Source organism: Malaclemys terrapin, chromosome 20, assembly GCF_027887155.1.
Source record: "Malaclemys terrapin pileata isolate rMalTer1 chromosome 20, rMalTer1.hap1, whole genome shotgun sequence".
NCBI lineage: Eukaryota > Metazoa > Chordata > Testudines > Emydidae > Malaclemys > Malaclemys terrapin.
Genome location: NC_071524.1, coordinates 7,801,253 through 7,873,341, shown reverse-complemented (window position 1 = coordinate 7,873,341; position 72,089 = coordinate 7,801,253). Strand labels below are relative to the sequence as shown.

General features: G+C 41.4%; 1 protein-coding gene across 1 annotated transcript; it reads left to right on the top strand.

Moving 5' to 3' along the window:
* Window positions 1–46,423: 46,423 nt before the first annotated feature.
* LOC128826413 (butyrophilin subfamily 3 member A2-like) lies at window positions 46,424–71,342 on the top strand. Its single transcript, XM_054009665.1, has 13 exons — window positions 46,424–46,590; window positions 49,908–50,053; window positions 51,287–51,637; window positions 55,416–55,700; window positions 57,291–57,389; window positions 57,745–57,771; window positions 59,194–59,220; window positions 61,387–61,413; window positions 61,940–61,966; window positions 63,695–63,721; window positions 65,900–65,920; window positions 66,121–66,147; window positions 70,065–71,342. The coding sequence occupies exons 2-13, from the start codon at window positions 49,936–49,938 to the stop codon at window positions 70,628–70,630; spliced, it is 1,602 nt and encodes a 533-aa protein (XP_053865640.1). The 5' UTR covers window positions 46,424–46,590; window positions 49,908–49,935; the 3' UTR covers window positions 70,631–71,342.
* Window positions 71,343–72,089: the final 747 nt, after the last annotated feature.

Here is a 72,089-nt window from a genome sequence, read left to right as displayed (position 1 = left end):
CATTTTCGGCGATCAATTTATCCGCGTCTACACGAGAAGCGATAAATTGGTCTCCGATAGATCGATCACTACCCGCCGATCCAGCGGGTAGTGAAGACCTGCCCTTAGTTGGCTTAAAAGCCTTTGGTGTGGGACCTTGCCAAAGGCTCTCTGAAAGTCTCAATACACGACAGCAACTGGATCACCCTTAATCATAGAATCATAGAATCATAGAATATCAGAGTTGGAAGGGACCTCAAGAGGTCATCTAGTCCAACCCCCTGCTCAAAGCAGGACCAATTCCCAGCTAAATCATCCCAGCCAGGGCTTTTTCAAGCCAGGCCTTAAAAACCTCCAAGGAAGGAGACTCCACCACCTCCCTAGGTAACGCATTCCAGTGTTTCACCACCCTCCTAGTGAAATAGTTTTTCCTGATATCCAACCTGGACCTCCCCCACTGCAATTTGAGACCATTGCTCCTTGTTCTGTCATCTGCCACCACTGAGAACAGCCGAGCTCCATCCTCTTTGGAAGCCCCCTTCAGGCAGTTGAAGGCTGCTATCAAATCCCCCCTCATTCTTCTCTTCTGGAGACTAAACAATCCCAGTTCCCTCAGCCTCTCCTCATAAGTCATGTGCTCCAGTCCCCTAATCATTTTTGTTGCCCTCCGCTGGACTCTTTCCAATTTTTCCACATTCTTCTTGTAGTGTGGGAACCAAAACTGGACACAGTATTCCAGATGAGGCCTCACCAATGTCGAATAAAGGGGAACGATCACGTTCCTCGATCTGCTGGCAGTGCCCCTACTTATACAGCCCAAAATGCCGTTAGCCTTCTTGGCAACAAGAGCACACTGTTGACTCATATCCAGCTTCTCGTCCACTGTGACCCCTAGGTCCTTTTCTGCAGAACTGCTACCTAGCCATTCAGTCCCTAGTCTGTAGCAGTGCATGGGATTCTTCCGTCCTAAGTGCAGGACTCTGCACTTGTCCTTGTTGAACCTCATCAGGTTTTTTCGGCCCAATCCTCTAATTTGTCTAGGTCCCTCTGTATCCGATCCCTACCCTCTAGTGTATCTACCACGCCTCCTAGTTTAGTGTCATCTGCAAACTTGGTGAGAGTGCAGTCCACACCATCCTCCAGATCATTAATAAAGATATTAAACAAAACTGGCCCCAGGACCGACCCTTGGGGCACTCCGCTTGAAACCAGCTGCCAACTAGACATGGAGCCATTGATCACTACCCGTTGAGCCCGACGATCTAGCCAGCTTTCTATCCACCTTACAGTCCATTCATCCAGCCCATACTTCTTTAACTTGGCGGCAAGAATACTGTGGGAGACCGTATCAAAAGCTTTGCTAAAGTCAAGGAATAACACATCTACTGCTTTCCCCTCATCCACAGAGCCAGTTATCTCATCATAGAAGGCAATTAGGTTAGTCAGGCACGACTTCCCCTTCGTGAATCCATGCTGACAGTTTCTGATCACTTTCCTCTCCTCTAAATGTTTCATAATTGATTTCTTGAGGACCTGCTCCATGATTTTTCCAGGGACTGAGGTGAGGCTGACTGGCCTGTAGTTCCCCGGATCCTCCTTCTTCCCTTTCTTAAAGATGGGCACTACATTAGCCTTTTTCCAGTCATCTGGGACCTCCCCCGATCGCCATGAGTTTTCAAAAATAATGGCTAATAGTTCTGCAATCTCACCCGCCAATTCCTTTAGCACCCTCGGATGCAGCGCATCTGGCCCCATGGACTTGTGCACGTCCAGTTTTTCTAAATAGTCCCAAACCACTTCTTTCTCTACAGAGGGCTGGTCACCTTCTCCCCATGCTGTACTGCCCAGTGCAGCAATCTGGGAGCTGACCTTGTGCATGAAGACAGAGGAAAAAAAATCATTGAGTACATTAGCTTTTTCCACATCCTCGGTCACTAGGTTGCCTCCCTCATTCAGTAAGGGGCCCACACTTTTCTTGATTTTCTTCTTCTTGCTAACATACCTGTAGAAACCCTTCTTGTTACTCTTAACATCTCTTGCTAACTGCAACTCCAAGTGTGATTTGGCCTTCCTGATTTCACTCCTGCATGCCTGAACAATATTTGTATACTCCTCCCTGGTCAATTGTCCAATCTTCCACTTCTTGTAAGCTTCTTTTTTGCGTTTAAGATCAGCAAGGATTTCACTGTTTAGCCAAGCTGGTCGCCTGCCATATTTACTATTCTTTCTACACATCGGGATGGTTTGTTCCTGCAACCTCAATAAGGATTCTTTAAAATACAGCCAGCTCTCCTGGACCCCTTTGCCCTTCATGTTATTCTCCCAGGGGATCCTGCCCATCTGTTCCCTGAGGGAGTCAAAGTCTCCCTAACATTTTAGGACCCTATCAATAGATTCTAATAGATTTGTAAAGGGAAATCATGCCTCACTAAAGCCATGTTGACTCTTCTCCAACATGCCATGTTCATCTATGTGTCTGAAAATTCTCTTCTTTTACTACAGTTTCAACCAGTTTCCCTGGTGCTGAAGTTAGGCTTACTGGACTGTAATTGCCAAAGTTGCCTCTGAAGCCTTTATTTATTTATTTTTAAAATCAGTGTTACATTAGCCCTGCACCAATCACCTGGTACAGAGGCTGATATAAGCGATAGTTTACATACCACAATTCATAGTTCCGCAATTTCAGATTTGAGGTCCTTTGGAACACTTGGGTGAATACTTTCTGATCCTGGTGACTTATTCCTGTTTAATTTATCAATTTGTTCCAAAACCTTCTCTACTGACACCTTCGTCTGGGACAGTTACTCAGATTTGTCACCACGAAAGAATGGCTGAGGTCTGGGAATCTCCCTCATATCCTCTGCAGTGAAGACTGATGCAAAGACTTTATTTAGCTTCTCTGCAACAGTCTCGTCTTCCTTGAGTTCTCTGTTAACAGATGGATCATGTAGTGGCCTTACTGATTGTTTGACAGGCTTCCTGCTTCTGATGTACGGTCTCCCACAGTATTCTTGCCAACAAGTTAAAGAAGTATGGGCTGGATGAATGAACTGTAAGATGGATAGAAAGCTGGCTAGAACATCGGGCTCAATGGGTAGTGATCAATGGCTCCATATCTAGTTGGCAGCTGGTATCAAGCGGAATGCCCCAAGGGTCGGTCCTGGGGCTGGTTTTGTTCACTATCTTCATTAATGATCTGGAGGATGGCGTGGACTTCACCCTCAGCAAGTTTGCAGATGACACTGTTACCAAAATGTTGGGTCCACCTAGCTGAGAGCCAATAACAGCCATACAGTGATAAGGAAAAGGTTGCTTTATTCTGCAGAAGAAAGGAGTGCTTTGCACCTTGGTACAAAAACTCTAACTTATACAAAAAGTCAAAGATCTTTTATACACTTAAACACAGGACCTGGTCATGTTAACATTTGATTGGTGGTTAACAGACCCTGTACTTCTGCTATCTCGTCAGTGAAAACCAATTTGGGACCAGCTCCAGCTACCTCAAGGCCTTGAAAGGGAAGACAGATGAAAAGTTCAGGCTACTGTGTACTTAAGGTGTCTGCTTCCCCCTAATAGCCGCTGGTTGCCATAATGGCTGCTAGCTGTTAAGGGAGAGGGGTCGTTGCTGACTGTTACAACACTTAACTGGGAGGAGTGGTAGATACACTTGAGGGTAGGGATAGGATATAGAGGGACCTAGACAAATTGGAGGATTGGGACAAAAGAAATCTGATCAGGTTCAACAAGGAAAAGTGCAGAGTCCTGCACTTAGGATGGAAGAGTACCATGCACCGCTACAGACAAGGGACCGAATGGCTAGGCAGCAGTTCTGCAGAAAAGGACCTAGGGGTTACAGTGGACGAGAAGCTGGATATGAGTCAACAATGTACCCTTGTTGCCAAGAAGGCTAATAGCATTTTGGGCTGTATAAGTAGGGGCATTGCCAGCAGATCGAGGGATGTGATCATTCCCCTCTATTTGACATTGGTGAGTCCTCATCTGGAGTACTGTGTCCAGTTTTGGGCCTCACACTACAAGAAGGATGTGAAAAATTGGAAAGAGTCCAGTGGAGGGCAACAAAAATGATTAGGGGACTGGAACACATGACTTATGAGGAAAGGCTGAGGGAACTGGGATTGTTTAGTCTCCAGAAGAGAAGAATGAGGGGGGATTTGATAGCTGCTTTCAACTACCTGAAAGGGGGTTACAAAGAGGATGGATCTAGACTGTTCTCAGTGGTAGCAGATGACTGAACAAGGAGTAATGGTCTCAAGTTGCAGTGGGGGGAATTTAGGTTGTATATTAGGAAAAACTTTTTCACTAGGAGGGTGGTAAAGCACTTGAATGTGTTACCAAGGGAGGTGTGGAATCTCCTTTCTTTGAGGTTTTTAAGGTCAGACTTGACAAAGCCCTGGCTTGGATGATTTAGTTGGGGATTGGTCCTGCTTTGAGCAAGGGTTGGACTAGATGACCTCCTGAGGTCCCTTCCAATCCTGATATTCTATGATTCTATGATTGTATGTACTTAAAATAAATTTGCTTTTAGTTTTTCTGTCTTTTGCTAGTGACTCTTCAAATTCCTTTTTGATCTTCCTATTGATATTTTTACACTTGACTTGCCAGAGTTTATTCTCCTTTCTATTTTCCTCAGTAGGATTTTACTTCCAAATTTTAAAGGATGCCTTTTTGCCTCAAACCATCTCTTTTACTCTGTTATCTAACCATAAAGGCTTCCCCCTCTCCTTTGGTCCTCCCACTGTTTGTTTATTTGTGGTAATAATTTAGCGTGGCACTCCATTATGGTGTTTTTAAATAGTTTCCATGCAGCGTGAAGGTATTTCACTCTTGTGACTCTTCCTTTAATTTCCATTAAATAGCTTCCTCATATTTCTGTAGTTCCTGCTCTTGAAGTTAAAAACTACTGTGGTGAGGTGCTTTGGTATTTTATGGAAAATATACTGATAGGATGGCACCACAAACAGTACATAACTAATCATCTTTTTTTCCTCAAAGATAGATCACTACATATTGTTAGGGTTTTGATATAAATTAATAATAAGAGATATCAAATAATAAGAGTCCACCAACTTTTATTAATAAAAAATTATCAATCAAAACATAATACAGAAAGGAAAAGTCATTTGTTACCCACCCATCCTGAAGACAGCAGTGCAGCTGGTCAAAATTCCTCAAGATTATGTGTATACTCCACCTGTATTTATACCTGACCTGAAGATTGGTTATACAATTTAGCACAGAAAGCATGGTATAATATAGGATACTATTTGCTTACTGTTACCTGCTAATATAACTTATTGAGATAAACTAGTAGTTAGCAATGATAAAATACATTCCTAGTAAATAGCTCTCTGAGAGAGCTCAGCTTTACAGATTTCAATAAAGTTCCATTCCTTATATGGGGAGCCACCTCTGCAAGATTAGCAATGTATGTAACTATAATTTCACAGGCAATGCTGTTCCACTTTGCCTTCCTTCTAACTGCAAATTACTCTGTTACTTTGGTTCAGTTTCATCAACAGTGTCATGATGCATCAGGGAGCTTTGGCTTAGTTTGGTCAACAAAACTGAGCATCACAGCCATTTTAAATTTATTCTTCTCGTTTAAATGAACAAATGCTCATGGTTGTTTCTTTGTGTGAATTTTTAAAGAATGGATTAACCTCTCCTGAGAACGAACAATCATTAAATGGGAACAACACAGACATGTCAGTTACACTGAAAAAGGTCACCTGCCTCTCTTGGTAACTAAGGTAAACTCCAATTTTTGTGGACTTTTTCTGCACCATGACCAGGGTCCATGGATCTGTTTTTGCCCAATAATCTCTGCCACTCAGACCCAGAGCCCAGAATCCCTCTTTAGGTGATAAGGAAAGTTTACCTTTTCTCTTTGTGGATTTTCTGGCCACTCTCACGTCCCAGTCACTGATCTTCCCAACATCCATCTCCCAGTAGTGCTTTCCAGAGGCCCAACACACAGACAGTCGAATCGAACCTTTCTGGATTTGATGGAACTTTTTTAGGTTGAGCTTCATGTTTAAAACTCTTCTCATCCTCATCAATGCAGAGGTTGGGGTGGGCAGTGCTTGCATCGAGAGTGATGTGATCTGCAAAGAGACATTGGGTTGTCAAAAGCATTGGTCTAATGTCAGTCTGAGCTGGGATAAGGGGAAGTTTACACAGTGGGCCCCATCTTGCAGTCCCTTCTCAGCCTGGAGTTTTGCCTGATTCAAGCCTGCTTGACAATGTTTTTGTTGTATTGAGATACTTCAGATAAGAGTTGTCTGAGGTTCACATAGAACTGAACGTGATTCTCAATAATTTGGGTGGCATCCACAAGGGGGATGCAGCCAAATAAAATCAACATTTAAGGTGCCATTGTATTCACAAAATACTACCTCTCTCTGCAGGAACATAAATTCCCTAGGCACGTTGGTGTCCACCATTAAGTTTCCCAAGGTGCCTGTCATAGGTTTCACCCCAACTCTGAACTTTAGGGTACAGATGTGGGGACCTGCATGAGAACCCCTAAGCTGAATTACCAGCTTGGATCTGGTCTGACTGCCATCACCAAGTGCTTTCACAAGAAGCAGGGAAAGAAACACTTGAAGTTCCTCTTCCCCCAAAATATCTCCCTCCCAAGTATTATAACCCTTCCCTGGGTAGCCTTGAGAGACTCCTCCACACTCCCCTGTTTGATTCCTGGGTCTTTTCCACTCCGGCCAAACTGAAACTGATTCTAACACAAAGAGACTCAATTCCCGCCTTCCTCTTGAAACATCTTGTCCCCCCATTGGTTCCTCTGGTCAGGTGTCAGCTAGGCTAGGTGAACTTCTTAACCCTTTACAGGTAAAAGAGGCATTAACCCTTAACTATCTGTTTATGACAGTGCCTAAACTGTGGCAGCTGGGAATGCACACAGCCACCTGAGTACTGACATTGTCTAGTAGCATGGCATGTAACTTATGCCCAAGCCCCAGCAGGATTCAGAAACTAGGTGTTCCCCTGCCTAGCCTGTCTTAGGGGCCTGATCCAGTGGATGTGAAAGACAGGTAGGTGAGGTAATATCTTTTACTGAACCAACTTCTGTTGGTGAGAGAAACAAGCTTTCAAGCTACACAGAGCTCTTCTTCTCACCAACGATTTGGTGGGGACTGAGAATCAGTTCTGCTCCCTTCTTTGACACTGACTCATTGTGAGCTTATTCAAATATCATAAGCAGTATCTGTGAAACTTCACTAAGGAACAGATCCAGCTGGACTAATATTTGCAAAGAGATTAGAAGAAAATTGCAATACAATGCAAATTACTGTCACAACTCTCACATCCATATGTGTCATAAATCACCATGACAGCTATCTTCCATTATCCCCTTAATGATCATCACTTAGTAACATTCCTTTAGCACTATCACCATAATCAGCATCAATCTCTAATCAACACCATCACTGCCAGAGCTAACTTTTCATCACTGTCTTCATCGGTAAATAAGCGTAGGGGGTTATCTCATGAGGTCCCCACATCTGAACCCTAAAGTTCAGAGTGGGGGAGGCACCTTGACAGGTATGTTCCTAGTTTGGTTGCTGTATTCACATCAGGGTGTAGCCACTGGTGGGCCTCCTGGGCCGCGGCCCATCCACTTAGCATCCCCCCCATCCCTGGCTCTGCTCCGGCCCCAGTGCTTGTCCCACTCCACCCGCCCTCCCCACACTCTAGCCGGGAAGTGGGGTCCAGGCATGGGTGTTTCCACTCCCGCAAGCCCCTGCGCCCCGACCCCGCTCCCCAGGTACATGCCTGGGGTCGGGTGGGGGGGATGACTACAGTGTCAATTGGCCTCCACAAGGCCAGCTGGAAGGGGTGGGGAGATAGAGCCCCATCCCTCCTGGCCCACCCCCTGTCATTGCCCACTCACCCTAAGTTGGGGGCCACTCAAGTGTCCCCTCCTGGCTATGCCGCTGATTCACATAATTATTTCTTAATCCTAGAAGAAATGTGTTTTCTGTTACCTGTTTCATCGCGAGCCCTTCTCCAGTCTGAAATCAGAGTGAGAAATAACAAAGATTGAATTAAAAAAGGCCCATACTAAAGATTTTCCTGCTTCTGGCAATGGTATGTTCTAGACCGAGGAACCATGGAAGGGCTATTTAATTGTTCAGCAGAAAAGTGTGTAGATATTAATATGAACAAAAATATTCCTAGAATGCAAACACAGACAGATGTAATACACCTTACCTACACATGGGCTCCTCTAAACTCCAATTATTGGAACCTGAGCAGGGTCTTCATCTGCCTAAGAACCAGGGCTGCCCAGAGGGGGGTCAAGTGGTGCAATTTGCCCCGGGGCCCCCACGAGAATATAGTATTCTATAGTATTGCAACATTTTTTTATGGAAGGGGCCCCTCAAATTGCTTTGCCGCAGGCCCCCTGAATCCTCTGGGCGGCCCTGCTAAGAACTACTTTGTCTGTCTTGACCTCAAGCCCATGCCTCATCTCACCTGTAGTACTGTGTCCAGTTTTGGACCCCACACTACAAGAAGAATGTGGAAAAATTGGAAAGAGTCCAGCGGAGGGCAACAAAAATGATTAGGGGACTGGAACACAACACTTATGAGGAAAGGCTGAGGGAACAGGGAATGTTTAGTCTGCAGAAGAAGAGTGAGGGGGGATTTGATAGCTGCTTTCAACTACCAGAAAGGGGGTTCCAAAGAGGATGGATCTAGACTATTATCAGTGGTACCAGATGACAGAACAAGGAGTAATGGTCTCAAGTTGCAGTGGGGGAGGTTTAGGTTGGATATTAGGAAAAACTTTTTCACTAGGAGGGTGGTGAAGCACTGGAATGGGTTACCTAGGGAGGTTGTGGAATCTCCTTCCTTAGAGGTTTTTAAGGCCCAGCTTGACAAAGCCCTGGCTGGGATGATTTAGTTAGGGTTGGTCCTGCTTTGAGCAGGGGATTGGACTACATGACCTCCTGAGGTTTGTTCCAATCCTAATCTTCTGTGATTCTTATGTTCTATTATCTTACCTCAATAAACCACTTTGGGCCAAGTAAAGTGGGATAATTGCATCATATGTTTTACATACAACATATTATAATTATGCATATGCAGTCTAATACTTTCCACTTGTCTTTATTGAATATACATCCTTCTTTACTCAGCATTTTGCCCACTTTTCCCAAAGTGAAACTGACAATATCTGGCAAGATGTCTCCTCCTCACTTTTCTTTTAATCTCCAAACCCACCTTCACACTGTCCCACTCATCCACTCCAATGACACAGAATAAAGGCCACATTGTGCCTCACCCTTATGTGGGCATAGAGGGTGCAAAAAACAATCTCCCCCTTCTGGCACACTCCCCGTGTAAGCACTGGACACATCTTCAGGCTCTGGGTGATCTCCCCTCCTACCTGACCCCTCACCAGCCTGTAAGTGGAACTGGGGGAGTGTACTGAACCCCATGCCCTGGCGTTGCATTCTTCCTATAGCCCAAGTACTGCAAAGGACAATGTAGCAAAGTTGCACTGTTTTATCATCACTCAAGTTGTTAAACTGGAGTACATTGAAATGAGCCACTGCATATTCATACTCATGAAGGCACGTGCATCACATGACCTCCTCATTACCAAACTAAGGAAGTATAACCTAGATGGAGCTACTATAAGGTGGGTGCATAACTGGTTGGACAACAGTTCTCAGAGAGTAGTTGTCAATGGTTCACAGTCATACTGGAAGGCCATATCAAGTGGAGTTCCAGCGGGATCAGTTCTGGGTCCAGTTCTGTTTTAAATCTCCATCAGTGATTTAGATAATTGTATAGAGAGTACACTTATAAAGTTTGTGGATGATACCAAGCTGGGAGGTGTTGCAAGTGCTTTGAAGGATAGGATGAAAATTCAAAATGATCTGGACAAACTGGAGAAATGGTCTGAGGTAAATAGGATGAAATTCAATAAGGACAAATGCAAAGTACTCCACTTAGGAAGGCGCAAACACTTGCACACATACAAAATGGGAAATGACTGCCTACAAAGGAGTATTGCAGAAAGGGAATCTAGGGGTCATAGTGGACCACAAGCTAAATATGTGTCAAGAGGGTAAAACTGTTGCAAAAAAAGTAAACATCATTCTGGGATGTATTAGCAGAAATGTTGTAAGCAAGACATGAGAAGTAATTCTTCCGCTTTACTCCACACTGATTAGGCCTCAACTGGAAGATTGTGTTCAGTTCTAGGTGCCACATTTCAGGAAAGATGTGGACAAATTGGAAAAAGTCAAGAGAAGAGCAACAAAAATGATTAAATGTCTAGAAAACATGACCTGTGAGGGAAGATTGAAAGAACTGGGTTTGTTTAGTCTGGAAAAGAGAAGACTGAGAGGGGACATGATAACAGTTTTCAAGTATCTAAAAGGTTGTTACAAGGAAGAGGGAGAAAAAATATTCTCTTTAACCTCTGATGATAGGACAAGAAGCAATGGGCTTAAATTGCAGAAGGAAGGTTTAGGTTGAACATTAGGAAAAACTTCCTAACTGTCAGTGTGATTAAGCACTGGAATAAAGTGCCTAGAGAGATTATGGAATCTCCATCATTCGAGATTTTTAAGAGCAGGTGTCATAAACAGATAGTTAAGGGTTAATGCCTCTTTTACCTGTAAAGGGTTAAGAAGGGTTAATGCCTAGCTGACACTTGACCAGAGGAACCAATGGGAGGACAAGATGGTTCAAAGGGAAGGAGGGAAGTTCCCTTTGTCTAAGTCAGAGTTTCACTTTGGACCAGAGTGAGAAAGCTCCAGAATTCAGCCTCTTATTAAGTAGTGAGTATTAGTGAAGGAAATAAATAGGTTTATGTTTATTTCTTTGTAACCTGTCTTGTGCAATTAGAGGAATCATCAAATTGGGTATTTGGGTATTCTTTGTGGAACTAAGTTTTTGCCCAGGGGAACATCCTCTGTGTTTGGAATCTGTTGTCTGTGAGAGTAGCTGGTATGCTAATCTCTCCCAGAGGGTTTTCTTTTACCTTTCTTTTCTTTAATTAAAAGCCTTTTTGTAATAACCTGATTGATTTTTCCTTGTTTTTAGATCCAAGGGGGTTGGATCTGGGTCCACCAGGAGTTGGTGGGAGAAAGGAGGGGGAATGGTTAATTTCTCCTCGTGTTAAAATCCAAGGGGTTTGGATCTGTGTTCACCAGGGAATTGGTGAAGAGTCTCTCAAGGCTACCCAGGGAAGGGAATTAGTGCTTGGGAGTGGTGGCAGCAGACCAGATCTAAGTTGTTAATTGAGCTTAGAGCTTCTCATGCAGGTCCCCCACATCTGTATCCTAAAGTTCAGAGTGGGGAAGGAACCTTGACAGCAGGTTAGACAAATACCTGTAAGAGATGGTCTAGATGGTGCTTGGTCCTGCCATGAGTGCAGGGGACTGGATTTGATGACTTCTCGAGGTTCCTTCAAGTCCTATGATTCTATGATCATGAGCCACCAGGATGTTCTAGGGAGCAGTGTCCAGTGGAGCTCCTCACCCTCATCTCTTCCTCCCATCCTGGACGGTTCTCAGGGTATCAAAAAGGAAGTGGCCCCAACCACCCTTCAGCTCCTTCCCTTAATTTGAGAATTCATAACATGAGACTCCAAAGAAGTGGGGAAGATGGGTGGGCAGTGTCACTATGCAGAGGCTTATCTTGGAGAACAGTTATGGATAAGTAATCTGTATTTCCTATTCAAGGGGCTAAATGAGGGTACAGTTATGGGTGGAGGTCTCCAGTCTGGGACTCCAGTCAGAGGTGTGTACAGAGAGGCAGATCTATATATGAAAACCATTGCTTTTCAAGATGGTCTCATTGCACATGCTGCTTGTAGTTTTGAGGCACCCATGGCACAGAAAAGAAAGCACCCCAGGAACACTTCTGAAAATGAAAAAGAGCTCTGCCTCTGGACCCCAGAGCTGAATAGAACATCCTTCAGGGTGTTAGCACAACCACACAGCCTTTTGTCCCATGCCAGCTAGCCCTATTGCCCACTCTGGCAAACCTAATTGATACCGTGGCCAGAAAGCAAACCTCACACACCAGTAAGTGTAGGTGATGGATATCTCAACCCTTAAGTTGATTTCAAAAGCTCCATATTAGTTAGTTATTTTTGAAAGACTTGATACAGGCCTCTCATTCCCTTATAAGATGGGAGGACTTGAAGCTGGGTTCAAGGCACTGTCAGATGCTGAGCCTGACTGTTCCACTGGAACTGATTATCCAGGTTTGGTAAAGCAACAGATGGTTGTCCCTAGATGTTTCTACCACCCTTTATGCGCAGCACTAATCTAAAGCAGACCTACAACACTCAGTTTCTTCTCTGTAGATTCATGGTAATGCACCTTTCATTTCTTGTAGAAGAAGATGGTTCCAGGCACCTCTTGTTTCCCTTGCAAAAAGGTTTTGAAACCATTAAGCAGTCCTTTTGGGGGCCATCAGTCATCCTCTGACACCAGAACTGGGGCGTGCTTCACCTACAGACACTGTGGAGCTGGAAAAAAGCTATGGATTCATGAGACATCTTGGAATCAATAGGACTTAGTGAGGGAAAGAGATGACAGCAACCTCACATTCTAAAAGAACCTTTGACGCAGGCATCAATTCTTAGCCTGTTAGATCTTCAGCAGCTGCATTCTCGTAAACCCGACTCTCTGCAACTAAATTTCTGCTAAAAATATTAGGGACAGATTTTCAAAGGTTTAGGTGCCTAAAGGTGCATATAAGCATTTCTTGGGATTTTCAAAAATGTCTGTGCCCCATATTCCAGGAGTTATGTTCATGGGCACTTTTGAAAGTCCCACTAGGTGTTTATCTGCATTGTTAGGCACCTAAATCTTTGAAAATCTGGTCCTAAGTCCTTAGGGATGGGCTGGATAACCTTCTAGAATCCAGGGAACTGAAAGCTCTAGAAATGAATAAATTGGTTGGGAAGATGCTGAGAGGAAGAGAATCTAAGAATGGATTTGTCTCTCTCCTTTCACTTTCAGGATGAGGGTCTGTTAGACGGAATATCAGAAGGGGAAACCATCTGCCTAGTAAGCAAGACACTTACAAGTGTGTGTATCTGGAAATGGCCAGACAGACAGGACCAGGTATAGACACCATCTTATAACTGAGTAATCCCCTACCCATATCTGATCTGAAGCTTGTAATGCATTTCTCCCTTCCAGTGTTGTGAGGACCTGCACACTAGACTGTTTGTTCACACCACTAAAGAGTGGAGAGTGTGGTACCAGAGTCCAATGATCAGGGAAGATTCAGGGGCTTCACTGTTCCAGAGCCAAGGGACTTGCCTGTGTCCAAGTTGTTGGATCATCATGCTGGCTGAATCCCAGGCTATTGGATCCCTTCTTGGCAGTCATGCACTGGCAGTCCCTCATATCTGGCTGCCCGATCAAAGCTTTGTGGCCACAGCTCCATTGTCTGCTGCAGGATTTGGGTTTTGTGGCCCCAGATCCAGGTGTAGCTGCCACATCCAAGTTTTGCAGCCCTACATCCTCTGGAAAAGGGATCCAAAGGCCAGAGCAAATTGAGACACATGGCCAAACCTGCTAGGTCAACCTGGACCAATTCAGGGACCTTGATGGTGAATGGATCCTTAAATGGATGCTGGCCTTACAGATGACCAAATTTAAATGGACTGGACCTGAGGGGTGTGAGAGGTAGCTCTCCCACTTTCAAGAGTCCAGACAAAGCCCATGCTGGGTGGGCATCTGCTTTTCTTCTTTTTCTCTATAGGAAATCAGACTAAGTGACAATCGATCTACTATAAACATCATTTGCCTTTGAATGGAAGAGAGAAAGAACGACGTGTGTGATCGATCCGAGCTCGCTGCGCTTTCCATGATAGGAAGGAGCTCAAGGACGGTTGGGACTGCTTCCCTTTTATACCCTCTGAACACTCTGGGGTGTGGGAGGGAAGAGAAGGGTGAGCGACCCCTGCAGACACCGCCTTCCAGAACTTTACAGTAGCTTCCAGCACAGGTGATTTGATCCTACAGTATGAATATGCAGGAGCCATTCAAAGAATGACTGTTAAAGTGATGTCTTTGACATTTGATACACCAACTCCATTTGCCATCACAGGAAGGTGTGAACTCAGCAATAGTAACAATTATAGAACAAAATTTCTGCTAGTTTCCCAAATATATTCAAAATATATTATATCCACCAATAGTGTTAAAGGTGCTTACTCTTACCACAAAATTCCCGCCTAAATTTGATCAACAGGATGGTGATAGCGATGATGAAAGCAAGGCCAACTACTACCAAAATTGGTATATCCATCCAAACTGTGGCAAAGAATTATATAAGAATTATTACAAATTTCAGTTATTGTATTATATTGTTAGAAATATATTTCCCTTTCAGATATATATTAAAAAATGCTCAAAGAGCTCCCATTAGTTTTATTTCTGTGATTTTATTTGATTCAAAATCAAAAAAACCAATATGGATAGTTTTCTGTTCTTTTTTGGAGAAAAGGGAAATAATTCGTAGTGAACACCAATGCTTAGTCCTGACTCACACAAGACCAGAAGCTGTAACATCACCTTATAGAACAGCACAAACCTTTTAAGAAACTATTTCGTCTGTCTAAGGGCCCAATCCTGCAAACATGTATGTGTGTGCTTAACTTAACTTTATTACCAGTAGTCCCACTGAAATCAATTAAAACACGTGCTTGCAGAACTGGGAGCTTGACTTAGGTGCCTAAGTCCCATTTTAGATGACACTGCGACCCACTAAGCTCCTGTTTGGCTGCTGCCAAACCATGAAGGAATCTAAATTTGCTCAGCACCCACATTATTGCAGTAAAAGTTCCCTATCTGCTGATGTTTGTGGCCTGGGTGTGTGCGCAGCTGCCTCACCTAAAGCGCCCAGATGCCCTCCTCCTGCCTAAACCCCAGAGCCATCCACGAGCCTGGCATTCCTCTGCCTCATGTGCTGTGGGGCCTGATGTGCTCAAAGGCTGCCTAATTCCACACAAAATGGGGGAGGAAGAAGACCTGTCCTGTGCTGACTGACTGTTCATTCTAAGTCCTCCTGTTCCCTCCCTCACAAACTCTGCCCCTTACTGCACCCCTTTACCCTCCTCAATTCTGCTAATCTCCCTCACCCATCTCCTTTCAACATTCCTCATCCCTTTATTTTTAGCTGATCCCCTCCTAACAAGAAAGAAAGAAAGAAAACAGTGGCACTAACATGCCATTTTCTGCCATCCCACTGTTTCACTCTGTTGGTTGTAATATTCCTTCCCGCACCATGTCTCTATCTGGACTAGTTAGATTGTCGGCTCTTTGGAGCAGAGACCATCTGCTACTCTGTGTTTGTGTAGTGCCAAGCACAGAGAGGCCTCACTCTTGGCTGGCTCTTAGGCATGACAATAATAAACATGATTAATGTTAAATAATAATAATGTCAACTCTGGTCTTCCTGGTGTTGCTAATGGATTTTCTGGGGTCTTGGAGGATGCATTTTATGAGCTTCTAAACCTTTTAATTAAGGTATCTTTTCCCCAAAATATTACCTAGTCCCTAAAGGTGTTAAAAGGCAACAACAACACAATTTTAAACATTCTAAATAAAAAATGCTTTTCCCTCTCAACAGTCCATTTTCTCTCTTAGCTCTTGTGATGTACCTATTCCACTAGTTCTCCACGCACCACAGAGTCTTCCAGCCAAGACAGAACACAGTTTGAATGTAAAAAAACATAAGCAGAAGAAAGGAAAAGAAAGAAAAGGTTGTTTTAAACCTACTCTCTCCATCATGAAAAACCTAAAAAGGGAACAAGCTTTGTCCCTTTGCAGCTCACTTTCAACAGGCAGTCCTTTTCCTATGATACTGACACTACAAAAAATCCCACATGTGGCAAGGCCAGATTTGGAACAGATGGAGAGAGTTCTTAGCAGGCTGAGGACAGGAATAAAAAAACTTCTCTCTGTCCTTAAGCACACCCTCTCCTGTCTTCAGGCCCATCCTTACCCCAAGAGGGCATCTTCCTTGCTCTCATCACACTGCTGTGGGCTGAGGCATGGACTCTTTGGTGCTGCATAGCAGAGAATACATGCTCCCAGAAGAGATCTCTGCTGGACACACCCACTCCTGCCTCTGCTTCTCCTGGGGGAGGTGCTGATGTTTGCCATCTCCACCCCAATACAGTGCCTGTCAGTGCTCCTTCTTCAGCAGAGGACAGCCTCTCTCCCCTACTTAGGCAAGGTGTTCAGGGTGTTACTGTATCATGTGGTAGCTGCACATTGCATATAATCCATCATCAGAACCTCTGCAGATCTCCATATAAAAAAAAGTTCCAGATAAGGAAACAATTGCATGTGCCACCTCCATGAATTAGAGTCAAGCAATGCAGTAACATCTCCTTTTCTTCCTTCTTACATCCTCCCCCTTTTTATCATCCTCCAAATACTAGCCCACCCGCAGACATAAATTTAAAGTATATGCACCCTTTGTATGCATTTTTAAGAGAGACAGACAGACAGACAGACAGAGACAGTCTATTATATGAACTACAAGGGAAATCTGACATGCACAAGGTAACATCAAGAATAGTAAAGAGAATATTTCAAGATGTTTTAATCAGCATGATCTGCATATTTATTGCATGTGCACTCTCTTTGTATCAGTTCTACACCTAGAAAATATTACCACATATTAAGAAGAAATTTTAAAAAAATTGTTGCTCCCAAGATAATAAATGTCAAAATATTTCTGGAGGTATTTGGAGATTTTTATAAAATGTTGCATCTGCTGAATTATTGTGAGTCCACATTTCACATAACTCATCATCAACTGATTGTCACATTTACACCATTTAATTTTAAAAAGACAATTAATTTTATCTAAGATATTTGTAATTGCTTGTGTTTAATAATACTTTATCTTCCTTGGTGAAATGCTTTGAGATCCTCGGCTTATAGGAGCTATAGAAGTGAAAAGTACTGGTATTATAGGTTTTAGCCTATAGGAAATAATTTCCTTCAGTTTGTTTATGTACAATATTCTGAAAGCACATGGCATCATTTTTATAGCAACAAAAGATCATGATGCTCTGACTGACTGGAAATAAGTTTTCCTAGCAAAAGATGTACCCTGAAGAAATTTAAAGAGCTGATTGAAGGACGTAGTTGTTGGCTGGCAAAGTCACAGCTTCATGTTTAATTTATCAAAACATTAAAAACATTTCATGTTTAATTTAATGAAACAGTAGAACATTAGGATTTATAACCTTAATGACATCATGTCAGTAATATAAACTATTATACTGGATATGTGGAAATTATCACCAAAAATGCCTTTATTTCTGTCATTGCAGAAAAAACAGAGAGCAGCTAAAGCAACAGCAACAAGTACAACACATTAGGCATGCACTACTAGTCTAGCTAATTTTAGGGGTGCTATTAGCAGGCATTTAGGCAAATCTATTAATATTTAGCATCAACACAAATGCAATTGCATTCCTATTTTTCATGTTTCTGATAAATTAAGTATTCAAGGGAAAAAAGGATGTTGGGACCATTTGTTAGGTGTTAAAATAGAAATAGAAAAAAAGTTTAGAGCAACTCAAATCAAGAAAGAAGCTCTATTTCAAAATTTATTTTAAAAAGATGGCTAAATCCTTTGAAGAATGTTATTGATCAAGTGAGATGCTGACAGTTTCAGTATATAATCATATCTTATTTTAATCCTCAAATCGTGTTGGGTTGATGGGTATTTCTTTGCCTTTGGCACAGTATGAAAAATAGTCTTTTTTTAAATGCTGATAAATAAACATCTTAGGTTTTGTGTGTGCATTTGACACTTTTAACACTAGCTTCCTTCTCTTCAAATAACTTTAAAATGTAATGAATAACATTAGCAAATAACTGAATCACCATAAGTTGTTTTTTTTTAATTGGCAATGCTTTTTATTTTTAGGATCTTTATAAAATGATCACATTATTTTTGAGACTACTGTGTTACTTCATGACTTGAAATAATAAACATTGTGAAATAATATTTGTAACAAAGAAGAGAACTCTATTTTTCCTTTTTGCTTGTAACATATAGGATTTTCCATAGCAGGGGAGACCAAAGGGCCAGCTACAATTAATTATCCTGTCACCGACAGGGTCAATTCCAAATGCTTCAGTAGAAGTCATAAAATATCCATAATGAACCCAGGTGAAAATACTGTACCATAAGTGGGCAATTCTTCCTGGACAGTATTATGCTTTTTTGTGGTCTGACCCAAAACCTATTGGAATCAAAGGAAAGACCCACATCAGCTGCAGAGTAGAAAAAAGGAATTTTTTTTAAAGTGAAAAAATTGATCTTATTTTCAAAAATTCAAAAAAAAAATTGACCAACACTACTTCATGAGCTTTGGCAAGACCCCTGAAGCAGGAGCCTGGATAGTCCTTTTAATGTTATCATAGCTAATATAACTTCAGATGCTTCCCAATATTTTTGTTTAAATTACTAAGCAATATTTCTAATACACGTCCTTTGACAGTGAATTCCACAGATTAATATGTGCTTAAAAAGGTGTTTCCTTAGATTAATTTGAAATGCCCTTTATTTTCAGTGAGTACTCTTTCTTGTAGGGAAGAGCAAATGGGATGCCCATTTAATCTTCTATCTGTCAATCATTATTATACATATCTCTTACCTCTTCTTACTGTCTTCCCCTCCCCGCCCCAACTAAATAACCCTAATCTTGTTAAACTCTCCTCATTTGGAAGCCTCTGTCTTCCCACTGTGACTAATAATGTTTATTGTCTTTTCTGAACCTATTTCAGCCGATTTATCCATTTCCTTCTGGAGTGTCACCTTTGAGGTGTCCAAAACAGAACACTGTATTTGTACTGATGACATACCACCCAGCAGCATTATAATATAATTTCATTGCTTAGATATCAATGTGACAGGCACCTCATAAATACCTCTGATAAGTAAAATAGAGTGTAATATTTCCCATCACATTCTATAGTATATAATATACCATATATTATACCTCATATTCATATCATATATAGAGATAAAAACATATTAATCAAATGTGATAGCCTAATATCATCTTCATATTTTTATCACACTGAACATTGAGCCAGAAAACCTCCATTTAGCTATCTACAATGAGAGGTTTTCTGAGAGTTCACAACTAATGCATAACTAATAAGGTTGCTTGACTGTTTTAAATATTTCTTCAAGGTACTTCACCTTTTTTGCATGTATATGATAGATTTCTATCTACCACCATGCTGGCAGATTACTTTAGTTTTGCTGCACCCTTTTGGAATTCCTCACAATCCCCTCTAGTATTGGGGGGGGCGGGGAGGAATGTTCAGCATTTCTGCCTGCCTCATTAACCACCCTCTCTTTCTGCACTGAGTAGCATTGATCCTAGGACTGATTGCTGGAAAAGCCCACCAGTGACCATTTCTATGTTGAGAGCTGGCCACTTTTTCCCACTGTTTATTTCTTACGTTTTAATCTGTGTTTAATTCATGAAGAAACTATAGGCTTGATTCTGGTCTGTTATCTTGGTGTAAATCAGGAATAACTCAATTGAAGTCAATGGTGTTATATCAGCATAAATCCTGAATGAGTGAATTTAGAAACCTTTTATTGCTCATTCCATTTTTACTAAATTTCCTTAATAGACATTTTTGTGGTAAACCTTTGGAAAGTCTAAATTCTATTATTGTAGAAAGCCAGTAGCGCAGAGAGATTGTTGTGGCTAGGGATGGGGACTTCCTGACATGGAGATAAGAAGCATCTCCATGCCAGAGATGTGTGCATACCAGCAGAGAGAGGGAGGCAAGGATTCACTGCTGTGAGGAGTTGTGGACAGTTGTAGTCCTTCAAGTAGTGGATCTCAAATTGATTGAGTCATCCACGTGATGCAGTTGCAAAAAAGGCTGGTATCATTGTGTATTAACAGGAGTGCCACATGTAAAACACAGGAAATAATTGTCCTGCTCTACTTGACACTCGGGAGGCCTTAGCTGGAGTACTGTGTCCAGTTCTAGATGCCATGCTTTAAGAAAGATGTGGCTCTGTGCTTCCACACTATACACTTGTGTGGACCAGAGAGGAACTAGGGAGAACAGTATGTTTATGAATGTGTTTGTACAGCAATGCTAACAATACATGAGGTACTATCACTGTATGCAATGAATGGGTGTGTGTGATGATTGGCGCTTGAGGTAAGTGTCACCTATTGGTTACAAGGTCAGTTCCTTCTTAGTTCAGGGGGGGTATGGCAGAGGAGCCCAGGCCCTCCCATTACCCCAGGCTCCAGTCCAGAGCCCTGTGAGAGTAACTAAAGGCCAGGAACTCTGAGCACCTTGCAGCTGGTCCACTTTCTACCACCCCACACCCCTCCTATAGTCCAAGCTTTGCAGTCTGTAGCAAAAGTCACTGAAGAAAATGTATCAAATGCACCTTTAGTCTGTCTGGGCCTAGCAGATAGGCTCCTCATTTCCCAGAGGAGCTGCTGCAGCATCCCTTTTCAGGACCTCCCAGGGCAGCTCCTTTTCCCTGCCCTCTGAGCCCCCTTCTGAACTCTCTGGCTTCCTTTTAAGGCCTGCCTCCATCCCAGGCATGCTCTTTAGATACCTCTGGGACTGGGTGGGGTCGTCTGGGCCCAGAGTTGTTCTTTAACTCCTTGAGTTCTAGTGTGGGGTTTATGCACCCTGTCACAGGGGGATTGATTGTCATGATTTTTAATTATGGATGAGAGATTACTTATGAAATGGTGGTGCACTGTGTGGCAAGAACTGTGGCTATTCATTATGGATTGATGTATATAGATGCATTGAGAAATTGTGTTTGCCATATCATGGTTTATCTTTATTATTTGAAATACACATTATATGATGTGATGCAGTGATGATAATGAACTTTCTTAATAATATAAAAACCTTTATTTATGAACATGGCTGTCTTACAAAAACACAATATTAAAGCATTGCCAGGCAAGCCAGCTGCCATTAGGACACCAAAATACCAATAATAAACCAACAACAAAACCAATAATAAAAGAAAGTGCATAAAACAAACATCGAACAGTGCAAACAGTGACCAGTGCCAACAAATATATCCTCTGCTTTTGTGTGTCCCCTGGCACCTCATTCTTCTTTTCCTTTCTTGTATATTTAGCATTCACTTGGTGCTGCTGCATGATCCTGCAAGGGGTATATTTACCCTGTCCAGCTAGTGTGTGAAGGAGTGCATGGGCCTCCTAACCATGGAATTGTCCAATGCGTTCCTGGTCTGCAGCACTTGGTACCATGGAGGGGATTTAGGACATGAGAAGCCTGTGCTCTTGTGGCCAATACCACAAGCAGCCTCTCAAATAGGTCTTTCCACTGTACTCTATCTTACTCTCTCCACCAATGTTCCTGCCATAGCAACCGTGCTGCTAGTCTTTCCTCATGTGCTGCAGTTCTGTCCTCCCATTCTGCAGCCTGTCTGTGCCTTTCCACTTGCTGCGAGTCCTCTTCCCTTTGGTAGTGCACCTGCTTGTTGGCCCTGTCCAGAAAGTCTAACTGGAAATACTTCCACTTGGACTGGTCTGTGACAGTTCGAAATCACAGGATCCTGCTGGAGTGTGGCCAAACTGCCAAGGTACAGAGGCCTACAGAGGTAGAAGGACCTGAAAGCAGTTATCAAACATTGTCTCAGTACTTCAAAGAAGGTTCAGGGCATCCACAGAGAAAAGTGCCTGCCAAGTCTTAAGAACAAAAAAAGATACTTTGTAAAACTGTGTTTCAATATATTGTAAGAGAATGCTTCAGTTCCCAGGAGCTCTGTGGACAATATTAAGTTAATCAGAGTGAAAAGAGAGCGCAAATAATGGTCAGTTAAAATATGCACATGCTAGATTTTTAAAATTGCTGACCATCTTGGGCTTTGGGGCGGGGAGGGTGAAGTGGGTGTGGGTGTGGGGTGGGGTTGGGTGTGGCAAGGGGCTTACTACCTAAGCTTTCTCTGTCCTTTCATGCTTTCCATTTTCTGGAGGGCATAACAATCCTGGAGATTCCTAAATGGCAAAGGGACATTTTATAGTTTATACAGAGTGCCATTCTAAAAGGGATGACAATATAAGGGTCTTGTAACACCTTGGAACATCTGTGTAAGAATGTGCAACTATGAAGTGTACATTTACATTTAAATGCTTGTTTAACTGTTGTTTGTGCTTCCTGGGATCCATTTGGAATTCCACATGGTGGGGTGGAGGTGGGGACACTCACGTGCTGGCATACGTTCCACCATTAGCAGATAAATGCTGCTATGCACCGCTTGTACTAAAAATTGCATTGGTTCAAAAACCAGAAATTCCTCCATATTTGTATATTAATAATAAGAAACATGGAGCCAAACACTAGGCTCCAGGCCTACTTCTGCCTCTTCTGCTTTTGCTGCTGGTTCTGCAGCAGGCTGCTCCTCGGGGTGTGTGTGTGTGTGTCATCAAACAGCTCCTTTGAGTACAGACCCAGGCCATGCTGGAGCTGCTCCTGCGGTAAAGTCTCCTTGAGGACTGGTGTGAGCACCAGAGTCACCTTGCTAGCCTGATCTGGCACCTGCTTGCTCCCACCTGGTCTGATACTAAATTCTGGGGTCAGAAGGTCACCAACACAGCTGACCAACTCTGCCAGCTTCTTCACTATTTTCTGATACGCATCTGGTACTCTCACTGAAGTTGAACATTTTGTCTTGCTCCAGACATTTTACCAAGATCTGGCTGTGATTCCCATGACCAGGTAGCAGCACATTTGGCAAAGGACTTGTGGTTGGGGGCCATTACAAATGCATGAGAAGGTTCACTGTGTTTGCAACTTAGTGGTCAGAATAAAGTGGAAGGGTTAAACACTGAGCAGTTGTACTTGCACCAGGAGGATTGCTTCTGTTTTCTGCGAGTCAATTGGCTAGTCTTGGGATAGAAAGGACAAGGAACATCAGCCCATGGGATTGTGGGCTAGGGTTGTTGGACACTCAGGACCTGAGCCTGAGGAACCCTGGCCTGAGCTGTATCCACACTGTGAAATGATAGCATTTGGACCCAAATCCCAGTGTGACTCGGGCTTGAACCCACCCCTTTTGCCAGCTCCTGGGGCCTGGGCCTGGAGGGCTTGCTGGCCTGAGTTGGACAGAATTGTGTTTTGGCAGAAGCAGGGTTTGGGCTCAAGATAGGGTTACCAGATGTTCGGTTTTTCACCAGAACACCTGGTCAAAAAAGGACCCTGACGGCTCCTGTCAGCACCACCGCCCGGTCCATTAAAAGTCTGGTTGGCGGTGCTGCAGGGTTAAGACAGGCTAGTACCTACGTGTCCTGGCACCGCACTGCACCCCAGAAGTGGCCAGCAGGTCTGGCTCCTATGTGTGGGGGTGGGGCACAGGGCTCTGTGCAGGAACTGTGGCCAATGGGAACTGGAAGGGCAGTGCCTGCGGGTGAGAGCAGCACATGGAGCCTCCTGGCCCCCTCGCCTAGAGGCTGGCTGCTTCCGGGGCTCTAAACTGCTATAGTATGTATGTGTAAAGAGATTATAAGAAGTTACAGTGTAATTTTCATAAGCATCTTTGTTCATTTTAAAATTTACTTCTTCTAATTATGATGAAAAGAAACAGGAAAAAAGCTAACCTGGAAGGAAACATATTCCAAAGACCAAAAATAAAACCTGGAAAGGTACAGTTAATTTAAAACAGAGTCCTATTTTAACAGGATGCACAGAACACATGTAGTTCTCCTTCTGTTTTGTCCAATTTATATTTCTCATCCATGTATGACCTGAAAAATAAAAAGTAAAATACAGTAAGTAATTTTAAAAATATAAAATAATGTTAACTGATTCAGGGTCAGAACATGCTCATTGCTCTTGTGAACTTTTAAATACATTCTATTTATTGCTTTTTTTGTAGTTTCTAAAACCCTTTTCTCACAGGTTCTGACTCCCCTACTTAAGTCCCACCCCCCGCCCCAACCATCCACATAAACACTATCTTTATCTTGTATTTTGATGGCATCTGAGCTATTCTACCTTTTTAACCTTGTGAATTTCTAGTTTTCCTCATACAAGATGCCAAGCACTATGCTCCACCAAAGCATTTAAATACAAGATTAGCCTGAAGCACATGAGTAGCCCCAAGGGAGTCAATTTACCTATTTTAAGCATGCACTGAAATACTGAGCTGTATTAGGGAATCATTACTATTATTTTTCTTATCATAGCGCCTAGGAGCCTATAGTATGGACCAGGATCCCATCGTGCTAGGTGCTGTACAGAAATAGAGCAAAAGGACAGTCCCTGCCCCAAAGACTTTACAATCTAAATATAAGACAGATGAGGAAATACAAGGAAACAAGACAAGCCCTTAATCACCTGGCTATCATCGAACAATCCTAAAACATCTTAACGTTTAGAATTAAACACTCACATACCCAGTCCCTTTAAAGTCAGGGAGCAGGCCTGGGTCTACAGAAGCAATAATTAGTGCTAAGGTTTGTTATTTATTAGTATGACGTTCTGTACCTTGGGGGAACACCCTATACTCCCATGTTCATCCTTATAAACTGATTGTGTGGTATCCAGTGCAAAGTTTGTCATGCTGGGTGTCTTCAGAAGGCTCATGATGCACTGAGTATTGTTGTTATAGTAATTGTTGTTATAGTAATGTTATAGGTTATAATTTCATGTATATAATTATGAGGCTGAAAATGTATCCTCGTGGCTTAAAGTAAGACCAGGCAAAAACTCTCCAAGAGCAGAGAAGCAGTTCACACCTCATCAGGGAATATATGGGACAAACGCAGCCCAGCCTCACAGGAAGAAAGGATGCTGGCCCAGGCATCAACAAAAGGATCTGTTGGACTCTCGAGTGAGTCACCCCCTTTCCTTTGGTCAGTTTGGGACTGCGATGAGGTAATGCTCACCTGACTCTAAAGGGGGGGGGGCAAAGCCAAGAGGGAGGAAAGGACATGATAAAAGGGAGAGATGTTTGCCATGCTCTAAAGACATTATCACCAAGCGACTGAAGCATTGATCAAAGGGGAGAGCCTGGCTGAAGGGCAACCAGCCAGCCTGTGGTGAGAAGCATCTCAGTTTGTAAGGGCATTGAAAGTGTTAAGCTCAGCTTGGAATGTGTTTTGCTTTTATTTCATTTGACCAAATCTGACTTGTTATGCTTTGATTTATAATCACTTAAAATTTATCTCTGTAGTTAATACATCTATTTGTTTATTCTACCTGAAGCAGTGCGTTTGGTTTGAACCATGTCAGAGACTCCCCTTGGGATAACAAGCCTGGTACATATCAATTTCTTTGTTAAATTGACAAACTCATATAAGCTTGCAGCGTCCAGCAGGCATAACTGGACACTGCAAGATGGAGGTTCCTAGGGTTGTGTCTGGGACTGGAGATACTGGCTAGTGTCATTCAGTTGCACAATCCAAGGAGCAGCTTACATGCCAGAGGCTGTGCATGAACAGCCCAGGAGTGGGGGTTCTCACAGCAGAGCAGGGCAAAGCTGGCTCCCAGAGTCAAGGATTGGAGTGACCTGGCAGATCACCAGTCCAGATAATACCAGAGGGGAACATCACAATTAATATCTCAGGCCTAGGTCTACAAAGGGACTTAGGTGTTGCTGACTGTTGCTGAGTGAGACTGGAAAGTTGTTTCTGACTTTTTGGAACTTGCCTCAAAGAGGTCACCATTGGTTCTGTTACCCCAGGTAAAATCTTTTGCAATATCAGGTTAGCCTTAAAGAGATAGAATAAAATAAAGTGTCCTTTCACTTCCCCACTACTCTCAAAAGGAGTGATTGCAAAAGGGCTTTTAGCACAGTAGAACCTCAGTTATGAACACCTCGGGAATGGAGGTTGTTCGTAACTCTGAAATATTCATAACTCTGAACAAAACATTATGGTTCTTTCAAAAGTTTACAACTGAACATTGACTTAATACAGCTTTGAAACATTCCTATGCAGAAGAAAAATGCTGTTTTTAACCATCTTAAATTAAATGAAACAGGCATGGTAACTGTTTCCTTCCCTTGTCAAATCTTTTTTAATCTTTCCCTTTATATTTTTAGTAGTTTACATTTAACACAGTACTGTGCTGTATTTTATTTTATTTTATTTTATTGGTCTCTGTCTTGTGTACTTCCGGTTCCAAATGAGGAGTGCGGTTGACAGGTCAGTTTGTAACTCTGGTGTTCATAACACTGAGGCTCCACGGTATATCAAAGATCTATATTCGTGGTTCTAACTTCCCATCCCATGGGTCTCTCCCTAGGAAATTTAGGGACTTAGCCACTAATTAATATCTTCTAAAATCATCTACTGACAAAAAGCAATTGAGAGAATAACCAGATAGATTGAATGGCTGGTTCAGGTTACTGACTTTCATTTTTGAAGAATTGGAGAGGTCCCAGTAAATTGACAAAAGCAAATACTGTATTTAGGCTCAGAAAGATTAGATTTTTATTGGTAAATGTTGGTAAACATAGATTTCAGTAGACACACAGAAACGGATGAAAAAATAATTTCTTTCATAATAACAAAAATGTACAGATAGGCCAAGTAAGAAAAATGCAGCTTGACAATTCATTAGAGTTTGATTTAAGGATACTTACTTTGTATTTTTTGACATGTGATGTTGACAATTTGTGTTTTAATGGTTATAAAACATTAATGTTTTGAATCTCAGTGTCTACTGTCATTAAATAATTGTCTACCCCCACTATTGTCTGAGCCCCCATAATCTCCCACAACTCTGAAAATTTAAATTGAAAAAATAAAAAATGCTTAAAAATAAACACTGACATTGTCTGCTGAAATTATAAATAAATAAAAATCAAATTATGCGAAGCCTAACCATACTTATTTTTAATAATAGGAACATATGCTAGAAACGAGGTGTTAAATATAATGGAGCTTTTGAACCTTAATTATAAACTATTCCTGCCGTTGATGCTATAAAGTAAACAGAACTGTAGTCCTAGCTATCTGTCTAAGGATTTTTTACTACCAGACATCATTTGAATATCTGAGTGCCCCTTGCATATAAAATCAGTAACAATAGTGAACTCCTTAGTGGATTTCATTGAGACTCTGGTACTTTTCCCTTTCTGTGATAAAGACTCTCTAGCAAGGAGGAGATGGAATAAGGAATTTCTATATATTGATGCTACCTGATCATCCAAGTTTAATGAGAAATCAAACAAGATGCAAATGTTTTGTGTCACTTTGATGAATGGGGGCTGTATGCCCTCATTGGAAGGTGGAAAATAAGTCCCAGCTATTTCTTCCCCTTTCCAAGCAGTATTGCTTCAGGCTTCCCCAGCTGTTCTTCTTCCCAGAATTCATCTCTCATAGACATTCTGACTTCTTGGCAGTGGTTGCATCAGTTGAGAAATGCGATGTATAGCTAAGATTAATCAGCGTACCATTGGCAGCTAAGACCATGGTGTCCACCTTCTCTCCCATTGGTCTCATGTAGACATTGGAGAGAAGAGGAGATAGTTTGGATCATGAGAGACCCTGTAGGTGAGGGCCTTCAGATAAGAGGAGCAGTTCCCCTTTTCCACTCTCTGATATTCTGCTGGAGAGGAACAACTGGAGCCATTGTAGTGTTTGGCCACCTATCCCTGCTATGTCATGTAGGCAGGTTAGCATTATGCTTTGGTCTGCTGTGTCAAAAAACTGCAGAGATGCCCGCAGTTTGAGCATGGAGATTTTGCCTGTGACATAAGAGGTCAGTCTTTTTGAGCCACCAGAGCTATCTGTGCTGCACCCCAGTCTGAACTGTAATAGTGAGGCATCCAGAGTGTTGGCTGATATCACATGTTGTTGGAGCTTGGTGTTTAATTCTCTCTCATTATTGCGGAGACAGGACAATGTTTGCAGAGGCTGAATGGTAACTTCTTGAAGACGGAGCAAACTATTGTGTTTTTTTGGGTTTTTTTCCCCAACGACTTAGGGTAGAATTGCATTCCTATTTGGTTATTTTAGTCAGTAGATTGTCCTTTCCAAGCTAATCAAATAAGTCACCTCATACTATTATGACAATAGGAAATATTTAGAATTTAATGCACCTCAGCCAACTCTCAACCTGGTTTCCAAAACTGAAGGAGAAATTTTATTTCCATCATTAAATGAGTGTTCAAAATACTTAAAATTCAGGTAGTCTGGCACCCTGATTGGTGTAATTTCAAGGGCAAACAACCATTGACCCAATTTTACACCTGAGATTACATAATGTGGCTGGTCTGTAGAAGATTACAACCTATTCCTTCTGCTACCTATTAGTTAATCCTCTAGCTAAATTTCTAGAGGTCTGTGCTGAAATCCTGAAGATCCAGGGTTCAGCAGCTGATGATGTAGACGTGAGGGGATTACAGTTGCTCAGAACAGATATTATTTTCAAAAAAACTTTGAAAAATATATTAAAAACTCTGTTAAAATATTCTTGTTAAGTCTCAATAGTTAAGCACTCAAAATGTAGGAAAAGCCAGAATTCAAGTTACCTGTGTATTTTGAATATGTTGATTGTAACAATCAATATTATGTTATATTGAAATTCTTACTGAACCATTTCTCTCTACATCCAATTAAAATGATGATGATGGAAGTAAGAACTAGCTTAAAATACATTGGCATCTATTCTGCAACAGAAAAAAGTATTTCTGAATTTTTGAAAATTCCATTTACTGTACTGTGTGTTATTGTTAGATATATATTTCCATTTTAAAAATAAAAGTGAAATCTTGCTTGAAAATAGTTAATATTATTTGTTATTATAATTTATTTATACTATCATAGCACCTTGTCATAAGCTGATTTGATTTTATATGATGAGTAAAGAAACACTACCGAGAATCTTTTGTTGTTTTGGGAGTTTATGAAACTCCAGTGTTTATTCTCTAGTTCACTCCATATCTGAGCTGTTAGATGGATATTTTTAAAAGAACCTCAGAGAGTTAACATGGACATCAAACGCCCTGTGGCTCTTTGAAAAAAAAATGGCTGCAGTAGTTAAACAGTTTTATGGAGCACAGACAATTTCAAGTAAGAGACCATTTCACCTGTACAAGAATGACACCCATAAACTGTGAATTTGATTAATAAATAATAGGGCTGTCAAACTATTAAAAAATTTAATCGTGATTAATTGTGCCATTAATTGCACTGTTAAACAATAGAATACTGTTTATTTAAATATTTTTGGATGTTTTCTACATTTTCAAGTACATTGATTTCAATTACAACACAGAATACAAAGTGTACACTGCTCACTTCATATTTATTTTGTTTACAAATATTTGCACTGTAAAAAAACAAAAAAATACTATTTTTCAATTCACCTCATACAAGTACTGTAGTACTGTAAGTTGAACTTACAAATGTAGAAGTATGTACAAAAAAACCCAGCATTCAAAAATTTAAAAAGTAAAACTTTAGAGCCTACAAGTCCATTCACTCGTACTTCTTGTTCACCCAATCGCTCAGACAAACAAGTTTGTTTACGTTTACAGGAGAAAATGTTGCCCGCTTCTTGTTCACAATGTCACCTGAAAGTGAGAACAGGTGTTCGCATAGTATTGCTGTATCTGGCATTGCAAGATATTTACATGCCAGATGCGCCAAAGATTTATATGTCCCTTGATGCTTCAACCACCATTCCAGAGGACATGCATCCATGCTGATGACGGTTTCTGCTTGATAACAATCCAAAGCAGTGCGTATCAACACATGTTCATTTTCATCATCTGAGTCAGATGCCACCAGCAGAAGGTTGATTTTCTTTTTTTGGTGGTTCGGGTTCTGTGGTTTCCACATTGGAGTCTTGCTCTTTTAAGACTTCTGAAAGCATGTTCCACACGTCATCCCTATCAAACTTTGGAAGGAACTTCAGATTCTTAAACCTTGGGTCAAGTGCTGACTCATCATCCGAGACTACTATAACATGAAATATATGGCAGAATGCGGATAAAACAGAGCCAGGGACATACAGTTCTCCCCCAAAGAGATCAGTCACAAATTTAATTAATGCATTTTTTTAACGAGTGTCATCAGCATGGAAGCATGTCCTCTGAAATGGTGGCTGAAGCATCAAGGGGTATACGAATGCTTATCATATCTGGCATGTAAATACCTTACAATGCCAGCTACAAAAGTTCCATGTGAACGCCTGTTCTTACTTTCTGGTGACATTGTAAATAAGTGGGCAGCATTATCTCCTGTAAATTTAAACAAACTTGTCTGTCTTAGTGATTGGCTGAACAAAAAGTAGGACTCAGTGGACTTGTAGGCTCTAAAGTTTTGCATTGTTTTGTTTTTGAGTGCAGTTATGTAACAAAAAAAAATCTACATTTGTAAGTTGCACTTTCACGATAAAGAGATTGCACTACTGTACTTGTATGAGATGAACTGAAAAATACCATTCCTTTTGCTTATCATTTTTATAGTACAAATATTTGTATTAAAAATAATAATATGAAGTGAGCAGTGTACACTTTGTATTCTGTGTTGTAATTGAAATCAATATATTTGAAAAAGTAGAAAAACATCCAAAAATATTTAATAAATTTCGATTGTTTAACAGTGTGACTAAAACTGTGATTAATCGCAATTCATTTTTTAAATCGCAATTACTTTTTTTGAGTTAATCACATAAGTTAACTGTGATTGACAGCCCTAATAAATAATAGTTAAGAAATGTGATGATATTAAAGGAGATTGCACAGAACGCTGGTACAGTAAATACAAAAATGTAGAGATATAGTTTCCATTAGGTTCTAAAAACAAAAAAAGAAAAAAAATAGGAGAGAACCCATTCCATTGTTTTTCATTAGAATTGCTTGAACAATTATATTTGTGTGTGTGTGTGTGTGTGTGTGTGTGTGTGTGTGTGTGTGTGTGTGTGTGGAATTTTCCAGTGGGAAAAAATCCTTTCAAAATTTCTCTGTTGATTTTTTAAAAATTTCCTATGAGAGTTTCCAAAATGTTCATTTTTATCATGAATTTTATTTTCCACAGTTCTCTCACCCCTTCCCCCCCCCACCCCCTTTTCCATAGACTCATCGGCTTTCAAGAAAGAAGGGACTATTAAGATAGCCTAGTCTGACCTGCATAAGAACAGCCAGAGAATTTCACCAAGTGATTCCTGCATAAAGCCCATAACTTCTGGGTAAACTAGAGCACATCATTCAGAAAGACATCCAATCTTGATTTAAAAACCTCAAGTGATGGAGAATACATCACATCCCAAGCTAAGCTGTTGCAATCATTAGTTACCTTCACTGTACTTTTTGTCTTATTTCTATTCTGAATTTGTCTAACTTCAGTTTCCAGTTATTGACTCTTGTTATAATTTTGCACTGTTATAATGAAAGTGCTGCTCTTATTTAATATGTTCATTAATGACCTTGGCACAAAAAGTGGACGAGAGCTAATGAAATTTGCTGATGCTGCAAAGTTCGGAGGCACCATGAGTACAGAGGAGGATCAGACCATTGTACAAGAAGAAATGGGTGACCTTGAGAACTGGAGTAATATAAATGGGATGAAATTTGATTGTACAAAGTGCCCATGGCCCTCCTGGCTCACCCAGGGTGCCATTTCAGATTGGAGGGGTGGGGGTGGTAAACTTTAACCATGATTTCAGGGACTACTTAGGCACCTGAAAACTCTAAGGTTTTTGCAGATAATAACTTAGGAATTAGCTGACAGGAGCACTGTATCTAATTGTTATATAAAGGAAGAAAAAAATATGTACAAACTCCAGTTAAACCCACATTTAAAGTTTATATGTAAATTTAGAACAATCAGGAGATAATACAGCAAGATATTCCCAATCCCAAGCCTTGAGGTATCAGTTCTGGAGCTTTAACACAGATATCAGAAACACACTTTTACGTTTGATACTTTGTACACTATCTTTATTAGAGATACATAAAAATAAATAAAATCTGCTTAAAATCTGTGTTACTGCCATTATCTTCTTTAGTCAATTGTTTTTCACTAAAAACATAATTTTAACTTATGTGATTAAGTGTTTTTTTCTCTTTTATTAAGAAAGGGAATTTATTTTTCTAATTATTTTGGCATTTATGTTTAGAGATCACAATCATGTATGTGACTCACTAACATTTGACTCCATCATTGCTATTGGTATCATAGTTGGAACTGCATTTATTTTCATGCAAATTTTAAGTTATTTTACAGATATAATTAAAAATAAAATTTGAAAATAAGCAACCTTCATCTGCCCAGTGTCTAAAGTTATGTGTTTAGCTAATGTTTTTTAAACTGGCACTGCTAAGGTTAGTACAAGCTAAAGTTTCATTCTACAGGGATACTATTCTTTGATTGTACCACTTTAAATAATGAAGGATAAAGCACAGTATGATAATAAAAGTAATAATGAGAATTACCTCAGGCAGGACAGGTTAGGCATTTTAGAACTCACTACTCAAAGAATTAAATGTAAGTATGAGAGAGAAATAAAATTATGAAATGCACAGACCAGTCAAATAACTAAAATGTCAGCATTTTGAAAGAATAAATTACAGAGAACATATATGCATTGCAGAAAGTACCAACAAGTAACAACAACAATATAAGTATGTCTTGGAGGATGAGTGTGAAAGAGATAGTGTGTGTGAGCTGGGGGAGTGTGTGAGAGACCGCATGCTGCTCCTTTAAGAGAGCGGCACTCCGCTCCTTCAGACACAGCAGCAGCTGCCAGCAGCTCCATCCCTTTCTTGGTGAGCCCTGTCCTCACACACACACCCCGCTCTGCGGAGATGGAGTATATGGGCAGGGGGGGCATGGGACCAGGGCCGGCTCCAGGCACCAGCCAGGCAAGCAGGTGCTTGGAGTGGCCCCTGGAAGGGGGCAGCATGTCCAGCTCTTTGGTGGCAATTCGGCGGCGGGTCCCTCAGTCCGTGTCAGAGTGAAGGACCGGCCGCCAAATTGCCACCGAAGAATGAAGCGGCGGCATTAGAGTTCGCGTTTGTTGTTGTTGTTGCTTTTTTGTTTGGGGCGGCAAAAACTATGGAGCTGGCCCTGCATGGAACACCCTGATATCAGCACCCCTTCTCTCCCCCCCCGTCTCTGTACGGTAAACGGGAAACTCCCAGGAACAGTTAGCCGGGGGTGGCTCCAAGGCAGGGGGCAGGCTGCAGACACCAGCAGAGCAGCGGTGGGGGGCACTCCTGCTCCAGAGGTGTCCCGTTTGTAACAGCGCCCTGGTCTTTTGCCCAGTTCGCCTGTATGTAAGGCTGGCCCTACCCAGGAGGTCCCTTCCTGTCCTACTTTTTCCTAAGAGCCATCTACTATCAGAAATCTCCTCCCCACATAGGTACATATAGACCATGATGAAGCCACTTCTTAAGATGCCCTTGATAAGTTAAATAGATTGATCTTCACCCTCTGGCAATTTTCGAGACCTGAAAGTATTCTTGCAGCACTTTTCTGAATCCTGTCCAGTTTTTTTTTTAAACATCCTGTTGAAATATGGACACCAAAAATGGACACTGTTTTGAAGTAACAGCCCCACTAATAGTCTCATACACAGTGGTAATAATACATCACTACTTTTACTACTTCTATTCCACATATATAATACAACTAAAGATTGCATTTGCTTTCTTATTCACTGCATCACATTTGAAACTCATGTTCAGTTCATTTCCACATGGTCTGTGTTTTTTCTGAGTTACTGCTTTCCAAAATGCAGTCACTAAATCCTGTAAGTCTGACTGACATCCTTGCTGTGATCTAGACCTGTCATTATTATTTACCACTCCATCATTTTTTCTCACCTGTGAACTTTATTAGCAATATTTTTTCTAGATCATTGATAAAGATATTGAATAGCCTTGGGATGGAACAGATCCCTTTGAAACCTCACTGGAAATACCCCACTGGATGATGATTCCCTATTTTTAGGGTAATCAGTTAACTAGCTTTTAATACATTTAATATGTTCTGCATTGGTTTTGCTTAGTTCTATTTTTTATTAGAATATTATGTAGTATTAAGTTAAATCCCTACATTTCAGTATATTATGTCAGCACAGTTATCATTGTCAATCAAACTTGTAATCTCTTAAAGAAAAAAGAATGTGTTTGACAAGACTTATTTTCCACAAAACCAAGATGGATGGCATTAACTATGTGACCATCCTTTAATTCTTTATTAATTGCATCCCATATATGACTTTCCATGTTTTTGCCTGGGGCTGATGTCAGACTACTCAGCCTATACTACCCTAGTTTATCCCATTTATTCTTTTTAAATACTGGAAGAGCATTAGGTTTTCTCCAGTGTTCTGGGACTTCCTCAGTATTCCAACATTTGCAAAATATTAACACAAATAGCTCAGAGAGATCCTTGGCCAATTCATATAAAACTCTTCAGTACACATCATCTGGTCATGCAGATTTGAAAATGTTTAGCTTTAGCAGTTACTGTTTAATAACCTCCCTCATTACTATTGGTATAAAACCTATTTAATTTTCCTTGTAAACTGCACCCAGCTTATCACCCAGCTTCTTTCCAAATACAGAAACAAAATATTTATTGAACATTTCTGCTTTTTCTGCATCTTAGTTAACAGTTCTGCCATTGTTACCTAGTAATTGTTAGAATTCCTTCTGTTCCAAATATGTTTAAAACAATTCTATTTTTACTTATTTCTACTGGTCATACATATTGCATTAAAATCTTTAGCTTCTCAGTAGTTTGCATTTCATGAGTGCTACTTTATCATTGCTATCACCATCATCTTTTCCATGATTAGACAGATTAGATAGATGTTTTCACTTCCTTTCTTAGACAGGTTACATATTTTTAAAAACTGATAAAGCTCCCCCCTCCCTTTTTGTGTGTGTGTGTGTGATTCTGAAATTCGTGTGTTTGGACATCTAGCAAGTTTTGTTAACAACTCCCAGTTACCATTCAGATTGGTTTGTTAAAATGCTTTCTTCTAAACAATTTTGCTTGTAATTGATTTTTTTCTTTAATATTCCTCCCTATTTTCCACTAGCAAAAAGACGGAAAGATTTAAAAAAAAAAAAAAAAACAGTATGGCAAAAATGATAGAAAATCCATTTTTACACATTTTGTAACTGTATTCTAACTGTCAAAAGGTGAAAACCAATCAGAAAGTGGGATGAAATCCACAATTTCAAAGTAAAAAAAATGTGAGGGAATTTGTTCTGAGTTTTTTGTTTTGAAAAATTTCATAGAATTAAATGATGTTATCATTAGTTTTTTCCCATCTAAAAAGGTTGGAAGAAAGTTTTCAACCCTCTCTAATTTTCATGCTATTTTATTGAAAGTCTCATAAAATGCGTATTTGTCTGACACCATTAACTAAAGGGAGAAAGTACTGACACTTTAACAAAGAGGACTTTTATCCAAAATGTTAGTCATTGTAGTTAAGTGGCTATAAACAAACAAACAAACAAACAAACAAAACAAATAAGTGTTGAAGAGTCTGAAAAAGTCCCTTCTTCTCAACTGCTCAACTTTCAATGTCTTGGTTCTTGTGAAATCACAAATCCACTAGTTTTCCAGATACCAGAGAATCTTTCAGCAATGACAGGACTTGATGTAAACTAAGAATTCAGCTCAAACTGTTTGACATCTACTTTCTACATAATAAAAAAAAAGGTTAAAAATGGCACAACCCCATGATAAATGAATGGGGGGGGGGAAGGTAGCTCCCTTTTATGGACACCCAGCCAGCCAGTTAGCTATAAGGTCCCTCTTGGTGGCTGCTTGCTTTACCTGTAAAGGGTTAAAAAGTTCCCCAGGTAAAGAAAAGGGAGTGAGCTCCTGACCAAAAGAGCCAATGGGAAGTCTAGAACTTTTTAAAATAGGGAAAAAAAGCTTTCCCTTTGTCTCTTGGTTGTTCTCTCTTCACTGAAGAGACAGGGACAGCAGGAATGCTGTGTAAAGTTTGAACCAGGTATGAAAAATTATCTTCCATACTTAGAAGGATTAATTGGGACAGGGAATGTTTAGATAGACACAATAAAGTATTTCTTTATTTTGGCTTGTAGATTTCCTCTGTGCTAAGCTCAGGTATTTTTGTTTTCTTTTGTAGCGTTAAGCTGGACCCCAGGGAGCCATTCCTGGTGTTTAACCCCTTTTCAGTTGCTCTATAAAATCTAGCAATAGCCTGATTTTCCAGATGTGTTCCCTTCCTTTTTTTAAAATAAAATTTACCTTTTTTAAGAACCTGATTGGTTTTGTGTCTTAAAAGGCTCGTGCATATGTTTTTCAATTAGCTGGTGGCAACAGCTGGGTTTCCCTTTTGTTTGTTTCCTTTCTCGGCTTCCCTGAGGGAGGGGTGGAAAAGCCGACGGGCCTCAGGGAAAACTTCCCAAGTGAGTTTTTCCAGAATTTGCAAGAGGCAGTTTTTTCACTTGGGTGGTGGCAGCGTTTACCAAGCCAAGGTCAGAGAAAAGCTGTAACCTTGGGAGTGTAATACAAGCCTGGAGTGGCAAGTATTAATTTTTGGAATCCTTGTGGCTCCCCCCCCACTTCTGCACTCGAAGTGCCAGAGTGGGGAATCAGCCTTTAAATCCCCAATCCCCCCCCCCCCCTTCAGATCACCTTTAATAGAATGTTCTCTTGCTCTGATACAATAATTACAGATGTGGCAAAGCCAGAATTTGAGGAGATGGACAGACTGCTTGAAAGAGGCTGAGGCCAAGAACAAAAGAACTTTCTCTGCCTGTGAGGGCTCTTTCACTCTCCTCCAGGGCCCGTCTATTTCCCAAGAGGGCAACCCTCTTCTCCTCATCACATAGCTATGGGCTGAGTCATGAACTCCATGGTGCTGCATGACAAAGAATGCCTAGTGGTCGCCAAAGAGAAGGACTCTCTGGTTGGCACTCACACTCCTGCCTCTGCTGGAGGAAATGTCACTTCTCTGGTTCTGACATTTGCTATCTCCACCCAATTCCAATTTCTTCCATTGCATTTCATCTGGTAGATGAGGCCTCCCTCCCCCCTCTCCCCCCAGAAGGCCAGGTGCTACTGTGGTACTGCATTGTGTGGTATCTCCAGGTCACATAGGCTTCACTGTCAGAAATTCTGCAGCCCTCCAGAACAAAGTGAAGGCAGATAATAATAATTCCTAGCTCCTATCCAGCACTTTTCATCAGTAGATCTCAATGCGCTTTACGAAGAGGTCAGTATCAGAAGAGGAAACACTTGCACCTGCTACCTCCATGAAACAGAGCCACTCAATGCAGTAATGTCTTCTTTCCCTGCAATGCCAGCACTTCTTTTCCCTAAAAGATCTCTCCATTTATTAGTCTCCCATATTCCTCTCTCAGTTGCTCTGTCTCTTCTCCAGTCTGTGCTCCATCTTTCCTTCATGCCAAGTCTCACACTACTTAAATCTTAAAACACCTGTGATAGTGTTTTAATCGGTTTGTGTTCAGGAGCAGCATTTTCTGATTTTCTGAGGCAGAATGGGAAATGAGAACCCAGACTGGTGTGAAACAGAAACATATTTCATTTTTCCAAGCATTTCAGTGGATGTTTTTATATGGTTCTTTTGCCAAGCTCTAATCAGGCATTTGCATCATCTCCTCCCCTATTGTTAAACTCAAGACTTAGCTGCAGAGCATCTCTCATTTACAGATACTGTGAGACACAACACTCTGAACCCTCTCCTTCTGCCTACTTGGCCTGCACTGATAAATGTACGGTAATCTCTTATCAACATACAGCATTTACCTGGACAGACACCACAGAGGCACAGAATTTTCTGTATCTCTGTAGAAAACCTCATTCACGGGGCATTATCACTAGCGGTGCATCTATAGTTAGGACAATGTGTAGAGTGCAGACACTGCACGTCCAGCCAGCATGGGTATAAATAGCAGTGCAGACAGTGAGGCACAGCTTGGGCAGGTAGAGCACAGTGCAGTACATGTCTGAACCCCCAGGGAATATATGCTACATGGCTCTCTACTCGCCCGAGCAGTGCCTGCAGTGCCTACGCCGCCATTTTTAGTGGTGTAGTGTCTTGCTGCTTCTCCCCTCCTGGAGCCTTTCACTGCTGTCATGCACTTCTGTACCACATATGGCCTGGCTACAGAGCTTGCTCATACACACCAGATGTGTTCATCATTAAATCTTTTAATGCTTTCTCAGGTATGGCTGAAGGTCATTTACATAATGATTTTAAACACAAGGCCACCTAGTTGTTGAATTATCTCATACAGTCTAGCATTTCATTTTGCTTCCCCCTTTCAGTTCTATCATTTACAGTATCATGCTATCTTTGAAGCTCAGTATGGATCAGCCTGTTAAGCATCTCTGAATCGTGCAGGTTTTATAATTCCATGAGCCCAGCATGTAACAACTTGGCCATCTGGCTGTCTATTAGTTGCAAAAACTGGCAATAGTCAGTTAGCAATCCCTGAGTCATCTTCTTCTGCATCCCCCATCTAGAGTTTGTTCCGTAGATTGTTCTTTCTGAGGAACAAACTGTAGATGGCGATGGCCTCTGTTAATGAAAACAACAAGGAGTCTGGTGGCACCTTAAAGACTAACAGATTTATTTGGGCATAAGCTTTTGTGAATAAAAACCTCACTTCTTCGGATGCATGAGTGAAAGTTACAGATGCAGGCATTATATACTGACACATGGAGAGCAGGGAGTTATTTTGCAAGTGGAGAACCAGTGTTGACAGGGCCAATTCAATCAGGGTGGATGTAGTCCACTCCCAATAATAGATGAGGAGGTGTCAATTCCAGGAGAGGAAAAGCTGCTTCTGTAATGAGCCACTCACTCCCAGTCCCTATTCAAGCCCAGATTAATGGTGTTGAATTTGCAAATGAATTTTAGTTCTGCTGTTTCTCTTTGAAGTCTGTTTCTGAAGTTTGTTCAATGATAGTGACTTTTAAATCTGTAATAGAATGACCAGGGAGATTGAAGTGTTCACTTACTGGCTTATGTATGTTACCATTCCTGATGTCCGATTTGTGTCCATTTATTCTTTTGCGGAGGGACTGTCCGGTTTGGCCAATGTACATGGCAGAGGGGCATTGCTGGTACATGATGGCATATATAACATTAGTGGATGTGCAAGTGAACGAGCCCTTGATGGTGTGGCTGATGTGGTTGGGTCCTCTGATGCTGTTGCCAGAGTAGATATGGGGACAGAGTAGGCAACGAGGTTTGCTACAGGGATAGGTTCCTGGGTTGGTGTTTCTGTGGTGTGGTGTGTAGTTGCTGGTGAGTATTTGCTTCAGGTTGGGGGGTTGTCTGTAAGCGAGGACTGGCCTGCCTCCCAAGGTCTGTGAGAGTGAGGGATCATTTTCCAGGATAGGTTGTAGATCGTGGATAATGCGCTGGAGAGGTTTTAGCTGGGGGCTGTATGTGATGGCCAGTGGTGTTCTGTTATTGTCCTTGTTGGGCCTGTCCTGTAGTAGGTGATTTCTGGGTACCCGTCTTGCTCTGTCAATCTGTTTCCTCACTTCCCCAGGTGGGTACTGTAGTTTTACGAATGCTTGATAAAGATCTTGTAGGTGTTTGTCTCTGTCTGAGGGGTTGGAGCAAATTCGGTTGTATCTTAGGGCTTGGCTGTAGACAATGGATCGTGTGATGTGTCTTGGATGGAAGCTGGAGGCATGTAGGTACGTATAGTGGTCAGTAGGTTTCCGGTATAGGGTGGTGTTTATGTGACCATCACTTATTTGTACTGTAGTGTCCAGGAAGTGGATCTCTTGTGTGGACTGGACCAGGCTGAGGTTGATGGTGGGGTGGAAATTGTTGAAGTCCAGGTGGAATTCTTCAAGGGCCTCCTTTCCGTGGGTCCATATGATGAAGATGTCATCAATGTAGCGCAAGTAGAGGAGGGGCACTAGGGGACGAGAGCTGAGGAAGCGTTGTTCTAAGTCAGCCATAAAAATGTTGGCATATTGTGGGGCCATGCGGGTACCCATAGCAGTGACACTGACTTGAAGGTATAAGTTGTCCCCAAATCTGAAGTGGTTGTGGGTGAGGACAAAGTCACAAAGCTCAGCCACTAGGCTTGCTGTGGCCTCATCAGGGATACTGTTCCTGACAGCTTGTAGTCCATCCTCATGTGGAATATTGGTATAAAGTGCTTCTACATCCATGGTGGCCAGGATGGTGTTTTCAGGAAGAACATCAATGCATTGTAGTTTCCTCGGGAAGTCGGTGGTGTCTCGAAGATAGCTGGGAGTGCTGGTAGCGTAGGGTCTGTTAATGGTTGGTCTTGATCACATATAATCTGGGTGCTGAACTTCTTTTCTTTATGTCAGCAGGAATTGTCCATCCTTTTTCTCCATCCAATTTGACATGAACACAGTCACCAGGTTCTAGAACTGGCAGCTGTAGAACTGAGTCACGTCTATCTTTTTTTTAATGCAATTTGGCTACTTTCTTTGTGTCTGGCCACTTTGGAGATGGATTCTTTTCCAAAGTTTGAACAGTTGCTCTGAGTTGTCTTCCCATCAGTAGTTGTGCTGGACTATATCCAGTAGCTGTCAGTGGTGTTGATCTGTAACTCAGAAGACCAAGGAATGGATCTTCTTGCTGTAGAATTTTCTCGACTGTCTGTACAGCTCTCTTAGCTTCTCCATTTGCTTGGGGTAATGTGGGCTGCTAGGAATACAATCAAAATAATTTTTCATTCAAAATAACTTAAATTCTGCTGAAGTCCATTGTCCATCATTACTAGAGTGCAGACACTGCACACCCAGCCAGCATGGGTATAAACAGGAATGTAGACAGTGAGGCACAGCTTGGGCAGGAAGAGCACATGTCTGAAACCCCAGGAAATATATACTACACTACATTCTCCGTCTGGAATACCAAAGTGAGCAAAAGTGCACTTCAGTTTCTCAATAATGCCTTTCATGTTATGACTTTAAATACATTATTTCTATATACCTGGAAAAATAATCTACAACAACCAGGCAATGATGTCCTCTGAATTCACATAAATTGGCAGCTAATCTCTTCCAGTGTTTCTCTGATAGGAGTGTTTGTACACTGGAGGTAGCAGGTGCAAGTGTTTCCTCTTCTGATTAGCAATAATAAGATATGCTAATGCATTACAGAAAGAGTGGCCATATTACATACACCTTAATGTGCTTCTTTTTTTTTTTAATTTGGAGGTTAGAGGCCTGCATAAATCTCAAACATGCTTGACTGTTAGATTAATATATTACATATTGAAAATACATTAAAATGTTAAAGTTCCAAAGCCAAACACTTAAATGTTAGGAAATATATGAATTAAGGTTGCCCATACAACCTTAACACCGCCCCCCCCCCCCGACACTTTATATGTATTGTAATACCATCTTTTGTTACATGATCTCTACTATTTTTTTGCCACAGAACCCCTCTCTCACTCAGTGCACAGGATGGACCATGGTCTGGCTATGAATCAGGCTTGTGTAGTAAAGAAGGCTGTTGTCTATAGGGCCCTACTTAATTTGTTGCAGAAGTTGGAGCACGTTTAGTGAATGAGGGAGGGGATTTCCAGAAAATAAAGGAGGTTAGGGCAGCTGATTGCTGCCCAGGAGAACTGAATTCTATCTCTGTCTCTGCCAGAGTTCCTGTTTGATGCTGGGCAAACTTTGCACCGTGAACTAACTGGTCTGGTTTTCTGCTTAGCAGGTTGCCTTTATTTTCAGGGCTGCTACCAAGGCCTCCTTGAGGGATTTGGGTCCCTTCAGGTTCATCTGCCCCTACAGATTGGAATCGTTTAGCCCATCCACAAACTGCTGCAGCATCCTCTCCTCGAACATTTCCCCAGAAGCCTTAAATAAGCCACTCACACTCGCTGCTGCAAACCCCCAGGAATACTTGGGAGCTTCTCTGTTGTGCCCCTCCATCATAACCAGACTTGGATGTGGACATGTCCATCTGCTTCTCCACCCCAAACCTGAGAGCAAGGAACTCAGTGGGGACTGGTAATTGCCACACTCCTCCTCCATGCTAAAGACCTAAGAACTGTCAGGGCTTCTCCAGTCAGGCCTATGGCCTAATAGATTATTTTCTCCTTCTCTGACCAGCAGTTCAGCTTACTTGTGAGTTTAAACTGCATCAGGTATGATTCCCAGCTCATTTTGCTATCAAATTTGTGTGCTTTCTGCTCCTGGTGTTCCCCACCATTTTATCTGGCTCTGAAGAAGGCAGTATCCTTCCCTGTTTTCCCTGGGTTCCCTGGCCCTCTCAGTTGGTGGGAGAGCTCTGCAACGTCTCCATCCGTGTCTCATCTTCTTTGGTTTGCAGCCCACCTGTCAGGGCTGGATCCCCACTTTGAACTTTAGGGTACAAATGTAGGGGCCTGCATGAAAACTTCTAAGCTTAACTACCAGCTTAGCTCTGGTTCCGCTGCCACCATTTCAATGGATTCCCTCCCTGGGAAGCCTTGAAAAACCTTCACCCATTCCCTGGTGAAAACAAATCCAAACCCCTTGGATTTAAAACAAGGGGAAATTAACCATTCCCCTCCTTCCTCCCACCAACTCCTGGTGAATCAGTTCCAACCCCCCCTGGGATCTACAACAGGGAGAAATTAACCATCCCCCCTCCTTCCTCCCACCAACTCCTGGTGAATCAAGATCCAAAACCCCTTTGGATCTAAAACAAGGAAAAATCAATCAGGTTCTTAAAAAGAAGGTTTTTAATTAAAGAAAAAGGTAAAAATCATCTCTGTAAAATCAGTATGGAAATTAACCTTACAGGGTAATCAAACTTAAAGAGCTCAGAGGACTCCCCTCTAGTCTCAGGTTCAAAGTACAGCAAACAAAGATAAACACTCTAGTAAAAGGTACATTTACAAGTTGAGAAAAACAAAGGAAAACTAACACGCCTTGCCTGGCTATTTACTTACAAGTTTGAAATAGGAGAGACTTGTTTAGAAAGATGTGGAGAACCTGTATTGATGTCTGGTCCCTCTCAGTCCCGAGAACAAACACACTCTCAAACAAAGAACACCAACAACAGCCTTCCCCCCCCCCCCCCAAGATTTGAAAATATCTTGTCCCCTTATTGGTCCTTTAGGTCAGATGCCAGACCAGGTACCTGAGCTTCTTAACCCTTTACATGGAAAAGGATTTTGGAGTCTCTGGCCAGGAGGGGTTTTATAGTACTGTACACAGGACAGCTGTTACCCTTCCCTTTATAGTTATGACACCACCTGTGGCCCAGCCTGCTCCAGCTTGGCTCCTCCTGATCATACCTGTGGCAGTGGCTTGGTATGCCCTGCTTCTGTTTGCCAGCATGGGTTTGCTTCATTATCATCCCACAGTTCTGATACCAATATGACATCCTGGGAAACCAAAGAAATTAGGCGAGAAAACGTGCCTAAAATCCAATAAATGTTAATGCAGCCAGAGCCTAGCACAGTAGGCTGGTACAGGCTGCTCCATCCACTAAAAGAATACTTTGCTTCAATTCCCCTTCTCCCAGCCTATCTCTCAAACCACCCACACAGAAGTTGGTCTAACAAAAGATATTACAGGTTTCAGAGTAGCAGCCGTGTTAGTCTGTATCCGCAAAAAGAAGAACAGGAGTACTTGTGGCACCTTAGAGACTAACAAATTTATTAGAGCATAAGCTTTCGTGGACTACAGCCCACTTCTTCGGATGCATATAGAATGGACCTGTGTGATATGTAGATTGTAATGGATTTTTTACCTTTAGTCCTTTTGGTATGATGTCCATCTGCTTGCATTTGGAAAGGAAGATGATATCTGTCTGTATCTGTACGAGTTTTTTCATGAGGTTGATGGATTTCCACTCCAAACGGCTAAATGCAGTGCCTTGCATAATGACAGGTTTTAGAGTAGCAGCCGTGTTAGTCTGTATCCGCAAAAAGAAGAACAGGAGTACTTGTGGCACCTTAGAGACTAAGAAATTTATTAGAGCATAAGCTTTCGTGGACCATATAGTCCATTCTATATGCATCCGAAGAAGTGGGCTGTAGTCCACGAAAGCTTATGCTCTAATAAATTTGTTAGTCTCTAAGGTGCCACAAGTACTCCTGTTCTTCTTTTTAAAAGATATTACGTCACCCAATTTATCTTGCTAATTTCCTGGGACACACACGGGTCCGTAGCTAATACAGTTGTCACACAATATTAAAGGAAAATTAAGCTGGGATTTTCAAAGGGGCCTAACTGAAAATCAATGGAATATGGGTGCCCAGCTCCCTTAGCCTCATTTGAAAAATCCTGCCCGTAAAACAGGATGATTCTGTAGTTAAACATTAAACCCTGCCACACAGCATTTCTAGATGATAAGAGCGCAGTGCAGGTGGAATTAAAAATCCAATATCCACAGGATAAGTGACAAATCATCCAGGTGTGGCAGTAGTCCCTCAGGGGCAAAACCTGTCTGATGTCCTTTGGGAATGGAAACTGGTGCCTGCAGAAGCACTTGTCGGGTTCCACTCTGCTAGGCAGAGCTGGCCAAAACTCAGGATTTCCGGTTCATTGAGTTTCACTCTGCAGCTTCTGGGACTCCCAAGGGCTGCACCTCCAGCTGACCCAGAAGCCGTGGGTATCCAGCCCCAGGTCAGTCTGCATGGCTGGCTGTCCCAGAGTTGCAAACCCTGGGAGCCTTTCCCAGGACCTCCAGACTCCCAGAGTTGCAGCAATGAAGCTGGAAAACTTGAGAGCCCTCTGTATTTCCAGGATCCCTGCTGCAGAGTTGGGATCTTAGACTCTGAGAGCCCTAGAGTTTCTGCTATTTCCAGAGCAGCACAATTTATAAATATTAACTTTTTCTCTTAAATTTAAGGGCAACATGTCAGAACACAGAGCAGCACCAAGTAGGAGGGCAAGACCTATCTATGTGATGCTGTCATCTGAACAGAGGGAGTCTTCTCACACTAAAGCCTATTGCCCTACAAATAACCATGATTCCACTAATATACTGTAGGTACCAGCAGGGAGTAATGGGGTAGAAACAAACTGAAGTACATAGAAATAAACAAAGATTTTTTTCCCCAAAAGAATATTTTTCATTAAAATATTGATTTAGTTGAAACAACTATTTTGTTGTTTAAATTTTGCTTTGATCAAAAAGATTCAACTTGTTATGTTAGTTGGAAGAAACACTGTGATGCAAAAATCATGAGACAAGGCACTAATATATTAATTATAATGTATTATAATCCCAAGTACCAAATACTGAAAGACTCTGGGACATCTCCTTATCAGTGACCATCTATAATTTCACAAGTGCAGGCACAGATAATAGTGCTTCAGATGCGCCCAGTGCGCCTCTGGACAGGACAGACAGAAACTAGACAAACAACCGGTGGAAACTGAGAGGAAAATGCTACTGAAAATACATCATAACAGCTCCTGCTAGTCTCAAATAGAGCAGAAACAGAATAATAATATGAAGAGTATCGCTAATATTCAGACTCACATTTGCCTGGAATTTCAGTCTGCCTGTTGGCCTTATAGAATCTCTATGAGTGTAATGGACCCAAGCAAATCTCTCTATTCTATCTGATTCTTTCTCATAGAAAATGGTTTTCAGTTTTATTGCAGTATTTGGTTGATGAATAACTATAGACTGGATGATGAATCGTGCTGCAAAGGTGCCCAAAGGCTTAAGGTTTATAAGCCTCCCCTTCTGCATATGCTCCTGCAAGCCCTCCTGAACTTTGGATCCGGGTGTGCAGGTATAAGCTGCTGCTGTGCACCTGCTATTCCTGTCTGAGCAGGGAGTGGGCAGACCTTTGGCACTGACAAGCATGTCTGAGCCATTTCCAAGATTAGAGTAGTACTTTGCTATTGGTAAAAGACCAATCACCAGTTATTACTGTTATGTTCATGGTGCACACACAGAGAGGTTAGATAAAAACATAAAATATTATTGTTGGAAAGTTGCAACCTAACACTGTTTATTGCTTAGAATCCAGAACACTACCATACAAGAACCGCATAACAGAGAGAGACAGAGCCGGCTGCAGGTTTTTTGCCGCCCCAAGGAAAAAAAAAAGCTGGAGTACCGCTGCCGAAGCAAAAAAAAAAAAATAACCGGAGTGCTGCCCCTTGAAAAGTGACGCTCCAAGCACATGCTTGGAATGCTGGTGCCTGGAGCCGGCCCTGGAGAGGGAGCAGGCTGCTCCCTAAAGGAGAGAGGCAGAACTCACCCCACCTTGCTCTAGGCTGGCTCTCTGTAGGCTGCCTGCTGAAAGACCCAGATTGCACACCTTTCTGCAGAGCCGCCTAGCATGCAATCAGGACCAGGAAACCCTTTGCAAACTGAAAGTGATAGCTTGTAATTTAAACAAACACACTACAATTAAGCCCTGGAGGAAGTGGGGCAGGGATGGTATTGCTCCTTTGTCACATGATTTCTTCCATACACTGACTCCACTGAGCAAATTATTAAACTCACACTAGATAAATACAGAAGAGTAAAGAACAAAGTTCAATAGCCATAAAAGGGATCTGTAACAGGAGAAAGTTTCGCTTCAGCCTTAATGCCCGTACAGCATGTAATGGCTGCCCCGGAGTCTGCTATTCAGGTAAGAAATCACATTTTAGCTAAAACAGAAATAAAACTTGTCGTGTTTACAGGGATATTCAGATGGATGTTGGCCTAGTGATCTGGTAAAAAGAAGCCTCACTGGCTGATTAAATGTAAGAATTAAAATTAGATTCTTCCAGGTCTGAAACTGCATGACAGAGAAACATTACTGCCATTTGCAGGTAAGAAGGAATTTGCTTAGAATAGTTTATGTTTCACCTTATTTCAGGCATTAATCTCAGGAATAAAGTGAACTAGCCAACAGACGTGAAGAAAGATGAGGAATTTGAGGTTGTTTCTGTATGGGAGAGTTTTCAGACATCTCCTTATACCAAAAGTGGGGTGTGAGCATTGTGCTTTTTTTATAAAACAGTAACGATGATTAAAAGAGCTGTGTTGTCAAATCAGCCAAGACAAAGAAGACTGTGTTCTCCACTGCAATGTATTGGTTTTGCCACAAGCGCACACAAAAAGATTATCTGTAAACGTTCTCCTTTTGTATTGAAAAATTAAATATGTCCGGTGTTTTCCAGGCAGTTTATACATAAAATTATGGATGGCCAACCTTTTTGTGTATGTATCTGTATCAGTCTGTGGATGCGATTTTAAATAAGGTCTATGGGTGCTAGGCACCCAAATGCCATTGAAAGTTAATGAGCCTTTATATTTTAGCGTTTTGTCTGTGTTTGAGTAATCCCCTTTCTGGTTTATGTGGCAAAGGGGACCTGGAGATAATGATAGTTTCTGATTTCTTTTGAAAAAAGGGAGTAAAATATTTTGAAAGTTAAGACAAAAACATTTGACCCTTTTTAAAAACAGATCTGATTCTGCTTTCACATAGGTGTAAATCTGGAGTAACTCTATGGATTATATGAACAGAGAATCAGGCCTATCTATTCCCTCCCCCATTTTAAATCTTTGTTTCCCTTTATTTCATTCCAGACCTAGTGAAAATCACACTCTGATCTTAACTTCTGTGTGCATAAAGAGCGTATAGACTGATTGACAGAAAGGTGCATTGATAGGATTGACAAGTACAGTAATGGGAACTGATGTGTAGTTCCATTTTGTTCTGCAGGAGATCTGGCCTCCATTTGAGCTCTGATCTTTCATTTTCCTTTGTTGGGAGAATGCTGTATCTCACCCTTACAGAGGATTGAGTGCCTAGCGTGCTTTGCTGGGTGCCCTTGTGTCTATCCAGGAGCATTGCTGGACTCCATGGAGAATCCAGTCCCATTCCAACCTGAGCTGGGCAGGACTGAGTTTAAAAATATCAAAAGAATTATGTGAAATTTATAATTAGATATAGCAGGGATGGGGGAGTGGATGGATGGGTTGTTATTCAAATTCTACACTGATCAATCTTTCCTATGTGACTTGATAATGGGGATATATTATTAGCAGATAGGGTTGATCAGAGGGGAGGAAATGAGGAACAATTGTACTAGGACCCTGAGCACAATGGGGGGCCCCAAACCAGTGAATCATAGAATTATAAAATATCAGGGTTGGAAGGGAGGTCATCTAATCCAACTCCCTGCTCAAAGCAGGACCAATCCCCAACTAAATCATCCCAGTCAGGGTTTTGTCAAGCCTGACCTTAAAAACCTCTAAGGAAGCAGATTCCACCACCTCCCTAGGTAACCCATTCCAGTGCTTCACCACCCTCCTAGTGAAAAAGATTTTCCTAATATCCAACCTAAACCTCCCCCACTGCAACTTGAGACCATTAGTTCGTGTTCTGTCATCAGGTACCCTTGAGAACAGTCTAGATCCATCCTCTTTGGAACCCCCTTTCAGGTAGTTGAAAGCAGCTATCAAATCCCCCCTCATTCTTCTCTTCTGCAGACTAAATAATCCCAGTTCCCTCAGCCTCTCCTCATAAGTCGTGCTCCAGCCCTCTAATCATTTTTGTTGCCCTTGGCTGGACTCCTTCCAATTTTTCCACATCTGTAGAATCATAAAATATCAGGGTTGGAAGGGACCTCAGGAGGTCATCTAGTCCAACCCCCTGCTCAAAACAGGACCAATCCCCAGACAGATTTTTGCCCCAAATCCCTAAATCGCCCCCTCAAGGATTGAACTCACAACCCTGGGCTTACTAGGCCAATGCTCAAACCACTGAGCTATCCCTCCCTCTTGAAGTATGGTGCCCAAAACTGGACACAATACTCTATATGAGGCCTCACCAATGCCGAATAGAGGGGAATGATCACATCCCTCAATCTGCTGGCAATGCTCCTACTTATACAGCCTAAAATGCCATTAGCCTTCTTGGAAACAAGGTCACACTGTTGACTCATATCCAGCTTCTTGTCCACTGTAACCCCGAGGTCCTTTTCTGCAAAACTGCTGCCTAGCCACTCGGTCCCTAGTCTGTAGCAATGCATGGGATTCTTCTGTCCTAAGTGCAGGACTCTGTACTTGTCCTTGTTGAACCTCATCAGATTTTTTTTGGCCCAATCCTCTATTTGTCTAGGTCCTTCTGTATCCTATCCCTACCCTCCAGCGTATCTACCACTCCTCTCAGTTTAGTATCATCTGCAAACTTGCTGAGGGTGCAATCCAAGCCATCCTCTAGATCATTAATGATCTGTAACATCTGTAACATCTGCATAAATTCAGTGAAATGGGAGGGGGTGGGGCCCCAAATTTCTCTCAAGGGGCCTGTTAACAGATAGATAATTAGCAATACATCTTTTAGAGCCTGATCCAAAACCCCTATTAAAAAAAGGCACTGACTTCAATGAGCTTTGGGTCAGGCATTCTATGAGGAATTGTATTCCACTCTGTGCGTGTGTAGTGATCACTTCATAGGTGGTATAGAGATGTTACTTTTCTCACGTTAAGTACCTGTCTAGCTAGCTCAATCATAACAGTCTACGATTTCAGTTCTGTAAATCCCCACTTCAGTCCCCAGTGTCAGTCAAGATGGCAGTTGTCCCACAATCATCTTTTAGTGCTAAGAACTTACATACGGGTTTTTAATTTAAAAAAAAATGTATCTGACAAAATCCCTTTTATAACCCCTGGGCATTTCCCAAGGGCCCTGGTGAGCACTACCTATTCCTTCCTTCCTGTGGGAAAATTATCAGTAAAGATAATAAAAATTCTGCACACCTTTGGAAGACTAATAGGGTCTGTAACGGGTATATTTCTTCAACACAGCTCAGTGTACATAAGAATATTGGTTCCAGTCGTGCTCCAATTAATAGCAGGATCAGGTCCTTTGTCTATAATTTTTTTTTTTAATTTTCTTACTGTGTTGAGCAATTTCTACCCTCACTGCTGTCATTTTTTGTTCTGCATTTGAAGAGACTGGAAGACTAAAGATTTCCCTTGGATGTTTCATCACTGTCCTATTGATGTCTTGAAAGCCCACAGAGCGATGGGGTCCGTATTTCACTGGGTGACAGCTGTTCACATACTGACTTTTCTACAGATGCCACATTTGATTACAGGTAAATAGGGTTCTGTGTTAAACATATGCAATGAAACAACTAATCATTACCAGGGCCAATGGAAAACCATAGATTACAAAAATGATGTATTCATATGTCATCCTTTACTTTGCGAGGTATAAGGTTTCATTAAAAAAACTGTCTAAAATTTTTATTTTCCAGGTACATTTCCATATAACCAGTCCCCTCTGTCCTGTTCAACCTCATATGACCTGACTCAAATGCAAGTCAAAGAATCACATTACGTACTATTCTAATACAGCTTATCCATACAGACAAATGTATTCCCTTTGGGAGAGCAATTCGCTTCTCTGCACCACTTAAGTGATACTCAATCCCTCACCATAGAGTTAATGTGGGACTTATTTTGTTCATTGGCCTATGATAATTTACTAGGCAGGTTCTCATATCAATTTCCAGGGCTGTTCTTCGGGTTCCTTACGTGATCACTAAAATTCACTATCAAAATCTGAATGTCCCATAACAGATCATATGAGCCCACATCATTGAAGCCCCCATTATGGAAGAGCCATGCAAAACATATTAGGACAAAATCCAGTGGGAACACCTTTCAATATGCAAAGTGAGACACTTACTGATGTTAGGTAGTACCTATTTCCAGTGATAGCCCCACTTGAAGTCAGTGCTACAAGTCACAGGGTTAGTCATTGTGAGAAAGAATGGCAGAATATCGCATCTGTGACTAAAATACCAAATGTGTGATAGTATTTCAGACTGTTCAGATATAAATGTTTAATGGTGAGAGTAACTGACCAATTTTCCAAGGGTCGTGGTGAATTCTGTATCACTGATATCTTCTAAATTAAGATTGGAGGTTTTTTCTAAAAGATCTGCTCTAGGAATTATTTTAGGGAACTTCTTTGTCCTGTGTGATGCAGGTCAGGCTGGATGATCACAATGGTCCTTTCTGGCCTTGGAATCTATGGACCTGTGTATGTGCATAAGTGTGCCCATGCATGGTTGTGCAACTACCATCCCAGCAAGTGGTTCTTCCCATGTAGGAGTTTTTGGTGCTTTGGCTATGCATTACCAGTTCCATTTTTTCCTGTGTAAAAGTGCAACTAGAGCGGGGTGAAATATTTCAGCCAAATAGTTTATAAAATGAAAATTGCTGTTTCAGTTGAACCAAAACTATTTGCCGATAGTTTCCTATAGAATCAACAAACGAGAGCATCGACAATAGATACAACCTCTGTTTCTGTCTACACACAGGTCAGTTTAAAATCATCCCTCCCCCGAATCCTGTCATTGCTATCATTGGAGAAGTGGTTGTCCTGCCTTGCAAACTGACAACTCAGATTAACCCTGAGACAATTACTGTCCAGTGGATACTTTCTAGACCCTCAGAAAAAATAGATGTGAGCACCTATGATGGACCAAATAAAAAGGAGACACAGGATGAGAGATACCAGGACAGAACACTGTTCTTCCAAACTGAATTTCAAGCAGGAAACGTGTCTCTAAACCTGAAGAATGTCATTGTCTCTGACAAAGGGAAATACACCTGCAGTGTCTCTTTGGGGACCTGGTATGATGAGGTCGTGGTTGAACTGGATGTGACAGGTGAGTGGAATGTCTCTCTCTCTCTTCACTCTAAGGTAATGCAGTATATAATGTGGCAAAATGGCTGATGTTGGTATAGTGGGTCCTGCGCTTTTCTTGGTGGGGGGCTAGGATGCGACCCCTTGCCCCTGCTCTTGGGGCATCAAGGGCCCCGCTAGTGGCCCGGGAAGGTGGTAAAGGAGGGAAGTGGGAAGGGGTCTGGGTTTGCGCCTCACTTTGAGCCCCAGCCCCTCTCAACCCTGCGGGTTTCTTACCCTCTTCCACCTTGGGTAGGGTTACCCTCAGTCATTAGACGGTGGGAGAAGGAGTCTCCCTGCCCTGCTGGGGCAGGGTCTCCCTTCCTCCTGTTCTCTGGTATTTCAATTATCAGGAACACACCTCCAAATTCCAGTCCTCTCTCCTCCCTCACACCACTCTGTCTGCCTGAAGCAGGGTGTTTTATTAGATTCCTGGCAGGGCCTTAACTGACTACAGGTGCCCCAATTAACCTGTAGCAACCCTCCCTAGTCTACAGGGAACCATGCCTTAATTAGCCTAGGGCTTATATATCTCCCTCGACCACTCTCTCACTGCTCCCTGGCCCTGCTGTATCACACTAACCATGTGGGGCCAACAAAGAGTAAAGGGCCGTGGGGGAGGGGCCTTCCTGGGCTCCAGGGTCCAATGTCCTTCCTTTACCCCTTCTTCTCCCCCTGTCAACAGTCTTCAGGGGAATCTGTTGGCCTGCTACAGCTCGCAGGCCAGGGTTTGATCCCTTTTTCCCCCTCCCCTTTGCAAGGGGGGAAGGAAGATTTGGCTGGAACAAGGACCAGTCTCTCAGGCAGCCCCTAGAGGATCATCTCTAAGGGCTCAGTCTCACTAAGACTGTTGCCCCTTTATGGGGTTTACTTTCCACCCCTCTTCCTGGGGTGTATTGTTTTGACCTCATTCAGGGTGGCTTTGGGGCAGTGTGTCTTGTAGCTGTCTCCTCCTTGGCTGCACTCCCTGTGCTTTCAGTAGTCCCTGGGCGGAGCAACCTTCTTCCTGTTCATCTTCCTGTGATAAGCTTAGACTTTTAAGCTCCTCCCCCTCAATAGAATCATAGACTCATAGAAGAATCAGAGAAGATTAAGGTTGGAAGAGACCTCAGGAGGTCATCTAGTCCAACCCCATGCTCAAAGCAGGAAAAACACCAATTAAATCATCCCAGCCAGGGCTTTGTTAGCCGGGCCTTAAAAATCTCTAAGGATGGATATTCCACTACCTCCCGAGGCAACCCATTCCAGTGCTTCACCACCCTCCTAGTGAAAAAAGTTTTCCTAATATCCAACTTAAACCTCCCCCACTGCAACTTGAGACCATTGCTCCTTGTTCTGAGCTCCATCCTCTTTGGAACCCCCCTTCAGGGAGTTGAAGGCTGCTATCCAATGCCCACTCAGTCTTCTCTAAATAAGCCCAGTTCCCTCAGCCTGCCCTCATAAGTCATGTGCCCCAGCCCCCTAATCATTTCTATTGCCCTCCGCTAGACTCTCTCCAATTTGTCCACAAATGTAGTGGGGGGACCAAAACTGGACACAATATTCCAGGTGTGGCTTCACCAGGGCTGAATAGAGGGGAATAATCATTTCCCTCAATTTGCTGGCAATGCTTCTACAAATACAGTCCAATATGCTATTGGCTTTCTTGGCAACAAGGGCACACTGCTGACTCATATCCAGCTTCTCATCCACTGTAATCCCCAGGTCCTTTTCTGCAGAACTGCTGCTTAGCCAGTCTGTCCACAGCCTGTAGCAGTACATTGGATTCTTCCTTCTTAAGTGCAGGACTCTGCACTTGTCCTTGTTGAACCTCATCAGATTTATTTTGGCCCAATCCTCCAATTTGTCTAGGTCACTCTGGACCCTATCCCTATTCTCCAGCATATCTACCTCTCCCCACAGCTTAATGTTATCCATTAAATTGCTGAAGGTGCAATCTATCCCATCATCCAGATAATTAATGAAGATGTTGAACAAAACCAGCCCCAGGACTGACCCCTGGGGCACTCTACTTGATACTGGCTGCCAACAAGACATGAAGCCGTTGATCACGACCCATTGAGCCCAACGATCTAGCCAGCTTTCTATTCACCTTATAGTCCATTAAACCAATTCATACTTTTTTAACTTGCTGGCAAGAATGTTGTGGGAAACTGTATCAAAAGATTTGCTAAAGTCAAAATATATCACATCCACCACTTTCCCCATATCCACAGAGCCAGTTATCTCATCATATCCGGTATCAAGCGGAGTGCCTTTTTCCAATCTTCTGAGGCCTCCCCCAATCGCCACCAGTGTTCAAAGATAATGGCCAATGGCTCCGCAATCACATCAGCCAACTCCATCAGCACTCTGGGGTGCATTAGATCCGGCCCCATGGACTTGTGCATGTCCAGCTTTTCCAAATAGTCCTTAACTTATTCTTTCACCACTGAGGGCTGTCCAGTGCAGCAGTCTGTGAGCTGACCTTGTCTGTGAAGACCGAGGTGAAAAAAGCATTGAGTTTCCACTTCTTGTAAGCTTTCTTACACTTCTTGTAAGTTTACACTTCTTGTAAGCTTTGTTTTTGTGTTTAAGCTCACTGAAGCTTTCTCTGTTAAGCCAAGCTAGTCTCCTGACATATTTGCTATTCTTTCTGCACATCAGGATGGTTTGTTCCTGCGCCCTCAATAAAGCTTCTTTAAAATACAGCCAGCTCTCCTGGACTCCTTTCCCCCTCATATTAGCCTCCCAGGGGATCCTTCTCCAGTTTCATATTGTAGCTCTGAGCAATCATACTGCTCTCTTACATACAATGCAACTCCTCCACCTTTTCTCCCCCCGCCTTCCTTCTTGAACAGTTTATACACATCCATGACAGTGCTCCAGTCATGTGAGTTACCCCACCAAGTCCAGGCAAACCTTGCAGGTGTGTCTTGTCAGCATGGAACAGGCCAAAGAGGAGCTCCTTAACCTTTCTCATACCAGGGTGAGGGGGTATCCCTTCACAGGACTTAATGTAATTCTGTTGAACTCAATTAAATTCTATGGAGGATGAGTTTTATACAGGGAGGGCATTATGTTAGAAGATTTCCCTACAGAACTAAGCCCTTATGTAAAATGTTACCTGACACATCTAGGTCATACCATGGTGCATTCCACTTAGCTCCCAGATATGGGGTCATGGCAGAAGTTAGACAAAAGCCATAAAATGCTCTTTCTGGGAGATTGCAATATAACATTACCTAATTTCTTAGAATCCAAAACCCTAACACACAATAACCAAAAAACAGAGAGAGACAAAGCAGGCTGATCCTTATACCAGAGAGGCCCAACTTACCCCACATTGCTCTAGGCTTCCTCTTTGCAGACTGACCACTGCTAAACCCAGATTCACACTTCTCTGCAGAGCGCAGCACATGGGACCCGGAAAAAGCCCTGAAATTTAAAGCAACAGCTTACAATTTGAACTGAGTTTTCACCACATCTATACACCAAGCTATCTGAATAAATAGGAGTGTGTCCACAGAGGCTTTCAGGTCTTTGAGAGATTCTGAACTGCTATAGGCAAAGAGAAACAGCTCCAGTGTATAGGTTTCTTCAGATACAATGTCACTATTTTAACTTAACATGGGAAGAGTTCTTGCCCTGTAATTTCATATGAAGGGGTGAAAAATTCTTTCAGAATTCTCAGGCAGCATGTGTACAAGGCAGTGGGAAATCCCCCTAACTCTGCACTGTTTGGGGAGGATAAGGTAATAACTTTTATTCTTTCTTTGTAGCTAGAGGTGGTGAGACTTCCATTTTCATGGAGGACTATGCAGACCAGGGGATTGGCCTCACCTGCAGGTCGGAGGGATGGTTCCCTGAGCCCCAGGTGCTCTGGTTAGACAGTAAAGGACAAAACCGACCAGAAAAGCCTACAACCAGCAACACAAAGACATCTGTTGGAATCTACAATATTGAAAGTGCCATTAACATAGAACCTGGCTCAGACAACGAAGTCTCCTGCAAAATAATCAATAACATACTAAATACAGCGAGCGAGTCCAGAGTCCTAATTTCAGGTGAGTGCACATTGGGATCAATGTATGTAAGGCTCAATAAAGAGGCTACTTGGTTAATGAGATGGGTTCCATTTTTCTCTCCTCCTTTGTTATAAGAAATAGATGCCCAGAGTTTGTCTGGTCTAGCAGGTGGAGCACTGGATTAGGATTTAGGAGGCCTGAGTGCTATTCCTGAATATGCTGCTGACCTGCTGAGTGACACTGGGCAAAACACTTCCCCTCTCTGTGCCTCAGTTTGCCCAAAACTGGGGATAATAATACTGACCTCCTTTGTTAAAATGTTTTGAGATCTACTGATGAAATGCCCAATATAAGAGCTAGCTGTTATCTTCTTTTAAATACTTACCTGTCAGTTTCCAGCAAAAACCCATTTTGATTAGACCGAGTAAAAAAGTTTAAAAATCATAATTTGCACAAGTACATTATTAAGTGTTTTCTTTCTACATAATGATCCAGCTTTCATGGCACATTAATATGTAACCAAGTTGCATGGCATTTTCAATATTACTAAAAGATACGGAAAACTGTTTCATTCAATGTACTAATGCATCATTGAAAAAGAGGGTAAAGTTAAGGTGGTGTGTATGACCTTCATTTTGGTCTCTCCTGATTCTTCTGTGCTTAATTTTTCAACATTAACGTTGAGTTTAAGTTTTCATTATTATTTAATGGTTATTGGGCAGATTCCATAGCCCTTACTCATACTTTGAAGTACTCACCCAGGTGAGTTGTTCCGTTTATATCTGTTGAGTACAGGGATTCTGTATTGAGTTCAAGCCTTGCCACTGACTTGTTTTATGGCCTCAGAGAAGTTGCTTAACTTCTCTCAGTTTTCCCACCACAATAGGGAGGTAATGATATTTTCCCCACCTATTTCACATGGCTGTTTACAAGGTTAATTAATTTTAGTGCATACAGAGAAATGGTTTATATCATTAACCTGAGTAACTCCACCAAAGATACTACTTTTAGGTTCTCTACCTCCCTTCCTCAGTAGAGGATTGTTCTGCCTTTCTTTTTATTTTATACTATTTCTGGTGTGAATGCGACGGCAAAGAGATGCATCTTGCATTTTCCTCAGTAAGCAGCAGGGGCTGTGCCCATGAGGTAGCGTGGGTATGACTTTCACCATTTCATGGACTGATGGAGGACAAGTTATAATTTAAATATGTGCACATTAAAACCTGTTATTAAATATGCATAAAATTTCTGTATGGTTACTAGCGCTGAAAGGGTATTTGAGGTAAATCCTGCGAACCTTACTCATGTGAGACATGCCAATGTCTGAGGTATTTTTATCTGCATGAGTAAGGTGAGCTGGGTGTGGCTGAAGGTGTGTACTTTTCCAGAACACATTGGAGGAGCCCACAGCTCTGTTCTCCATGATATCCTTCCTTGAAGATATGTAGAATTTTTTGATCTAAATTCATTTAGACTTTGTTCTGCCAGAAAGAAACAGCAGTCTTTAAATTCAAGTGAAATCTGATTTCACCAACTCCTCAGACAGACTCCGTTTGGTTGGCCTTATAATTTTCATGATGTTTCTTAAGAATTATTGGAATGTAACTGACATTTTCACCTATTTTTCAGATGTTTTCTTCCCAACCACCTCCCCTTGGATGGCTGCTTTCCTGGTCATTTTATTTCTTAGCATAGCCCTTATTTCTGCTGTAGGGTATAAATTGAAAAGTAAGTATTTCTTTGTATGTTTTTTCAATAAATATGCAAAAATGTTTAAACAGATGATATGGAATTCTTACACTATCCTAAAACCAAACAAAAACTGTAATGAGTTTTCTAGGGGCAGATTCAAAAAATTAAATATAAGGGTCTGTACATTATAATTCCTTACCAGATAAGTTCCTTGTTCTGAAAGACAATTTTTAAATTTCTCACATATAAATACATTCAAGGCCAGAATAGACACCAATGGATGGTTCAGGATTAAGACTTAGTGTTCATGACAGTCACTGTTTCAGTCAAAACTATTGTAGGATGCTATGAAAAGTGTCTCATTTTCAAAAGGCATTTTAATTTTTTTCAGAGAATAATGACACAACATCTCGATCAGGTAAGTAACTAGGCAGGTGAATGCAAATTAATATGAACATATTTTATATCTTTATTTTGACATAGTCCCAGGGAGCCTGTGGGATCCCCATCACTGGAGAGTTTTTAGAACAGGTTCGACAAACTCTTCTCAGAGATGGTCTAGGTTTGCCTCAGCACAGAGCGTGGGACTGGATGACTTCTCAAGGTCCTTTTCACCCCCTACATTTCTCTGATTTTAGAACAAAATTTTAACATTGCAGTTGCTGTTCTGATCTGAGAAGATGTTTATAAAAGATAGGAGATGGGTGGGTTTGTTCTGTTTTAATTGTGGTCAACAGCTGGGTGCTTTTAACGTTTGCAGTATGCATCCAATGATTTCATAGAAGTTGGGGTTTATATTCAGGAATTGAGCAACAGCAACTATTGCCATTAGTGGCTCATTAGGAAAGTTTGTTTCCTTCTGTTATAAACAGATCTTGTTATTAAAACAGATCACATTCAGGCTAGTCTTCTGCCATTCATCCTTATGTGGACATTGTTCCAGAATCATTAACAGTTGTAGAAAAGTGTTGTTCATGTACATGAAGAAATCACTTATATCCTCCAATATAGACTAGGTAAAGTATAAAATTCAAGTCCTTTTATAACGTAGGCAATGGAAACAGGAGAGATTGCCTCCTGCTGGTTGTCTGCCTGGGAATTATGTTTGGCCATAGTGGATTTGCTCTTGGTCCATAAGATTCATTCAGGACTAGGGCAAGACCTGGACTTATTTAAAAAGCTGGGTGAGCATCTAGCTCCTCTGATCACTCATTTCCCTTGTGGGTGTTCATGGGGTATCCTAGAAATGTCACATCCCATAATATTTCTCTCGTAAAAAAAATTCTTCCTCAATTAAAGTTTCACTTTAGTCTTCTTCACCAGATTGTAAGTCTCATGATCGGTTCTATTTATTTCACTTCACCGACACTTAATTGTTTTGGACTCCTTCCTTAATTTTTCAGCTCTCCCAAAACTTCACTTTGATGCCCCTCTTTTCCCACCCCAATCATTGTACCAGTTGGTATCTGATCCTGTTCACTGATGGCTTTGTCTGGCTCACTCAGAAGCTGTCCTGTAAAGTCAGAGGATGTGGGTTGGGGGGATGTGCTGAGGCCAGGGGTCTCTATAAGTATCCTGACATTTTCACAGATGATAGGCATCCGTTGCTTTATGTCGTCAGATTCTCTGCATAATCAGTGAACTGGAAGAAACCATCTTCCAATACAGTGAATGAGGAGATGATCTTCAAGTGAAACAATCTGTTCCTGTCTCCCAAAGCAGGTTTCCCTAAATGGAGAGAATCTGATCCTGTATTTTAAAGCTGTTTTGTGGTTGAAATAAGGTTTTGGGAAACTTATAAGAATAATTAACATTGCAATGTGATTCCATGTATTTGCAGTAACTGAGAAGAAAACAATGGAAGAAGGTAAATATATTTTTGATGCAATATAACATAAGGTGTTAGGAGTATTTCCATGAGTCAGATTCATGGAGACAGTATTACATAGCATGCTCAAATTTTCCAAGATATTAACCACAGAGGTGTCAGTCCTTACCCAGGTAAAGGAATCACTGAGGACTAGGACTTTTGTTAATATAAGAATCTCTGAATCTATCTGTCACTAAGGGATTACACCAGGGCTATTCACCACTAAAGACTTACTTATGTACTCAAAATAAGGCTTACGTGAGATTTAGGCTATGTACACACTACAGCTTATGTCGGTAAGTTATCACAGAATCATTGAATCATAGAAGATTAGGGTTGGAAGAGAACTCAGGAGGTCATCTAGTCCAACCCCCTGCTCAAAGCTGGACCAACCCCAACTAAATCAACAAGTTATGTCACTCAGGGGTTTGAATAAGCTCCTAAGTATACCTAAGTAATGTAAGTTACACCGACCTAAGTGCCGGTGTAGACAGCACTATCTCAGTGGGAGAGCTTCTCTGGCTGATAAAGTTATAGCCATTTGTTGTATAAGGATTAATTAAATCTACTGGAGAGCTCTCTCCCATCAGTTTAGAATGGCTACACTAGAGAACTTATCTGCACCAATCCAGCTGCATCACTGTGTAGCCATAGCCATAGCCTTAGAGAGCCAACACTAGTCTTGTGCATGAGTTACGTCTCTCTTAAATTTTAGTCTGAGCTCTTAAATAGGAATTAAGATGTTCATTCTGCACCGGGGAGAATTTTGCTGTGAGTGAGCTTTGCTATCAAGCATTGCCAACTTCTCTCCATAGGGAATGTAGAACACATAATAATTAGAAAGCCACTAAGTATGGGTAATTATGAGTAAACCTAGACCTGCTGCTGCCCTGTCTTTCAGAAGGCAAGAAAATTTAAAATAAAATTTCATATTGGGGGGAAAAAAGAAAGGAAAGGAAAGAAGAAATTACAGTAAAGTCATTTCCCAGTCTCATGAGCTTCCATATTTCAGTTCCGCAGGTACTCTCAAAAGAAACTTCAAACGACAGGAACATTATTAGATCACTGATGCATTTAAGTGAAAGAAGCCTAGACTGAAATCCAACGTAATACTTAGCATTTGCTCAGTTTGAAATACCCAACTAGTCTCACTGAACTCTTAACTCAGGTGCTAATCTCCTATCCAATCAAAATTAAAATCAGCTTCTGTATGTAACCACAAACAACGAAAGTAAAATAAATCAAAAGTGGATATGAACTACTACAAAAAACTTAAAAACTGAATCTTAATCCACTACAAAAAATAAGAAAGAAAAGAACCAAGAATACAATTAATAAAATGACTGAATAACTGTATATGATAGATTAAACAAGACTAATCTTTAGACTATCATATAACACTAGAAAACCTTCATATGTAAGTACAATCTGAGCATGAAAATGTATTACGTAATTTACTTCAAAAAAGTATTAATAGATTTTGATTCATGAATGATGGGGATCAGTTTGGTTATATAGTTTCATTGAGATATACATAGGCAGATTATGTTAATATATTATGTTGGCTGAAATAAACCGTTTGTCCAAGGCAGTACTCCTCTGTCAATGAAATATATTCTAATCTCTAAGGCTGTATGTGAGAGATATATCAAAATCACGGGAATACTGCATTTTTCAACAAGGTCCAAAGTTTGGCCTGGTCAAAATTTTGGAGGCCGGGGGTCACTATTTTTTCTTCCAGAAAGTGTTTATGTTCTGTGGAAAACCTACAGTGTTCATACAAACACTGCACATTTCTAAAACAAAAACTTTTGGGTTTTGCCTGAACATTGTAAACTTTTGGTTGTTGCAAGCAGATTTTAAAATTTTGTGTTTTTGACAAAAAAGTCCCATTTTCAGTTACACCTACAAATGTAGTGAACTATACAAATATTCAAATGAAGTAAAAAACATTGTGATATTCTCATGGATTAAATCAGTGAGTTTACACTGGATTTGCACGAGTGTAACTGAGAGCAGAATTTGACCCATACCATATGAATGATTTTATTTTAAAATAAATTATAGATATAGGGGTATACTGTAATGCATATTTCATAAATGCCATAAAGTAGACTAAATAACATTTGCCTTACAATGATATTTAAATATCATTTCTTTCAGAAAAAGAACGTCTGCTCTCCACACTAGGTGAGAATGCAAATGCTCTTATGGTTCGTCATTTCTCTTATGTGTGTTCATGTGCACGTACAGAAGAAAGGCCACCATCCCCAAGTATTTTTGTCTGGTTAACAGGCCCAGTCAAGTTCTTATATGAGTTTAGATTTTCAATATTAAATATGGATAATTGAATGCAGATCATTTCCAAGTGAAATGCTCTTTCTTGGATGTGTGTGGAGACATTTAGATTTTTTTTAAATTCCATGGGTTATTTATTATTTTAGAATTTTTTTTCATATCCATTTTGCAAAGACTTGAATCTGGTTTAACTATGGAATAATATGGAATAAAGTGTCCCAGTCCAGCTCACAGCTTTTCATCCAGGACCCCAGGAATTATTTTGGGGCAGTTTTCTGGCCTATGTTATAAAGGAGGTCAGGTTAGATGATCACAATGGGCCCTCTACCCTTGGAATACATGAACTCTCTCAATTAAAGCCAATCACTACCCCAGTAACATGCATTTGTTCTTGTTTTTCATTCATGTACCCTTTTAGAGACAAACAAATCCACAGATCAAGCAAGTAAGTCTCATTTTATTAAAATGCTCAGTGTAGACAGGCAGAGCTTTGCCATAAATGAAAACAAGCTGCTTTATAAAAATGAACAGCAGCATATTTTTTATTTGAATGACTATTATATGTATTTTATTTTCAATCACTGTCAGAGATTCTTAATAAATGGGGCTGAATGCTAGAAAAGGTGATCATACATAGCTGCCTACTTACCGACATCATAATCATTGCTCCCTTACTAGGGACTGGAGAGAGATCTCCACTGGTGTCTCTATGCCTTTGACCCTCTCCTATGCTCTCTCTCCGTGTGGGACATCATTTGAACACACAGCTTATACTAGTTCTTCTAAAACAAAGACTCATAGATCATCTTCTTCACCTCTTATCTCTTCTCTCCATTCAGTAACACATCTCTGACTGCTTTTCAGATACCACTCCCAGGCTGTCTTGCCACTAGCAACAGCAAAATGAATTTATTTTCCTCAAAATCCCTGCTCTCTTCTGCCCTTGGAATGCAGCTTTGCCATCATTTCCTTCTCCTCTCTCTCCATTTTCCCATAGGTTGATGGAGTGGGCAGGATTGACTATTTTGTGTTCTTTCACAATGACATTGGCTCATTCTACTCTATTTCCATCACCAAAAGCCTTCTCCAGCTTTCAGCTTGACCACCGCAACCTCCACCTTTACAACCTGCTAGACCCTCACCACATCCCCTCCCACTTTCCATTGACTCAAATTCTAGTCACCTAATTTCTCCCCTGATCTAAGTCCACCCTTCTCTTAATATTCTTTCACTGGCTTTTCCTTGCAATCTACAACAAAAATGGGATTGTTGTCCTAAAATTCATCTCCTGTCTGATTTCTCCAAAACAGTTTCTCTTCTCTCCTCCAGCACCTTCTTTGCTCCACCTGCAACTGCAAATTTCATTCCATTTTTCATCCATGATTTTCTTCCCATGTGTCCCTTGTGCTTTAAATCTCACAGACCAATGATGATCCAAAGTGCCTCCACACTATATAACTGCAAGTCTCTTATTAAAACACATTTCACTTCTTTTGCCTGTAAACCCGTTCCACACAGTAGAGCTGCTTGAAAAAAATGGAAACAATTTTCACAAACATTTTTTTTCCAATTTTCCCCTTTTTCCATTTATAATTTCTTCACTGTTCTGAAATAAACAAAAAAAAACCCCTGATCTGCTTCATCACATAATGAGATAAAATAAATATTAAACAAACATACATGCATTTAAAGATTAATTGTGGAAATAACTAAGAGGACTCTGCTAAACATCTCTGTCAATCACTCTTTTTGCATAGCATCCTTCATCTCTACAGGAAATTGTCAGTGTACATTACATGCTCTTAGTGGCAGGAGCTTCGTTGAGTTAAATGTCTTAAAGCATGTAGCATGCTGTTGGCAAGCTACAAATAATAAAAATAATGACAGAGATCACTCAAAACCTCTTCAAGTGTTTTGCACTCTATTGTTTGAAATAAATGGCACACAGACTGAGTCGTAAAAACAGATGGCTATTAAATATTGAGTGAGAATTTAGCAGGATCTCTGCTATGCATGTGTAATAGCAGAATTCCCTATGAATAGTTTTCACAACATTTTCCATGGATCACTAACTCTTTGCTTACTCTCTCAGTTCTTATTCTCTCTCTCTCTCTCTCTCTCTCTTTCTCTCTCTCTGCTGTTCATTGCACTAATTTTAATTACTATTTTGCAGAAATTCAAGACATACAAGAAAATATTGGTAAGAAAACTTGTCTATTTTGTTACTTGTCTTAGAATAAAAGAGGTGAATGTTCTGGTGAGTCTGTCTAGGGCATCTTGAAGGTGAAGCCCAATAAATGTGGTCAAATACCAACCTGTGAAACTCTGCTTCTACTTCAGGAACATAAGATCTGCCCTACTGGGTCATAGCAAAGGTCCATCTAGCTCGCTATCCTGTCTCCTTCAGTGGCCAGTACCAGAGCTTCAGCGGGAGTGTACAGAGCAGCCAATTCTGAGGAGATCCATCCTAAGCTTCCCCTCCTGTCTTCTGGCTGTCAGAGATTTAGGGTCACCTCCAGCAAGACGTTGCATCCCCGACCATCTTGACTAATACCCGTTGATAGACCTGTCCTCCATAAATATATCTAGTCCTTTTTTGAAACCAAGTATTAATTGGCCATCACAACATACCAGGTTGACTGGGTGTTGGGTGAAAACAGTACTTCCTCTTGTTGTATTGAACCTGCCTATTAATTTTATGGTGTTTTGAAATTTTGAAAGCAAAATTCTGCTTTTTGTATTTTGAAAGCAAAGCATGTGGCCCATTATCCCCACTCTTTTGGGATTAAGAAACATTCTCCTTTGATCATGAGTCTATCTTGCTTAATACATTGTAACAAAACTGTGGGCACAAATCTATTTATTTATTTATTACCATAACATCCAGCCAAACTCCACTGTGCTAGGAGCTGTACAACATGTATTAGATGAATTACAGTAGCATCTAGGATCCCAGTCATTGCACTTGCTAGGTGGTGTGTATTATTTGATAGGTGAGTTACAGTAGCACCCAGTATCCTCAGGCATAACCCAAGAGCCCAGTGTTTGGTGTGGTATGCTATTTAGTAGGTGTATTATGGTAGTGCCTATGAACCCCAGTCATGGAGCACGACCCCATTGTTCTAGGTGCTGTACAAACACAGAACAAAAAGACAGCCCTTGCCTCAAGAGGATTACAATCTAAGTAAGACTACAGATGTTACTATTCTACACATCATGGCCACTTGCACGTCCATGACAACAGCACAGATGGAACCCAGATCTCTCCTATTCCTATAATACAGGCACCTACTGCTTCAGCTAAACAAATGTCTTCAATAACTGTAAGATGTATAGGCCTTGTGAAATGAAGTTGAACAGTTCTGATTCCAGCCAGCAGAAGGCACTGGTGATACACATGCACTTGCAAAATAATTAAAATGTTGTGGCCTGTCTACCTTAGGATTATAGCCTAGATGCTAAGGGTAATGACATCTTTATACTTACACAGATTCAGGTACATAATGATAGTATGTGCACTAACCATAGTGCAGAGATTATCAATATTAATGCTTGTGAGTTGTTGTTTTTTTAAAGAAATTATCTTCGTTTTAAATCCACGGCAGTCATTGGAACTGCAACAGGGTTGAATTTGGCTCATTTAGTTTTTGCAACACTGCTATTAGCGAGACAACAATCATATGAGCTAACACATTCTACACTGTACTTCACTATCACACAAAAATTGTGAGGCAGGACTCAACAGTACTAGACAATAGCACTGGTAAATTATGATGTTTAAGATAAGAACTAAAAACGTTTATTTCTGGTGCCTGATTGTATGATACAGGTACAATAATTTACGTAAGATTTATGACGCTACAACTACAAAAACAGACCCCGGTAGTCACTTTTGGCTAGAGGCACTTTGAATGGCTGAGTTAATGGGGAACTGCACTGCAGACAATTGAATATAAAGATGTTGGGGAAGTATTTATATAATGGAATGAACCAACATTGCTCTCTGCTTTGTGTCTTTGATAGTCACGGCACAGAGATTGTAACATATCATTGTCAATAACACTTATGCCTAGAATTTTCAAGGGAGCTTAAGGAAAATAGGTGCCCAGCTCTCATAAATCTCAGCCTCAGTGGCCAAGCGATTGTCACTCTTCCCATAAAGAAACTCTAAAACTAAAAGCTCAGCTCTCACTTAGGTGAGTATTTCGATTAACTGTAATGGGATTGTTAGCATGGTTAAAGAATTACTAGCTCAAAAAAAATTGCATGACTTAGCCTCATTGTCGAAGCATTGTTTGTACAGAGTTCTCAGAATTTTAAAAACAGTATCAGAAAAGAACTAGTTAGGGTCAGTGATTGGAGTTTCCTTTCATTTCAGATCGACTCTCAGTAGAGCTGGGTAAGTTGATTGGTTTTAAATTATCCGCTTATTCTTTAAATGAAAATGATATTTATTGCTTGTGTATTAACCAGATTAAAACAGCATAGAGATGAGAATGCTATAAACACATGGGTAGGCAGACAGAAGATATTTTAAACTCCATTGTATTTCACTATGCCAGTAATTATCAAGGCAGTAATTGCTTTTTCCCTCTGTAGAATTCAGAAGAGCTCAGAGCTATGCAGGTAAGCTGCAGTGCATACAGTAAATCTGTTATCTATAAATTACGAGATATTTTCTTTGACAAATTAATATTTGAATTGAAAATCATTCCTTGTACATTTACTGGATATATTTACAGATGATATAAACATATGTTATATCTCTCAGTTCATCAGTACCTTAAATTCTATTGTATTGATCTGTTTCCCAACAGCAGTAATTATCCGCAAAAAGAACAGGAGTACTTGTGGCACCTTAGAGACTAACAAATTTATTAGAGCATAAGCTTTCGTGGACTACAGCCCACTTCTTCGGATGCATATAGAATGGAACATATATTGAGGAGATATATATACACACATACAGAGAGCATAAACAGGTGGAAGTTGTCTTACTAACTCTGAGAGGCCAATTAAGTAAGAGAAAAAAAACTTTTGAAGTGATAATCAAGATAGCCCAGTACAGATAGTTTGATAAGAAGTGTGAGAATACTTACAAGGGGAGATAGATTCAATGTTTGTAATGGCTCAGCCATTCCCAGTCCTTATTCAATCCTGAGTTGATTGTGTCTAGTTTGCATATCAATTCCAGCTCAGCAGTCTCTCGTTGGAGTCTGTTTTTGAAGTTTTTCTGTTGTAATATAGCCACCCGCAGGTCTGTCACTGAATGACCAGACAGGTTAAAGTGTTCTCCCACTGGTTTTTGAGTATTATGATTCCTGATGTCAGATTTGTGTCCATTAATTCTTTTGCGTAGAGACTGTCCGGTTTGGCCAATGTACATGGCAGAGGGGCATTGCTGGCACATGATGGCATATATCACATTGGTAGATGTGCAGGTGAACGAGCCCCTGATGGTATGGCTGATGTGATTAGGTCCTATGATGATGTCACTTGAATAGATATGTGGACAGAGTTGGCATCGGGGTTTGTTACAAGGATAGGTTCCTGGGTTAGTGGTTTTGTTCAGTGATGTGTGGTTGCTGGTGAGTATTTGCTTTAGGTTGGGGGGGTGACTTCTGGGTACTCGTCTGGCTCTGTCAATCTGTTTTTTCACTTCAGCAGGTGGGTATTGTAGTTTTAAGAATGCTTGATAGAGATATTGTAGGTGCTTGTCCCTATCTATCAGAAGTCACCTCCTACAAGACAGGCCCAACAAAGAAAATAACAGAACACCACTAGCTGTCACCTTCAGCCCCCAACTAAAACCTCTCAAGCGCATCATCAGAGATCTACAACCTATCCTGAAAGATGATCCTTTACTCTCACAGATCTTGGGAGACAGACCTGTCCTCGCTTACAGACAACCCCCCAACCTAAAGCAAATACTCTGTGTTCTCCCTGAGTGCTATGCCGTCTCTGCACAGATCGCTGACACAGCAGACCTCGATCGAACTGCCCAATAAGACCACAGACTTTGTTCAGTAGTGAAGACACTTGGCCAGGTTTATTGTCAATGAAGTATGGTAATAGCACCCAGCATACTCTATGGGGATATTAAGACACACATGCTCGTTACAATGGACTCAATTCCGTGAGTGGCAGGACTCTCTGTTCCCCCCAGTCCAGACAGACACCCCCTCTGTGACCCCTCTTTTATACACTGATACAAACATGTTATGTATTGCCCCTCTGACATGGTTAGTTACCACCCTTTACCTCTTACCTCTTTGTTTGCTCAAAACATCTCTATCCATCACACTGTCATCCTGACCTTATCTTTAAGAGGGGTCAGTGTGTCCCGGTACTATCTCTGGGGAGTGTATTTACACTTTAACCTTTTATTGGGGTGTTCTGGTACTACCCATTTGGAATGTGTTTACGTGAATACTTTGTGTCTAGGAGTGCTTGTGTTTTTGCAAAGCCAGACCTGTCCTTGCCAAGTTCATGTATTGGATAGTGAACCTGCAAGCAAGCATCTGCTTTGTAACAGGGCCTGACTTTTTTTGCTCATAGCCAGACTTTTGATAACTTGGCTTTATAGCAGCAGGGCCTGACTTTAGTTCAGGCCTTAGGTCTCATACAAGGCCCTTTATTCCAGGCCTTATGTCTCAGGTTCTCTCTATTGGTGCCTAATAAATAGAGAAAAATATTCACACACTGCATGTTATGGATAAAACCTAAATGATACTTATGTCTTATAGCATGATTGTGTGTGTGTGTGTGTGTGTGTGTGTTTCTGCAACAGCATTTTGCTGTTGTGGGTTAATATTAGTGGTGTTTTAGCTAAGAAGAAATGTCAGTATAGAGAGGATGTGTGCCTTGCATACTAAGAGAAGAGGGATCACCAGGAATAAGAGGAAGCATGGGAAAAGGCATAAAGCTGAGGGGGAGAAGAACAAACAGGGAATGTTGGGGTGAGAATCTGGTGGAGTGAAAGAGGGTATAGTGAGAGATGAAGGTGGAGAGGCAGGTGCCCTGTGCAGAGCCTTGAAGATGTGGATGAAAAGCATGTTCCTGATGTGCAGGGTAAGAGGAAGACAATGGAGGGATTAAAGAAGGTGACTGACAGTAGAGGCAGTAAGACACAAAGCAGATGAGGAGCCTGACTTCACCTCTTCTGGTTTAAATTAAAGTTGGAATGTGAGGTGCAAGCTGGGGAAGTGAGAGAGGAGGAGGTTGTGGGAGATGTGGAAGCATGAGATGACCAAGGACTGGAGAAGCATTTTAGTCATAGAGATAGGCAGAGAGAGATGTTGTGAAGTAAAAAACAGACAAGGTTTGTCACCAGGGAGACAAGGTGAAAAGAAAACCAAGGTTGTGGGTCTGTGTACCAGGGTTAAGACAGAGCTGTCACCAGCAGTGTAGAAAGGCAGGAGAGTGAAGGTCTTGGGAAGAAGACTGAGTTCAGTGTTAGCCATATGGTATTTAAGCTGGCAGCAGAACAGAGTTTCTGCTGTGAGCATTCCCAGAGCTCTCCAGGCAGAGCAGGGGACCCAACTGCACCATCTTAATTGACTGTGCTGCTTGATGCTCCCCTTCATGCTGGGAGCTCTGGGATGCACTGTGCCTCTGGAAGATCAAGCCTGAAATAAGCCTCTTATTTAAAGACAAATAAAGCTATTTCAGAATAGAGCTTCACTCCAGGATTAATTCACCCATTGAGACAGTTTTTAAAGCACTTGTGGTTTGTAACATAACACCAGAATTTCACATCCTTCCGGTCAGTTGTGGTGGCCTTAGGATGTGGCAGAGCATTGTGTGATTTTTGCCTTTAGGGGTGTGTGTGTGTGTGCATGTGCGTGCGTGCCTGCGTTATATAGCACATAGGGTTTGGTCCTGCAAGGTGCTGAGCATTCTGACCTGTTCCAATGAAGCAGTTGCAGTCAATTGAGCTACTCATGTGCTGATGCGCTTTGCTGGGCTAGAGAGCTCAGCACAATTCAGGATCAGACCCCTATTACTTTTCCTAATTATTTTTTCCATAGCAACACATAGGAAGTATCCTGCTTCTCTTCACTAAAGGGGTGGGAACATCTGAATAGCACGTCCAGCAGCCATTCAGCCACAGCAGAGCAGGATGGGTCAGAGCGATGTGTATGCAATATGCTCCTTATTGCTCCTTACTGCTGCTAACAAAGGAGCAGCTTGTATCTCACCTCCAGAAATTGCTTCCTCCTGGCCCAAAGTCAGCAGATGTCACTCCCTTGGAGCAAAGCCACAACAGCAGTGACCTTAGCCAGCACCCCTGCTGCCTTACTCCAGTACTGGAGTGTAAGAACAGGAAGAGCTCCCCTGCCCTCTCCCTGCCCCAGGGCTGGACTTTGCCTGCAGAGTCTGTAAATTACTGTCATACCATACCCGTTATGCTAATATTTATATGAATTTGTCATTTTAAAATTCATTTCTGCCCTGTTTTTTTCCCTGTCTCTTCTCTTCACACTGAGTGTCCCTGATTCAGTCCTTACTAACCAGGGGACCATTCCGGTTTCTCTCCCCAGTTCCCATCACTCTGGATCCAGATTGCAAACACCCAGAACTCAAACTGTCAGAGGATCAGAAAAGAGTCTGGCAAGAACCTGCATCTCCTGAGCTGGATGCAGCCTCCGGGGCCCTGCTCGTGGTGGGGAAGGAGGGGTTTGTGGCTGGGAGGCAGTACTGGGAGGTGGAGGTGGGGGAGAAACTGGAGTGGGAGCTGGGGGTGCTTAGTCAGTCGGCAAGGGACAGAGTGAAAAGCAAGAAGGCAGAGAAACTCCCTGAGGAGGGATATTGGTCTCTGAAGAGATCCCAGGGAGACTTTTTTTCAAGCATAAAAAATGATAAGATTGAAAAGAAGGATAACCCATATAAAGTGATTGGTGTATTACTGGATCAGGAAGAGGGAAGAATCTCATTTTATAATGCAAATGTGATGTTCCTCATCACAACTATCCCTGCAGAGCTTACTAATAAAATTTTGTATTACCCATTCCTCAGTCCCAGGAACAACACAGGCGAGCAGAAACCATTAGCAATCCACCCCATCAGAGTCCCTATTCCTTTAAAGCCTCTGAGAAAGGAAAAATGAGCTCTAGTTACTTTAGAGAAGTAAAATTCAAAACAGAGGGGAGAAGGGAATCTAAACATGTGAAACACCAGAAACAGTAAAATAAGCAGAGTAGAAATTGATGATAAAATAAAACACATAAAACAGAAGAAAAAGGAGAAAAGCGGTTTTCATAGGCTTGTTGACTCAGAAGTCGAAATCAATAAATTCTGAAAGGAATGAGACTTGTCTTCATAGAAATATTTTTATTTAACTTTCTGTTGCATTTTTTTTAAATAGGAAAATACTTTAAAGACAAAATCTTGGGGGGCTGTGTTGAGATGGAGGGGAAATGAAAGTGATATTGCCAAGCAATGTAGCAATAGTTAGAAAAGACACCATTATGGATGGCTACCCAAAAGAAGAGGATAAAATTTTGAATTATTCAGTTGCTGGTTAGGAGTTATACAGGAATGGTTATGAAGAAAAATTAAATTTCTAATACAAACCCTGTATCCCCAAAAGCATATTAGCGCTCCCGTGTGACATCTAAAGCAATACTAGGAAGAGAGAGTTTGATTATGCAATACAGAAAATTAAAAAAATTAAGGTTATGAATAGAATCTAACTTTATGCCCTCTTGGAAGTCCTCAGATGTTTTCTGCTGCCTTTTTAAGTGATTAGACCTCAAAGAGTGGTGTTGTCATTATGATGTATTTTTTATTAAACTGTCCATATTTCAGTAAACATGGAACCTGCCTCTGGGTGTATTTCACTGGTGGGTATAATTCCCTAACTTTGGCTCCATTGATCCCAGTACGTATAGTAGTTTTGTTAATACATTATATAAATCTGTAGGTACTCCTGAGTCACTAATTTAGCTTAAGAAGCACAACATTCATTATGTTCCTCAGAAACCCTGAAATATTTACTTTATACATAACTCGTGGGCTTCATATTCTACTTTTCCCACACTAGCTCAAGCAGTTTAGGAATTAAGGTGAGTCACAAAGTGTTAGGAACTTTCTCAAGAAGCAAAGCCCCCTTGTGTCTCCAAAACACCTGCCCAGTTCATCTCAAATAATAAAAAACAAAACTATTTTACAGGTGGAGGACAAAAGAGAGTAGATTTTAATACTTGTCCTTATAATTGGACTCTCTCTCTCTCTCTCTCTCATGATAAAATCTATATTTTATATAAACCAGATACGAAGAGGGAGGCAGTATGACCTAGTTAATCAATCTCTGGAGTGGGGTTCATGAGACCTGGTTTCTGTTCTGGATTATGGAGTGTAATACCTCTGGAGAATAGATTATGGGGACATTTCAAACAGGAATATATTATGAAGTTGTCAGAACTATAAAGGGAAGGGTAACAGCTGTCCTGTGTACAGTAATATAAAATCCCTCCTGGCCAGAGACTCCAAAATCCTTTTCCCTGTAAAGGATTAAGAAGCCCAGGTAACCCGGCTGGCATCTGACCTAAAGGACCAATAAGGGG

Excerpts from the sequence above, each read along its gene's own strand:
- LOC128826413 (XM_054009665.1), top strand. The coding sequence starts at position 49,936 with ATGTTTCATCACTGTCCTATTGATGTCTTGAAAGCCCACAGAGCGATG. Across the intron at positions 51,638-55,415 it reads GGTTGAACTGGATGTGACAG|CTAGAGGTGGTGAGACTTCC; the intron begins GTGAGTGGAATG and ends CTTTCTTTGTAG. Across the intron at positions 61,967-63,694 it reads CAAATCCACAGATCAAGCAA|AAATTCAAGACATACAAGAA; the intron begins GTAAGTCTCATT and ends ACTATTTTGCAG.